Here is a 72,089-nt window from a genome sequence, read left to right as displayed (position 1 = left end):
GAAAACGACGCACGACTCCCCGCGTGGAAAATAACGACGCAAGTCTGTGTGTGCTGAGGAGAAATCGACGCACACACCAGTTTTCCACGCACCTCTTCTCCTGTGGCCCTCTGAGGAGATTTTCCACCAGAAACCAGGTACTTTGTGTTTGAAAGAGACTTTGTTTACTTTCTAAAGACTTAAGACACTTTCTATCACTTTTCAGTGATATCTTTACAAATTCGTATTGCAACTTTGATCGTTTTGACCTGAAGATACCCAGATAAATATTATATATTTTTCTAAACACTGTGTGGTGTATTTTTGTGGTGTTATGCTATGGTGTTGTATGATTTATTGCACAAATGCTTTACACATTGCCTTCTAAGTTAAGCCTGACTGCTCGTGCCAAGCTACCGGAGGGTGAGCACAGGCTGATTTTGGATTGTGTGTGACTTACCCTGACTAGAGTGAGGATTTTTGCTTGGACAGAGGGCAACCTGACTGCCAACCAAAAACCCCATTTCTAACACTGGGACTCCAGTAAGCCCAGGAGGAGGGCCCTGTGCATCCCCTTTTTATTTTTAACATGGTCTCAGGCCATGGTCTACCAGGGGTTTAATTTAAATAAGCGCTGGAGCCCATGCTTATTTTTATTTTGAATTTTTGGTGGATCCACGGATCAGCCATGACTCCCACAATTTTTTTTTTAATGCTTTTTTGCTCTGCAGGGGGTGGACCCTCTGGGAACACAGCCCCAGAGCTAAGGAGTCAGGGGCCCTTTTCCTTTATTGAATCTTTTTCTCTGAAACTCGGATGAAGCTGAGTCTCATCATGGCAGGCCACACTTCCTTGTAGAAGTGTTGCCAGCCAATCAGATCTCAGCATCAGATCGGGAGGGTTTGCAGAGCCTTCATGTCCCTATTTATACAATTTTGTTTTTTCTTTCACCGCTCAAAACATTTTGATGCTAGTTCCTCTAACTACCTCCATGGAGAGAAGTACCTTAGATACAGCACACACATGGTGGTGTTAGGGGACACTAAGGGACCCCTTGTGGGCAACAAATTGCCCAATTATTCTTTTTTTGTATGATACATGGATCTGTTGTTCCAAAGTTGGATCCGCGAATCCACAGATGGATCTACAGATCAAGAAAACAAATGGAAAAAAAGCACACCAACTGCATCCAAGCTCATGCTGCACACATCCGAAGACGGTGCACAACTTGGGTTTGGTTGCATGCAGGAGGGTTGGCTCCCGGGCCTGGCCATAGGAGGAAGAAATACAACTTGCCTCTTTGAGTTGTTTTCCACTAAGGGCTAAACTTCTGGGTTGGATTAACTCTGCAATGTTGTGGGCTAAATTGATTTTGTTGTGTATATTTTTTCATTCACTATTTTTTGTTTTCACATCATTATTATTATGATTTATTTACAAATTAATTTGTAGGAAGTAAATTGTCGTATTGGTGAAGGTAATGGTTTTGATGATTAACTGGATGATTGGACTGAGAACAGTTGTGTTTTAGATTCTATAAGTGAGTACTCTTTGCCCTTTAATCCCTCGCTGCTAAGCCATTTCCCCCTCCTGTGCTAAGCCTTTTATTGGCTATATGGGGTAGTTTGCGCTTAGGCCCCCGTTAAGCTTTGTCCACATAAGCTATCTAGGCCAAATTTGTATCCTTTTTTTCCCAACATCCTGGGGATTCTAACAGTACCAACGGTTTGTGTGTTCCCCTTGTGAGGACCGAGAAAGTAAACAAAATGCAGTTAAAATTTGAGATTTGGGGGAAAAATGGGTAAAAAGTGCTGCAGAAGAAAGCATCTGTTTTTCTTTCCTTGCAAATGGTATCAATGAAGGGATTGTGGTGCTAAAATCACCATCTTCCCAGCTTTCAGGAACAGGCAACCTAAAATCAGAAAACTAAGGGGCTGATTTAAGAGCCCCTAGTACATTCTTGTGCCACATTAGCATCATTTTGTTTATGCTAATGTGTCCCAACGAGACCAAAATGGTCCTGCCAAATTTACAAGGTGGTGCAATGCATGCAGTGCACCAGTTTGTAACTCCTTGAGCTTCATTAGGTCTGTTCCAGGCATAATGTATGAAAAGTGGGTGTTCCCCTGTTTAAGGGGGAGGTGAAAAAATGGCATAAAGAAATCTAATAACTTTCTTTAAGTCATTTATTTCAGCACTTTTACTGCCTGCTCAGAGCAGGCTTTAAAACGAGGCACTAAACACAAATAGTACACTGTTCCAATCCAAATACATGCAGGGAAAACAGTCAGTATTTTCAGGAGAGCCCTCAAGCATCCACTAGGATGTCAAGCGTCATCATAGGGCAATCTCCTCGTCAGACCGGCACTGCAATGTCTGGCGGACCACCCCACACAAGGTGGTGGTACTCAACCAAAGGTAATCTAGCAGATGTAATCAGGTCTGCAGAAAATACTGACGATAAGAGAGAAAGGGGAGAGATTAGTGAGTTAAAATTGGCTCTGAGCCATAGGCATTATCATTTACTAAGTCAGAAAAAAGAATCAGGCCAAAATTAAAAAAGAAACCAAGAGGAGTTAATGCGGGGAATAATGTCCCACTAAGCTCCCAATAGAGAGGAAAAAGGTGTTGTACCTAGTCCTAACATAATTTGGTCAACATGTTTCGCGCCTCTGCAGTCAAGAAGTGATCCCCTGGCGCTTCATCAGGACGGTAATAATTTCTTCTCCTACTTACAAAAAATTTATTTTAGTTAGTGCTGGAAAGTCACTTACTGAACGTGGACTACTTGTCACAGTCAATTAGTCAGTAAGTCGCCCTGCATGAAAGTATAAACAGAAACATAGACATATATTGGTGTCTACAAGGTAGTGAAGAAAGTAGTGCCCCCAACACACAGTGTGGCACAATAGACGTGACATATAAGGCTTACCATCCCAAAGTAGAGAAAAGGCATCATAGGAACGTGCAAGCCACAGGTCAAAGGGAATATTACTGGGTATAGAAATTAAAATATTGTAATGCATGGATAGAAAACACCATAGTAAATGATTGGTAAGAGTGTTTGGAGTCAACATATATACTAAGTCTTTAAATTAAGCGGTCATACATAAATCTCACATTTTTGGTAAAAATCACAAAACAAGGCACACCATTGTTTTGAGTGGGCTTTGCAGGATTAGCATCAACATTTTTTACTCTAATCCTGAAAAGCTATGAACTAGCGAAAAACATTTTGATGCTAGTTCCTCTAACTACCTCCATTGAGCGACGTATCTTAGATACGGCACACACATGGTGGCATTAGGGTGTACTAAGGGGCGCAAGTAAAGTGGCACTGCACTGGGTGCAGCACCACTTTTCTTAAACCAGGGCCTACGTTTTCCACACAGTTTTGGCATTTTATTTGGACAGGAGTTGAAAAAAACTGCCATTTCTGTCTATGTTTTGATCTGTAAATTTTTCCATTAATAGCAGATGTTCAAAAGCAATATACAGTTATGTCAATTGAACCCTTCTGGTTGCAGGGGTATATAGGGGTTGTTGGTTTACCAAGAACCCAAGGTACCCAGAGCCAGTAAATGAGCTGCACATTTGAAAAGGCTTTCATTGTGTACCGGGTATACAGCAATTTATTTGCTAAAACATAAAGAGTGAAAAATAGTTATCAAGGAAACCTATGTATTTCTGGAATGGGCACAAGATATGTCATTTACAAGCAGTGGTTATTGGCACATCTTTGAATTTGGTGGTACCCTTAATAGCATGTGAATTACAGGGCATTTGTCACAATTACTTCTTTCATACACACTGTGTTACATTTGGAAGGCACAAATGCAGAGAAAGACAATTGGTAATAACACTTGTTCTGCTAGTCTGTGCTCCCCAAGTCTCACCAGGCTCTGTCTTTGCAAACCTCAAACGTTGTCTAGTAAAACACATTCTCCTCATATTTCAGTGATGCAAAGTTCTGGAATCTGAGGGGAGTCGCAAACTTCCTTTCAATAAGCATTCTCCAAGTCTCATGATAAAAATGCTACCTCACTTGTGTGGGTAGGCCTAGTGTCTGCAACAGGAAATGCCCCAAAAGGCAACAAATGTAGGTGCACAAAGCAGAGTCAACCTAAAAATAGTTTTAAAAAACTGTGCTTATGACAACACTTCGGTGCCCCTTCAATCTCTACATGTTTTTGTCGCAGGCACTTGACCCACCCCAATAAGTGAAATATCATTTTTATCATGAGTCAGGGGGGAATGCTGGGTAGTAGGAAATGTGCACCGGTGCAGTGATCCCACACAGAAATATTAGGAAAATTTGTGTTTTTAGCTACATTTGAGGTTTGCAGGGGACTCTGAGTAGGAAAACTTTGGGTGATTCACGCAAGTCACACCTCCCTGGACTACCCTGAGTATCTAGTTTTCAGATATTGTTTGGTATGTTTCCCTAGATGGCCGCTGAGCCCAGGCCTAAAAATGCAGGTGCTCCCCTTGCAAAAACAGGTCATTTTGTGATAGATCATTTTGATGTGCCCACGTTGTCTTTGGGTCCTTCCATATTGTGGACACTTGTCCCACCCACACAAGCGGGATAGCATTTTTATGGGAAGACCAAGCGAAATGCTGGGTGGTAGAACATTTCTGGTTTATTTCTGTTTCTGGAAGAATATGGATCAGAAATGCAAGGAAAGTGTCTGATTTTAGTTACATTTTGAGGTTTACAGGACATTGTGGTTGCGAAAACTTGTTTGATCAATGAGAGCCACAAACCACCCTGTACTCCTTCAGGTGTCTAGCTTTTTAACATATCTAGAGTTGATAGATTTCCCCTAGATAAGTAGTGAGTATGCTATCAAGTCTCTTACTTCTGTGATGTCCTAAAGGTTTTGTTTAAAAAAAAAACCCTCACCCTCAAACCTAGTTAGTAGCATGCTTCATCATGGAGGGTCCCATCCGAGACACCTAGTGAGTCAGGGGTGTGCTTCGACACCTGATTACCGTAGAGCATATTTTTGTGACAACATATACATACTGGTTGGATTTGGCAAGAGGGTGAGTTATGGTTCAATACATAAATTTGTTTTAACAAGAGATTTCACAAAAAGGAAATGCTCTGTTACTAACTGTCAAAAAACTGAGCCAATGAATCATAGCTCGTGAGTTGTAGAGCCACAACCAACTGCTTTACAAGCCATTCACACACCTTTCATATGTGACACTCATATCAACAGAGGGTGACACTCAAGGGCCCATTATTTTCATACACCCACTTGCTGACACAGCAATCACACCAGCTGACAGAGTGTGCAGACTGGTGTTTAGCTGGCAGTGTGTAGTGACCAGCAGCAAGTCACTACTGACACACCTCCAGTCAAGCACCAGCTCACACTCACTGCCAGCCAAGCATCAGCTCACTCACACCTGTCAGCCAAGTGCCAGCGCACTCACACCACCAGCCAAGCGCTAGCCAATGCACACCCCAGCCAAGCGCTAGTCCATGTACACTGCCATCCAAGCACCAGTCCAAGCGCAAACCAACTGTAAGTAAATACAAATCTACAAACATAACAACTACAACTAAATACATCACACTAATGCCAGCCGTGAAACTGAACAAAAAACATAAAATGATACAGACCAGGCAACACTCACAGATGCTCCCAAAAAGTATTTTCCGTGCAGTACATTCAGAAACAAGCGAGCACACAGGCCAGGTTTGGAAGGACAATCATGGCAATGCCTCTTCGCATACAGACTCTACATCACTTACAGAGATTGTTTTTTTAGGCATGGGAGTAATGTGATCAGGAAAGTGGCTATCTTTCAACCTAACTACATCCTCCACCAGTACATCTCTAGGGACACTTGCCTCTTCCACTACAATAAGGCTGCATATCACAGCTTCCTGAAACTGAACAAAAGTCATCTTTGATTATCGAGAACAATCCTTGAATACTACACAAGCATGGAAGGTTGCTAGATTAAACAAATAGATAGTCAATTTCTTATACAAAAAGTATGCCTTATGAACAGCAGCATAAGGTCCCGTCTCTGATCTACTCTATCCACAAGACCCATGTGCTTATTGTAGTTTAATTGCACAGAGGTTTGTGCACTTCAGCAACCTGACCACAAACAGTAAAACGCAAAAATACTTTCACCATTTATGGTAGTCAGCATGTAGACACCCTCCTGTCTGCAAATTTTGAAGCTAGCAGTTCATCATTATGCAATACACTGCATTGTCCCCTCTTAAGATGTTTACACACAAGCTCCTTTGGATAACCCTTATGGTTAGAGCAGACTGTGCCACAAGCAACAGTGTCCACTTTGACCAATTCCCTTAACAATTGCACACCAGTATAGAAGTTATCAAGGTGCAAATAGTGACCTTTATTAAATAGTAGTTTACCATCTTCCCACACAATTTTCTCACTAGCTCCAAAAGTTGAAGGACAACCAGGGGGGTCAATAGAGGAATCCCTACCAGTGTAGACCCGGAAATTATAGACATACTACTCTCAGGCAGCATATACATCTTAATTGCATAACGTGCACTCTTGCTAGAAATGTACTGCTTTAAAGCCAAATGGCCCTTGAATAGGACAAAAGACTCATCAACAACTATTTATCTCCCTGGAAAATAGATCTCTGAAAATCGATCTACAAAGTGATCAAGGACATGCCAAATCTTACAGACGGTCACAATTAGGGTGATCTTCTGGCAACGCTAAAGCATTATCAACAAAATGTAACATTTGAAGCAGAAGCAAATACCAATCACGACTCATGAGTACAGAAAAATGGCCATCAGGGGGCTGGTAGACCACTATGAATACAGTGGCGGCTTCATTTTCAAGCTCATCAAAAAAGTTAAACACAAGAAGTCTACCGGCAGGGGTGTGGAATTTATTAAAATATCTACTTGTCCAGGGGACAGGTTGCTTCTCAAATCTACTTGTCCTGTAAAAAGATCTACTTGTCCCTTTGGTGCCATGTAGTGTGGCGACAAATTATGGCAGCAATCTCATTATGTAAGAGCTCTGATAATAGCCTATCTGATTATGCCAGGGCTACTACCTTAGTAGGGCTTGAATGCTTGCAGTTTCAATCCCTACTGTAGCAATTTCCTTATTTTTCCACCTTTCTGCAGATCTGCATACTGGGGCTGGATGAAACTAAGCAATAGTTCCAGGGCTGGAATGCCATTGAGTCTTCAAACCTACTAACCTGCATGTTTTAAAGATTTTCACCAGCTTCTCTCTAATATTTTCCCATAATAAGAAAGATTGGACATTTACTCCTGACAATGGCAGAATTAGAACTTCTTCCAGGGTTGGGAAGAAAGTGGCTGGAGGGAAAATGAACTTGCAAATGCTCAATAGATTTTCACATGAGCAAATCTACACATCGTATTTACCCATGCTAAAATACAGTTCACAAATAGTGGTACGACATATACCATGGGTGCACTTTTGTGACTTTCTTTAAGAATTTGGGGCCACATGTCAGTAGGTTCAGATTTGCGACCCACAAATTGCGAGTCAGAGGACAAATCTGAATGTAGGATGGTGTCCCTGACACCATCTGTGATTCGCAAGGGCTGCGCAAATGCCCACCTCATGAATAATCATGAGGTGGGTCGCAATTTGCGACCCCCTTGCGAATGGCGGCCCTCACAGGGATGGTGGCCTGCTGGAGACAGCAGACCACCATGTCTGTGACTGCTTTTTAATACAGCAGTTTTGTTTTTTTTGTAATGCAGTCCGTTTTCCTTAAAGGAAAACGAGATGCATTACAAAAACGAAAAATTAAACATTTTCGTTTCATTTTTTCAGAGCAGGCAGTGTTCCGCAGGACCACTGCCTGCTCTGAAAAAATGTTTACAATGACATTCACAATGGGGAAGGGGTCCCATGGGGAAGGGGTCCCATGGGGACCCCTTCCCTTTAGCGAAAGTGTTAGCACCCATTTGAAATGGATGCAAACTGCGATTGGTTTGCGCCCGCGTTCGCGGTCACAAAACAATCCTACATTGCACTGCGAGTCGCAATTAGGAAGGGAACACCCCTTCCTAATTGCAAGTCGCAAACCTGTTTTGCAATTCGGTAACCAGGTTACCGAATCGCAAAACTGGGTTTGTGCATCGCAATGTGCTTTTTGCACGCCGCAAACAGGGAAAGTCGCAAAAAGCTACCTACATGTGGGTCTTGGTCCCTAGTTAGGTCTGGTGTTAACAAAACATTTTGTTTTTATTAAACTTCTATTTCTCTCTCTTTCGGCTGGCTTTACTGTGAGCGATCGCATTCTGCTCTTCCACAAGGAGCATATTGGCACACAAAGTAGTTTTGTTCAGTGTCAGTGTAGGAAGTTGGCTCTGTATGTGCTATTTCAAAGTAAGGAATAGCATGCACAGAGCCCAAGGGTTCCCCTTAGAGGTAAGATAGGGGCAAAAAGAGATAATTCTAATGCTCTATTTTGTGGTAGTGTGGTCGAGCAGTAGGCTTATCAAAGGAGTAGTGTTAAGCATTTGTTGTACATACACACAGGCAATAAATGAGGAACACACACTCAGAGACAATTCCAAGCCAATAGGTTTTTGTATAGAAAAATATATTTTCTTAGTTTATTGTAAGAACCACAGGTTCAAATTCTACATGTAATAACTCATTTGAAAGGTATTGCAGGTAAGTACTTTACGAACTTTGAATAATCACAATAGCATATATACTTTTTACATAAAACACATATAGCTATTTTAAAAGTGGACACAGTGCAATTTTCAACAGTTCCTGGGGGAGGTAAAGTAATGTTAGTTCTTGAAGGTAAGTAAACCACCTACGGGGTTCAAATTGGGGTCCAAGGTAGCCCACCGTTGGGGGTTCAGAGCAACCCCAAAGTCACCACACCAGCAGCTCAGGGCCGGTCAGGTGCAGAGTTCAAAGTGTTGCCCAAAACACATAGGCTTCAATGGAGAAAGGGGTGCCCCGGTTCCAGACTGCCAGCAGGTAAGTACCCGCGTCTTCGGAGGGCAGACCAGGGGGGTTTTGTAGGGCACCGGGGGGGACACAAGTCCACACAAAAAGTACACCCTCAGCAGCGCGGGGGCGGCCGGGTGCAGTGTGTAAACAAGCGTCGGGTTTGTAATAGGAATCAATGGGAGACCAAGGGGTCTCTTTAGCGTTGCAGGCAGGCAAGGGGGGGTGCTCCTCGGGGTAGCCACCACCTTGGCAAGGGAGAGGGCCTCCTGGGGGTCGCTCCTGCACTGGAGTTCCGATCCTTCAGGTCCTGGGGGCTGCGGGTGCAGGGTCTTTTCCAGGAGTCGGGTTTTCAGAGTCAGGCAGTCGCAGTCAGGGGGAGCCTCGGGATTCCCTCTGCAGGCGTTGTGGGGGGGCTCAGGGGGGACAACTTTGGTTACTCACAGTCTTGGAGTCGCCGGGGGGTCCTCCTTGTAGCGTTGTTTCTCCACCAGTCGAGTCGGGGTCGCCGGGTGCAGTGTTGCAAGTCTCACGCTTCTTGCGGGGGTTGCAGGGGTCTTTAAATCTGCTCCTCTGGAAACAAAGTTGCAGTCTTTGTTGAACAGGGCCGCTGTTCTCAAGAGTTTCTTGGTCTTTTGGAAGCAGGGCAGTCCTCTGAGGATTCAGAGGTCGCTGGTCCTGGGGAAAGCGTCGCTGGAACAGTTTTCTTCCGAAGGAGGGGCCAAAGCAGTTGGTGTCTTCTTCTTCTCTGCAGGGTTTTTCAGCTCAGCAGTCCTCTTCTTCTTTAAGTTGCAGGAATCTAAATTCTTAGGTTCAGGGGAGCCCTTAAATACTAAATTTAAGGGCGTGTTTAGGTCTGGGGGGTTAGTAGCCAATGGCTACTAGCCCTGAGGGTGGGTACACACTCTTTGTGCCTCCTCCCAAGGGGAGGGGGTCACATTCCTATCCCTATTGGGGGAATCCTCCAAAATCAAGATGGAGGATTTCTAAAAGTCAGAGTCACCTCAGCTCAGGACACCTTAGGGGCTGTCTTGACTGGCCAGTGACTCCTCCTTGTTTTTCTCATTATCTCTCCTGGACTTGCCACCAAAAGTGGGGGCTGTGTCCAGGGGGCGGGCATCTCCACTAGCTGGAATGCCCTGGGGCTTTGTAACACAAAGCCTGAGCCTTTGAGGCTCACTGCTAGGTGTTACAGTTCCTGCAGGGGGGAGGTGTGAAGCATCTCCACCCAGAGCAGGCTTTTGTTTCTGTCCCCAGAGAGCACAAAGGCCCTCACCACATGGGGTCAGAAACTCGTCTCTCAGCGGCAGGCTGGCACAGACCAGTCAGTCCTGCACTGAACAATTGGGTAAAATACAGGGAGCATCTCTAAGATGCACTCTGTTGTGCATTTTTTAATAAATCCAACACTGGCATCAGTGTGGGTTTATTATTCTGAGAAGTTTGATACTAAACTTCCCAGTATTCAGTGTAGCCATTATGGAGCTGTGGAGTTCGTTTTTGACAGACTCCCAGACCATATACTCTTATTGCTACTCTGCACTTACTTAGGTTTTACTTAGACACTGTAGGGGCATAGTGCTCATGCACATATGCCCTCACCCGTGGTATAGTGCACCCTGCCTTAGGGCTGTAAGGCCTGCTAGAGGGGTGACTTACCTATGCCACAGGCAGTGTGAGGTTGGCATGGCACCCTGAGGGGAGTGCCATGTCGACTTAGTCATTTTCTCCCCACCAGCACACACAAGCTGGCAAGCAGTGTGTCTGTGCTGAGTGAGGGGTCCCTAGGGTGGCATAAGACATGCTGCAGCCCTTAGAGACCTTCCCTGACATCAGGGCCCTTGGTACCCGGGGTACCAGTTATAAGGGACTTACCTGGATGCCAGGGGTGTGACAATTGTGGAGACAATGGTACATTTTAGGTGAAAGAACACTGGTGCTGGGGCCTGGTTAGCAGGGTTCCAGCACACTTTTCAGTCAAGTCAGCATCAGTATCAGGCAAAAAGTGGGGGATAACTGCAACAGGGAGCCATTTCTTTACAGTCAGGAACTACAGTGGCAATCAGTGACGTAACGAAACTGGAGGGTGCCCCTTTGCAAAGAACATGGAGGAGCCCCCTCTCCAGACTCACTGAGGCCAGGTGCTGTGCTGAAGGGGCCCCCAGGAGGGCGGCTGCGGGCCTTTGTTATGCCACTGGTGGAGTTCAAAAACGTTTTTTTTTTTTTTTTGCCAGTGTTTGTTACAGTGTTGAGGGCCTGATAGCTCCCACAACAATAAAGTGTTACAAAAGCCATGTCAAAACAAGACACGCATTGATGAAACTAAAAGACTTATAAAAATATGTCAGATCAGTTGGCTTTGTCAGTGTTTGTTTATTTTCATGCTTCCCATAATCGTGTTGAAAATGGTTACACTGATTTTCCATTAGAAATATTTTTTGGAAATACTTGCATGCACCAACACATTTTACTAAATGACACTTCATTTGCATCTAATCAGAGAGCATTCTGGGAGCATTATACTTAGCCTCATAGCCTAAACTTTTCAAACATGTGTATACACGTTTTTTTTTTGTACTGAAAGCAACGTCAGTAGTGAAGTGTGACCTTAAAACATTTATTTACAGCACTCACTCTAATAATGAAGGATTTCAAATAATGAACCATAAATACAAGTTTGAACAGCATTATCTTTTGGAAACACATTACCTCAACTGCAGAGAGTTCCACTCTCTGTAAACAGGCAGCCAAAGGGTTTGTGCTGCAGAGGGTTGGGCCTACTTGTCCCAAGGACAAAGTAAACATAAAAACTTGTTGCCCTTGACCCCAAACAAGATGTCTCGGGCGATAGGAATTCCACATCCCTGCTACTGGGTAGCTCCAGTATGGGGCCCAAGCCTGCCACTGTGTTTGCTCAAATACTGTTCAGCTTACAATTTAGTCTGCTCAACAATCTTATATAAAAAAAAAAACATCATCCATAAAAAAATCAAAGAAATGTATAGGCAAAAGGTTTTCAGTATTAACTCCATACCTTGAGACATTGGTAAAAGTAGGTAACACTGGCAGCACGATGCTTTAGGCAACCCAGAGTTCAACTCTTCCAAACGTAAGCCTTGCAGCCTTATTCTACAATACCAGATGCCTCTTGCTGCACATCAAAAACAGACATTTCATCCACACTGAGAGTGGCTTCATCATTAGATGATTCCTCTTGGACAGAAAATTCACTGTTAGAATCTTGCACTTCCTCCACTGTCTCGGATGCAGAGTCAGTCTCATAATCCTGGTCAGAGGAAGATTAAAAAAAATACCATCAACCTGTAGAGCTGTAATCCTGTGGATAGCCATCATCCTTACTAATAAAAACAACTTGACAAATGTCAACAACAACCAACACTGTGTAAAATAAGGAATAAACAAATTGTAGCTTTATCACAAAGACCTATATTGTCAAAAACAATACCACTCACTTGTCAGAGACAGCTGGACTCACCAACGATATCCCACTTAAAAACAAAATAAAATTACACATAAGACAACACAATACACATTGCGCACAAATCCAAGGAGAATTTTATACACAATAAAACATAGGCTAAATATACTGCTATTATTACACCATTTACAAAAAATGCATTCATACATGGAAACAATACTCATTTGGAGTAAACAGTACAAAACACTTTTTTCTTACTTAGCACCTGCAACTATGCAAACTGCAGGCCTACCACTTCCAAATCACAAGCAGGAGTCACAGCAAAGGAATTAAAAGCTTTGAACTAGAATGAAAAGGAGAAATAAAACGCTATGATCACAAATGAAAATAATGTACCAGTCCACAAACACCCCACGGACAAACATTCAGAAACTTTCCCTGTTGTCTAGTGGTTTTCTGCACCTTTTTGGGGCAGATGGACCTAAAAAAATGGCCGATCTGGTCCATGTGGCAGGAATGGTCAAAATACGTGCTCCCCAAAGCGGAGTAACCCTTGTCCAAGGGGCTGCTCCCCAGATAAAAGAATATTGTGCTAAAAATAATCCGTATGTCTAGTAGTTTCTGCCCCCCGGGGTCAGATGGGCCTAAAATTAAGAGGTAGATCTGCCCCTTACGGGGCAAAGAGGCAGAAACTGCCAAAATGCATATCCCCCAAAGGGGAGCAACCCTTGCCTAAGGGACTGCTCCCCTACAATACACAAACACAACCTCTGGTGTCTAGGGGTTTCTGCCCCCTTCAGGTGGGCCTAAAATAAAGAGGCTGATCTTCGCTAAAGGGGGGCAGAAATAGCCAAAATACATCTCCCCAAAGGAGAGCAACCCTTGCCCAAGGGGCCACTCCCTAAACAAACAAACATTGTGATGCAAATAATCCCTGGTGTCTAGTGGTTTCTGTACCCCTTAAGGGAGGATGGGCCTAAAATAAAGAGGTTGGTCTGCCCCCAAGGGTGGCAGAAATGGCTAAAATACATATACCTAGAGGGGAGCTACCCTTGCCAAAGGGGCCACAACCCAGACAAACAAATGATGTGCTGAAAGTAATCCTTGGTGTCCGGTGTTTTCTTTGATTTGGTGCGCAGTGCATGCTGACATCATTAGATGCCATTGGGTGGGGTCGGAGGTGGCAACGGATGCAGTTCCACTGCCATCCCTGGTAGGGGATGTAGGGGTGCATTCCACGGGAGGAGCACCAGCCCCCTGTAGGTGGGTATTAGGATGGATGGGGCTGTCCGAAGCACACACCAACAGTGGCATTGGACGACCCCTGGCTGTCCGTAGCACCCAAGGGGTAAATCCCACTACCTGTTGTTGTCCAAACTTAAACGGTAGCAGTGTCGTTTTTATAATAGTTTTGGTACATTCTACGGCCTGTGTTTGTTGTATACTAAGTTAGGGTCTTACAGTTTTAATTGCTGCTCACCACCTATTACCACTTCAATAAAGTTGTAATAGATAGAGAAATGTAAGTATAATTTTCTATATTTTTGTTCTAAATTTTATAGCAGTGTATGGAGAACTAAGCATTTTATTAAAGTAGCGCAATCATTTGTAGGTATCACTATGATACGCCATAGACATTTTTGTGCACATTTTATTATGTTAAAAATAGAAATAAAATTTTTGTACACTATATGGGCAGAAAAAAGTGTATTATAGTGTTATTTTAACGTTTAACTGTGGCACTCTTGTGGCACTCCTGAAGTAGTACCACTGTACTCTGTACATTTATTTTTTTAATATATGGAAACTTACAAATATTGTTCCGTAACTATTGTCACTTTGCTAAAGTTGTAATAGGTAGGGGAACATACCAAACCTAATACTTACCTAGATCTGAATGTGTAACAAAGAAAACAGCCAGAATACCCCTAAAAACAACATGGATGCCTTTCACTTTTGTAAAGGCAGTCATTACCCAATCAGTTAATGGCTTTATATGCTAATAAGTCCCTAGTACTATGCACCAGGTGTGCCCAGGGCCTGTAAATCAAATGCTACTAGCAAGCCTGGAGCACTGATTGTGCCTCCCACTCAGCAGCCCTTGAACCATGGCTTGGGCCTGCTACTGAATCATCTGTAAGTACAGCTTTAAACTGCCAATTTGGCCTGGCAAGTGCCAGGCTCAAACCTTCCCTTTTATTACCTGCGAGTTACCCCTAACGTGGGCCCAAGTTAGCCCCATGGGAAGGAAGCAGGGTATATAAAAGGTAGAACATGTTTTGAAGTTTTTAACACGTCCTGATAGTGAAATACCACTAAATTCATTTTTCACTATTGCATGGACTACCTCTCCCATAGGGTGACATGGGAATTACCTTGAAATATCTTTTAAGTGTAGTTTCCCATTAGGAGTAGATAGAGATTTGGGGTCTCTGAACTCACAATTTAAAAATGTATCTTTTGGTGAAGTTGTTTTTTGAATTGTAAGTTTGGCCTTACCACTTGTAGAAAGTGGGCATTTTCTTGCTTAACCATTCTTGGCCCCTGCCTGTCTGCTGAATACATGTCTGACCAATACAAATAGTTCAGCTCTTTCTGCATTTACTCTCGACAATCACACAAAGGGAGCTGTGGTATGCCTTGCATATCCTGATGGCCCATCACCAATATGATGGATCTTCCTGAGCTAGAGAGGTGGGAGGAGCTGACACTGGCACCTGAATAGTGCTGTGCGTGTCCTCATATGAAACAGTCTCCAATCCCCTGGAGTGTGACTGGGGCCAGCACAGTACAAAAACTTCTCTTTGAAGTTTATTTACTTCAAATACAGATATAGGTATAAGTACTGGATCTCTGACACCACATAGTTGACTGAGGAAATTCTGGAGCTGATGTTGTAGGAGGAACTGTCATTCTGCCTGCTCCTTTGTTTTGCTGGACTCCTGCTTCTGTCCTGGGAGTGAAAGGACTGGACCTGGCTTTTTATATCCTGCTTCTAAAGGTTTTCCAAGGGGTTGGACTGAGCTTGCCTCCTGCTCAGTAGTGTCAGGGACATAAAAGACTTCACCTACAAGCACCTTGACTCTCTTGCTGAGAGTCCTGACTTGGCATGTGGTGCCAAATACAGTTTGTGGGCCCTTGGAAGTGAGTTATGATGCAACAAGCAAGAAACTACGACTTCCAGAGTGAGTTCAGAACTGGTGCAGCTCTCCAACCCCACACTGCTACCTGCACTGGAGCTGTGGTCCCCGCTGAGTGAAATGACTGCATCCTACAATGCAGGCCCACGCCACTGCAGTGCTCCAAAGTCCAACCACAGCATGAGTCTAGAGTGCTGTTTCACCGATGTTTGTGGCACCCCACTCTGCTGCAGCTCCCGTGGCCCCCATGATGTGATTGCGATACCGCAAAGTCAACGCCTCACGCCTTGACCCGTTTAATTCATCAACCCCACCTTCTCATAAGGAACCTCTCCTCTAACTGTAAGGAACCAATGCCTTACCTCTCCTGCCTAGCAGTAAAGAACCAATGGCTCATCTAACCAGTGGTAGCAAGAAAACAACACCACACTGGCTCCAGGGTCGCCTCACCTCCCAGACTCCATGCAACATCTTTGTTTCCTCTTCAGTTTCCAAGGTAATGTAATCGGGGTCCATACTATTCTGTGGCCAACCAGGCTCCCTCACTTGTGTTGCCGGACTGGTAAAAGATACTCCTGCAAACTGTTTTGATAGCCCTAGTTGGAGCTATTGTGTTTTTAAGCACTATTCTGCATTTAACCTTTGAAAATCCATATATGTATTAGTGTATGTTGGATTTTTGTCGTATTGGTCTTTTTATACTCAGATAAATATTGAAGTGCTTTTGTGGTGTTTTCACTGTGTTACTATGTGTGTGTACAAATACTTCAACATTGCCTCTGAGATAAGTCTAACTGCTTTAGCCAAGCTACCAAGAGGGTGACCAGGGGTTATCTTAGCTGTGTGACTCCCTTGTCCTGACTAGAGTGAGGGTCCCTATTTGGACAGGGTGTAAACCTCTGCCAACTAGAGATCCCATGTCTAACATAGGCCAATTAGACTACAAAGATGTAAATCTCCCCAAACCAGGGTCCTTCCTCTTATCTATATGAAGTAAGTGCTTCTTTTTTTCGTGGAGATGACCTCAAATCCTTTGCCATCAAGAATGTGCCACCAAAATCAGGGGAAAATGAAGTGTGAAAACTTTGGTGAGCTGTCCATCATCCTTGCAAAACGCAGGAAGAACTCTGCCTACTAATAAGTTGGATGTGAGGGGCTAAGTGGGCAGAGCTTCCAGGTGAGTTGCACAGCACAAGCTTGGGAGAGTTCGCGGAGCCTTCGCGTCCCCATATATACAAAATTGATTTTTCTTTAGTATCCCTAAAACTACTGAACAGATTTACACCAAGTAACAAAAAGTGTGCTTTCTAGACCAACAGCTACATTTCTGCCAAATTTGGTGTAATCCCGTCCAGCGTTTCGGGCTGTAGTTGTGTTCAAAAACACTAAGAGGATTAAAATGAGGAAAACACGTTTTAGGACCCCGCTTGAAGGATCACCCTGAGATTGTCCAGACAGCAGCTGAGGAAAGTCAAAAAGCACTTTTTCTATAGAAACTAGGTCTTAACTATAACTACCTACTGGTGTCTGCCACGGCGCAGGTTACCTTAGGGCACGAGTTATAGTGAAATAACTCTAACTATAGCACCTGAATTTCTATGGTTTTGTCCATATAAAATCTGAACCTAAGTTTAACATATCTTTTGGTTCTTTAGTGAATTTCTAAGGGCTTTTTAAATTCTATTTCCTAACTATAATGCCCCTGCAACCTTTGTTTTTTTCAGTGAATTTCTAGGGCTTATTTATCATTAAGTAAAATGCCTATCACAATACATCGGGGGGAGCTGAACGCAGGGCCTGGCATTGTGCTGCCCCCACCAAAGTTTGCTGCTCCTGCCCTTCCATCTTGCCATCCAATGTTCAAGCCTATGCCCCTGCTTCCTCATTACAGCACTGTGTGGCGTTTGTTCTTCCACTGCCCTTTCTGTCTGCCCTGAACAGATAGATTGCTGCCCCATCCACCTCCTCCATACCTCTGTTGCCCAGGTCCATGCACCAGCCCCCTCCCTGCTGCCCTGCATGGTCCAATGTGCTATCACTGCCCTACATATAGCTTCATTTCCCTGCCCACTCCTCCTTCCTCCATTGCCCAATTATATGCCCATCACTGCCCCACTGCTTAGTCTCTGTGCTTAGCTTGCTGGCCCTACCCTCCTTTCCTCTGACCTCCTATGTCTGTGTGCTTGCACCCTTCTCCCTCCTTTTTTCCTACCATGTTCCATGGACTTGCCACTGCCTCTCCTAAGTACCATGAGTGTTCTGTTGAGATGCCACTGCCCCTCTCATGTAGGAGGAAGGAGACAGATAAAATAAATCCCTTTTGGTGTTAAAATATAAAATATCTCTTGCCGGGAAGGACGTGGGCAGCAAGCCATCATGGTGGACGTGTAGTCTTACTGCTCCACTAGGGCCCACTCACATATTCTGCAAAGATCGCTTCCCCAGGGGCCTATCCAACCCACTAACACCAGTGAACCAGAATCAATCAGAGTTTATAAAGCACAGCTACTGAGCCATTAGGGTATCAAAGCGTTAGGGGGGGTGTAGCGTGTACTGGAGGTGGATTAAAAAAGCAATGTCTTCAGTTTCTTTGTGAAGCTGGGGTGGGAGGTGGTTTGTCTGATGTGGATGGGTATGGTGTTCCTGGTGGTGGCGGCGAGGTAGGAGAAGGAGTGTCCTCCTGTTCTGGTTTTCCTGATGCGGGGTACTTCTGCGAGAGAGGGCTGGGCTGAGCGTGGGGTCCTGTGGGGTATGTGGAAGTTGAGTCACTGGTTAAGGTAGGCAGGTCTGGTTGTGGAGGGCTTTGTGTGCGTAGGTGAGTATTTTGAAAGTTATTTTTTTCTCACTGGGGAGCCAGTGCACTGTGTATAGGTGCGAAATGTGCAGTGTCGGGGTAGGTCGAGGATCAATCTGGTGGCAACGTTCTGGATGTTTTGCAATTTGCGGGTGAGTTTTTTGTTGATTCCGATGTAGAGTGTGTTGCCGTAGTCCAGTCTGCTGGTGATGAGGATGTGTGTGATGGTCATTCTATGCTAGAGGGGGATCCATTTGAAGGTCTTCTGTAGGAGGCAGAGCACCCTCTGGTGGAGTCAACTGAGTTGATCTGATGGTTCATGCTGAGGTCAGTGTCAAGGATGATTCCCAGGTTGCGGGCTTGGCTGGTGGGAGTGGGTGGGTTTCTGAGGGTGGGTGGCCACCAGGAGTTGCTCCATGCGTTGGGTTGATGGCCCAGGATGAGTTCCTCGGTCTTGTTTGTGTTGAGTTGAAGGCAGCTATCTCTCATCCAGTTGGCTACTGCTTTCATGCACTCATGGAAGTTGTGTCTGGCCTTGCCCGGTTCATTGGAGAGTGAGAGGTTGAATTGTGTGTCATCAGCATAGGAGATGATGTTTATTCCGTAGCTTCTGACGATGGTGGCTAGTGGGGCCATCTTGATGTTGAACAGTATGGGGCTGAGGGAGGATCCTTGGGGAACTTTGTAGGTGGTGGGTGTGTGTTCTGAGAGGAAGGGGTGAGTCTCACTTGTTGTGTTCTGCTGAAGAGGAAGGATTGAATCCAGTCGAGGGCCTTGTCCCTAATGCTGGCTTCATAGAGTTTTCTTATCAGGGTGTGATGGCAGACTGTGTCAAACGCTGCTGAGAGGTCAAGTAGGATGAGTGCTGCAGTCTCTCCCTTGTCCAGTAGGGAGTGGATGTCATCTGTTACGGACAGGAGGACCATTTCAGTACTGTGGTTTGACCTGAATCTGGATTGGGAGATGTCAAGGATGTTGTGGCTTTTTAAAAACATGCTTTTTCTACGACTTTTGCAGGAAATGGGGTTAGGGAGATGGGCCTGAAGTTTTTGAGGTTCGTGGGGTCAGCCGAGGCTTTCTTGAGAAGGGGGTTGATCTTGGCATGTTTCCCGTCATCAGGGAAGGTGGCTCAGCTAATGAGCAGTTGATGGTGAGGTGGAGCTTGGGGGCGATGGTGACTGCAGCTCTGTTGAAGATGCGATGGGGACATGGGTCCGTAGGGATGCACGGACGTCATGGTTTTCAATGTATCTTCGGTAGAAAGGGGTGTCCAGGTGGAGATTGTGGGTTTGTTGGTTTCGGTGGTTGGACGGAGTGTTCCTCGCGTGGGTTCTCCTTGTTGAAACTGTCATAGATGGTCTTGATTTTGTGGTGGAAGTAGGTGTTGAGTCTGCCGCATAGGTCCTGTGAGGGTTGGATATCCGTTGTCTCGCTGTTGGGTTGGGCGAACTCCTTGATGATGTTGAAGAGTTCCTTGCTGTTGTGTGCTTGTGAGGAGATCCTGTCTTAGATAGCCTTCTTTCTGTTTTTTCTGATGAGTTGGTGGTGTGCAGTGGTGGCGGATTTGAAGTTGCTGTGGGCTTCTGGGGATTTCGGCCCTTATTTATACTTTTTGGTGCAAAACTGCACTAAGGCAGCTTTGCACCAAAAGGTATAGCACCGGCTTGCACCATTTCTGTGCAGCAGCCGGGCACCATATTTATGGAATGGTGCAAGCCGGTGCAAAGGGTAGGTTAGAGTAAAAAAATAATGACTTTAGTCGAGTGAGGCTAGAGGTGTAGAAGAAGGGGGTTTAGCACCAAAAATGACTTTAAGCAAGTTAGAGTAAATAAAAATGACTCTAACCAGATTAGCGTCATTTTATGGTGCTAAACCTACCATGCCACATGACTCCTGCCTTTCAAAAAGGCAGGAGTCATGCCCACCACCCCAATGGGCAGCACAGAGTACAAGGGTTCCCTGGGCATGGCCTTTGCACCCTGTGCCATGTATGGGGGCCATTACAGGTCCCCTATGGCACTTAAAAAAATAAAATAAAAATATGGAGTTAGTTTTGCACCGAATTGGAGTAAAAAAATGAAGCTAATTCGGTGCGAACAGAGTATAAATATGCCCCTTAGTGTCTCTCCAGATTTTCTCAAAGCGGCGTCTTGAGTGCGTCTTGATTCCCGGAGTTCGGGGGTGAACCAGGTGGCTCTCTTTGCGTGGGTGTTGGTTTCATTTTTAGGGTGGCTATGGTGTTGGCACAGTCGGTGATCCACTTGTGGAAGGTGCGAGCTGCATTGTTTGGGTCATCATTACATGCAATGGTGGGTGCGGCCATGGCGAGGGGGGCGGTTAGCTTATCGTCGGTTATTCTTGTCCAGTTTCTATGCGATGGTAGGAGTTGGGGTCTGGAGATGGTGGGTTAGTTAAAGGTGAAGTGAATGCATCAGTGATCTGTCCATGGGAGTTCCGTGGTGTGGCTGAAAGTAGCGGAGGTTCCTGTAGTGAAGATAAGATCGAGGGTGTTTCCTGCCGAGTGTGTTGGCTCTGTCACGATCTGTCGAAGTCATAAGTTGTGGAGGTTGTTTAGGAGGGATGCGGTGTTGGGGTCTTGTGGTTTCTCGAGGTGGAAATTGAGGTATCCCAGCCGGGTGTATTTGGTGGCTGCGATTGTTTGTGCAGAGGTGAAGTCAGTGATGGAGTCGGCGTAAGGTGTGCGGGGTCTTGGAGGATGGTAGATGATGGTTCCCCTAATGGTGGATATCTGGCTGGTGTGTAGCTCCACCAGAAGGCACTCCAGTGTGCTGTGTTCAGTGAGACAAGGGGTGGGGGTGGTGAAGCAGACAGGCTCAAGCTGTGGCTACCACTGAGGCCTCCCGATCAGAGAGTGGTGGTTCCCCAAGGGCTGATGAAGATTTACCTTGAGCAGATACCCAGCACTGTCTGTGGGGTCTCCCCCATGAGCAATGCCTGCGGGGCCTGCTGAGCCTGAGGTGGGGGGGTCTCAGCAGTACGAGGCAGAGGGGAAAGGCCGGACAGCCACGTTGGTGTGGGATGCACCTGGCCTACCTTGCCTGCTGGCCGTGACCTCTGAATAAGAAGCAGAGCTGGGCCTGCATTGTGGAGAGCCAATTGCTGAGGGCGGGACAGCTCCTCTGCCAAACCTGATTGCATCGACGCTGGAGAAGGGGGCCCGGTGGGCCTGCTGAGTGCCACAGGTCTGCTGCGTGGCCACCGCATCTGACCGCTTTATAGCCAAGAGGGACAAGCAAGAGAAGGGATGGCCAAAGTTGAGCCTAGGCGAGGAAAGGTGGCAGCACCTTCTGAACTGCGTAAAGGGGCCTCTTGAGGGCTCTGTTGATCAACTTGCAGATACCTGCAGGGTGCCTGGTGAATGTGGGGTGCTGACGGGAGAGTGGTCAGAGAGGCGGGCTCAGACTACACTTCGGCCTGTGGCTCATGGTTGTTTTGGCTACTGGAGGGAGACACAAAGGAGGAGAGACTTACCTGCTCCAGGACATAACATCTGAACCCTGCTGAAATTAGTGTGTGAGGCGGCACTGGCAGAGTAGTAAGGAACATAGAAGTGCAACACTGACTATCTGGGTCACATCGAGTGGACAGGAAAAGTGCTTCAACATGGCTGGAGAACACTAGTAGTGCCAAGTGCAGGTGCTTGGGACTGTATACCCTCTTCTCCTTGGTGGAACTGCATGGATATAGAGGCTTAAGGTATAGTGCTGTGATCCTCCTTGGACAATTGAGCGTTGGGTGACCTTTGGGAGATGTACTCCAGCATCAGTTTGTTTGGAGAGGGCTCCAACAGAAGCAGCAGGTGCTCTGCAACTTGGCCTGGAAACCACCGACTGCTCTTCCCCAACGAGAGATTGCAGAACAGAGCCATGAGTGCACCCTTTTGTCAGGAGGTTTGGGGTCTTGGGAAGCATCTAGAAACTGGAGTATATGACCTCTGGAAGCATGGAGGGTTCCCTCTATCCCCCCGGATGTGAAACACTGAATTAGTTGACTGTAGGGACCCACTGCTCTGCAGCAAAGCCATTGATCACAGGACACCCGTATAGCAATTAACAGTAGAATCAAACCCACCTTGGTGGGAGCGCCGACCAGCAAGATTGGAGGCCAAGCACACCTGTGTGTTACCTGACAGGCATGGGGAAACATAACGGCAAACAGACAAATGCTGTAGCAGGAACACAGGACCTGGATCGATCAAACAGGGAGGCAATGGTGACCTGGAGGGGTGGCCCTATCCCTGCAGGTGCAATATAACAGGATCTTAGCAGCCATTGCCAAAATGAAGGCCATATTACAGCAAGATATAGGAACTCTATCAGTGGGGCTCAGCCTTTTGATAGTGGAACATCACACATTGGCAGACAGAGTCAAGGAAGTAGAAGTGGAGCTGGAAGATTTGCAGTTGACATAGGAGGACTTGGCGTGTCAAGTGGCAGCGCTAACAGAAAAAGTGTGCACTTTACAGTTCAGGGCTGAAGACACAGATGGCTGCAATTGGCAAAGTAAGGTTTGTATAGTGAGCCTATCTGAGGGCACTAAAGGTAAAGAGATGGTGGCACAAATGGAGGTAGCCCCGAACTGCTTGACACGGTTCTTTGCCCTCGAATGAGCGCATATAGTGCCTACCCGGCCACCAGCCCCTGGCCGGCCACCCGGCCCAGTGGTAGCAAAGCTCCTTCATTTCGGGGACAGAGATAACCTATTACAGAAGGTGAGAGAAGATAGCCACTTTTCTTTTGGGAGCAACAAAGTAACAATATTCCCAGACTATTCTGCTGCTGTCCAGTCAAAAAGGGCCTCCTACATGGAAGCAAAATGGGTGCTCAGGATGGAGGTGATCAAATACTCCCTGATTTTCCCAACAAAATTAAAGATCATCCTAGATGGCAAACTTCTTTTTGTGATTGTTGGAAAATGGGTTATTGATAGGGCAGGTAGGTACCTACACCTAGCAACAAGCCACAAACCTCCACAAAAGTACAGTTAGGTCTCAGTAAATTAATCCCAGCTCTACCCTTGGTAGCTTAGCATCGAGCGTCAAGGCTTAACTTAGGAGACAAAGTGTAAAGCATTCAAATATCACAAAACAGTAATTAAATAAAACACAGGAAACAGTTTAAAAATCCAAAACCAATTTATAAAAATAGCTTATATTTTTATCTTTAAAATGACACAAAAACGATTAAAATCGGTTCAGGGGAACCGGAGATATGAATTTTTAAAGTATTATTATTTTCTAGCGCATAGAAACAAAAAGCGCCAATCGGGTCATCTGGTTGCACCAGGACCGGGACAAAGTCAAACTTTCAGGCCGACCGCGATGGAGCCCTGCTCGGCTACAGGTCGCGGGAGGCCTCGGTTAAAAAGTTACCTTCTGACTTAGTCTTTATTTTGAAGTTTTTCTTCACCGGGACGAACCTGCCAGTTGGATCCGACCTCCTGGAGCCCTTGTCCGGATACGCGAAGTCGGTTTCCTCGGTGGTGATTTCTACCTTCGGACTTAGTCGTTTTTTCGAGATGAAAATCCTTCGACCGGGGTAAACCTGGATCTTGATCCGACGTCCGTGGAGCCCTTCTCGGATACGATGGCTGGAAGGTCCCGGTCAACTTTTTACGTTCGGACTTAGTCTCTTTTTCGGATGTTTTTCTTTACCGGGACGAACCACGAAGTCAGGCCGGGTCGCGGTTGAGGCAAGCCGGCTAGAATTTCCGCGTCGGGTCGGTCACTTTATGGAGCTTTTTTCCAAAATTTCTCCAATCTTTTCCAAACTTCTGGGGCTTCACCCAGATGTTCTTTTAAGGTTCTTTTTGGGGTCCACAGCTCACCCCAAGGGTCCAGGAGTTCTGTGATGGTCCTTGGGGGTGCGGACTTCAACTCCCAGAGTGCACCTGGCGCAAACTCCTTTTTGGCCACTGGACAGTGGTCAGCTGGTCGCTTCTTTCAGGAGTTGGTGCAGGGGACTCTGGTTAGCAATTTTTCACCTGTAGCAAACAGGGAGTCCCTCCTTGAACCAGTTGAAGCCAGGCAAAGTCCTTCTTGTGGTGAAGCCCAAGTGTGCAGCTGGTGCAGTCTTTCTGAGTGCAGGGTCCAGGTGCAGGCCAGGGGTCCAGCAGGGCAGTCCTTCTTCTTCCTTAGTTCCTTTCTTGTTGAATTCTGGAGGGGATCTGAGGCGTGGGTGCAGGTCTGCCAGTTTTATCCTTGCTCCTGGGTGAAAAGCAGGGGGGCCCTGGTCCTCCAATCAGGGACAGGGTCGTCCCCCTGTGATGACCACTTCCTGGGAAGTGTGGCAAAAATCCATCCCAGAAGGCAATAGTCTCTAAAAATCCAAAATGGATGAATCTGATTTTTGGAGGAGAGATCTGGCTGAACCCACCCACTGGTGTGGCTAAAAATCATAAACACACCCCTCTCCTGCCCTCTCCTAATCTAATCAAGGGGGCACCTAGCTGTCTGGGGTTGCAGGATGTGGGGGTGTTGCTGGGTGCTCCAGATGTCCTTCTCTGCCTTTGAAGACCAGTTTGGCAGCCCTCCCCCTTCCTGCTTCCCCATCTGCTGAGGGGAGATTCTCTCCCCCAAGCACATTCCTTTGTGTAAAGCCAGGCCACTTCACACCTCATAAAAGTGGCCTGGCAGAAGCTGCTGCAGGCTGGCCAATCAGAGCACAGCAGCAAAAACAATGCAGAGCTGAAATTGGCAACTTTTTAGGTAAAGTCTAAACTTTTTACCTGCACTAGTTATATTAAATCCAACAACTGGAAGTTGTGGGATTTATTATAACAATCAATTTGATACCAAATTCTTGGTATGTAACATTTAAGGAGACTTTAAAATTTAAAATAAAGTCTGCCCATTCTAGCCTATGAAGGCCATTTACTTCAATGAGGGAAAAACGAATTTGGCTGTTTTTACCTCACCAGGGCTTATAAATCTATTTTTATAAAGTCCCTGCTTATAGTTACATGGCACCCAGCCCTAGGGGCACATAGGGCACACCTTAGGGGTGACTTATATGTAAAAATAAGGTAGTTTATAACTTTGGAAGTAACTTTAATTCCAAAGTCGAATTTGCATATAACTTTAATTTAAAAGCAGCCAGCAAGGCAGGCTTGCTTTTAAAATGACACTGGGCACCTCAGCAATGCACCTAGGTGTGCACCACCTATGCTGTGGTCCCTAAACCTACATGCCCTACCATATACTAGGGACTTATAGGTAGGTTAACTTAGTCAATTATAATTAGCCTAATTTGCATATCCATTTTACACAGAGCACTGGCCCTGGGACTGGTAAGCAGTACCCAGGGCACAGCCAAGAGTCAGTAACCACCAGTACCTATCCAGAAAGAGTGGGGGTGATCAGGCAAAAAAAAAGGACTTTCCTACACTGCCCCCCCCCAGATGAAAGGTGATGGGTACTAACCTACACCCTGGTAGTCCTCATCAGCTAAGTGGAAAAACCTGGAAAGGCCATCTGCATTGGCATGAGCAGTCCCAGGTCTGTGCTCCACTGTGAAGTCCATCCCCTGTAGGGAAATGGACCACCTTAACAGTTTTGGGTTCTCCCCCCTCATCTGCATCAACCATCTGAGAGGTCTGTGGTCAGTTTGTACACGGAAGTGAGTGCCAAACAAGTAAGGCCTCAACTTCTTCAGGGACCAAACCACAGCAAAGGCCTCCCTCTCAATGGCACTCCATTTCTTCTCTCTGGGGAGTAGTCGCCTGCTGATGAAGGCAACTGGGTGATCATGGCCCTCTTCATTAACTTGTGCTAACACTGCCCCAATCCCTTCCTCTGAAGCATCTGTTTGCACTACAAACTCCTTGCTATAGTCAGGGGCCAGTAACACTGGTGCTGAACACATAGCCTGTTTTAGGGTGTCAAAAGCTTTTTGACACTCTGGGGTCCAAATGACCTTCTTGGGTTGTTTCTTGGAGGTAAGCTCAGTCAGAGGGGCCACTATGGTCCCAAAATTCTGAACAAACCTCCTGTAATACCCAGTCAGGCCAAGAAAGGCCCTGACCTGAGTCTGGGTTTTTGGAGCCTCCCAATCCAGGATAGTCTGGATCTTGGGCTGGAGAGGTTGTACATGGCCTCCACCAACAAGGTGGCCCAGGTACACAACAGAACTTTGCCCTATCTGGCACTTGCTTGCCTTGATAGTCAGGCCTGCTTGAAGCAGGGCCTGAAGCACTTCCTTCAGGTGGACCAGGTGGTCCCTCCAGGTGGAACTAAATACAGCTATATCATCTAGATAAGCTGCACTAAAAGATTCCAACCCAGATAGGACTCTATTCACCAACCGTTGGAAGGTGGCAGGAGCATTTTTCATCCCAAAGGGCATCACCTTGAACTGAAAGTGGCCCTCTGGTGTGGAAAATGCTGACCTCTCCTTGGCTCTTGGACTTAAGGCAATCTGCCAATATCCTGAGGTCAGATCAAATGTGCTCAGGAATTTGGCAGCCCCCAACCTGTCAATGAGCTCATCAGCTCTAGGTATGGGGTGAGCATCAGTCCTAGTGACTGCATTTAGACCTCTGTAGTCCACACAGAATCTTAATTCTTTCTTCCCACCTTGGGGACTAGCTTTGGGCACCAGTACCACTGGACTGGACCAAGGACTATCAGAGTGCTCAATTACCTTCAGATCCAACATCTTAGCCACTTCAGCTTTGATGTTGGCCTTGACCTGGTCAGACAGCCTGTACAGCTTGTTCTTGACAGGCAAGCTGTCACCAGTGTCAACATCATGGACACACCAATTGGTGAGTCCAGGGGTCAGGGAGAACAGACTAGCAAACTGTCCCAAGACTTGCTTACAGTCTTGTTGTTGCTGATCTGTCAGTTTGGGAGAGAGTACCACTCCCTCCACTGACCCATCTTTTTCCTTTGAGGACAGGAGGTCTGGCAGAGGTTCACCCTCCTCCTCCTTCCCTTCATCAGTGACCATCAGCATGGTCATGTCTGCCCTGTCCTGGTGGGGTTTCATCCTATTAACATGCAGGATCCTGTGAGGATTCCTGGGGGTGCCAAGGTCCACCAAGTAGGTGACCTCACCTTTTTTCTCTAGGATTGGATAGGGCCCAGTCCATTTGGCCTGTAGTGCCCTAGGAGCCATGGGCTCCAAAACCCACACCAGCTGTCCTGGGTGATACTCAGGCATGGTAGCCTTTTGATCATGCCAGAGCTTCATGAGCTCCTGACTGGCCTCCAGGTTCCTGCTTGCCTTCTTCATATACTCAGCCATGCGAGACCGCAGGCCTAGTACATAATCCAGCACATTCTCCTTGGCTTCCTTGAGAGGCTTTTCCCAAGACTCTCTCACCAAGCACAATGGGCCTCTTACAGGGTGCCCAAACAGTAACTCAAAGGGGCTGAATCCAACCCCCTTCTGTGGCACTTCCCTGTAGGCAAACAGTAGGCATGGGAGGAGGACATCCCATCTCCTCCTGAGTTTGTCAGACAAACCCATGATCATGCCCTTCAGGGTCTTATTGAATCTTTCCACTAGACCATTGGTCTGTGGATGGTAGGGTGTGCTGAACTTATAAGTAACACCACACTCCTCCCACATGGCTTTCAGATAGGCTGACATAAAGTTTGTGCCCCTATCTGAGACCACCTCCTTTGGGAATCCCACTCTGGTGAACACACCAAGTAGGGCCCTAGCCACTGTGGGTGCAGTGATTGTCCGGAGGGGTATTGCCTCAGGGTACCTGGTGGCATGGTCCACTATCACCACAATGTACCTGTTACCTGAAGCAGTTGGTGGGTCTAGGGGACCAACAATGTCAATCCCCACCCTCTCAAAGGGAGTCCCGACCACTGGCAGTGGAATTAAGGGAGCCTTTGACTTGCCCCCTGTCTTGCCACTGGCTTGACAGGTGACACAGGAGCTGCAAAACTCCTTGACTTTTTCGGACATTTCTGGCCAAAAAAAATGGTTGACCAGCCTGTTCCAGGTCTTGGTCTGTCCCAAATGACCAGCTAAGGGGATATCATGGCTTAAGGTAAGGAGGAATTCTCTATACTTTTGGGGGACCACTACTCTCCTAGTAGCCCCTTCTTTGAGGGTCCTAGCCTCAGTGTAGAGAACTCCATCCTCCCAGTAAACCTTGTGGGTACCACTGGTATCCCCTTGTTCTTGCCTGGCAGCAGTCTGCCTCAGGCCCTCAAGAGTGGGACACTCTCTTTGTCCCTGGCACAAATCTTCTCTGGTGGGCCCACCTGCCCCTTGCAGTTCTGCCAAGTCAGGCAGAGTTTGCAGGGAAGGTGTCCCTCCTTCAGAGTTCAGATCCTCCCCCTCAGGGTTGGATTCTTCCTGACCCTCTGTACTTGTTGGGGCTGGCAAGCCAGACCCAGTGCCCTTTCTCTTCTTCTTGGAGGCTTGGCCCATTGTTCCAGGGTCCAAGTGTCCAGCATTTCCCTGTTGTGCTGCCTGTGACCTGGTCACAGCACACACCCATTCAGGGAGATCCAGCATCTTTGCATGGACCCTTCTCTCCACTTCTGACCATTCAGATGCTTCAAGATCATTTCCCAGTAGACACTCTACTGGGAGGGCAGGAGCTACAGCTACTTTTTTAGGGCCAGTCACACCTCCCCATTCCAGACTCACCATAGCCATGGGATGGAGTTTGGTTCTGCTATCTGCATAAGTCACCTGGTGGAAGACACCAGGTAAGACCTGCTCTGGAGAAACCAGCTTTTCTGTGACCATTGTCACACTGGCTCCTGTATCTCTCAGAGCTTCCACTTCAGTCCCATTGACTTTAGGCCTCTGCCTATACCTCTGCATGATGGGAGGTAAGGTGGCCATAGTTGCAATGTCCACCCCACCCACGGATACTAAGGTGACTTCAGTGTACCCTGATTCCACCCCTGGGCCAACTTCCACCCCCAACCCTACACTAGCAATCCCCTGGGATTGCCCACCAGTGGGGGGCTTCTTGGTGCAGATAGCATCTCCTCTTTTATGTCCTGGCTGATAACAGTCAAAACACTTGCCGGCCTTAGCAAGCTCCTGAAACTTTCCTGCTTTAGCAGGATCAAAATTCTTTCCCTGATACCCTTTCCCTTTAGAAGTGAATTGGCTCGGGGCTCCCCCTCCCTGAGAAGTTTTTGGGGACTCTTGTGAGGACTCTTTGGGTTTTTTGTCATCTTTCCCTTGGTTCTTCCCCTGAGAAGAACCATGTCCTCCCTTTTTCTGATCACCCCCTGGGGGTCTCTGGTTAACTCTAGTTCTTAACCAGTCATCTGCTGCCTCCCCCAGCTCTCTGGGGTTGGTCAACCTAGAGTCTACTAGATACTGGCGGAGCCTCTCTTGGACACAATTAGTTAGAAGGTGCTCCCTCATAATCAAATTGTACAGCCCCTCAAAGGTACTTACCCTGTTGCCCTGTATCCAGCCCTCCAGTGCTTTCACTGAAATGTCCACAAAGTCCACCCAGGACTGGGTGCTTGTCTTTTGGGTGTCCCTAAACTTAAGCCTATACTGCTCTGGGGTTAGACCAAACTTTTTAGTCAAGCATCTCTTCATACTGGGGTATGAGTCTGCATCCTCCCCACTCATGGTTAGGAGCCTATCCCTCCCAGAGTTGGGAACTAACTCCCAAAGGAGTGAACCCCAGTACTGAGGCTTGACTTTCCTCATCTGGAGGGCCCTCTCAAAGGCCCCCAGCCACTTATCAATGTCATCCCCCTCTACATAGGCAGGAACCACCCCTTTGGGTAATCTGGGGGCAAAACCCCCACCCAGGGACACCTCAGTTTCTTTCTCGCTGCTTCCATCTTTTTTTTCTTTGCTTGCCCACTTCTTTTTTTCTAGGGCAAGCTTATCTGCCTCCAAAGCTATGTAGGCTAGCTGGGCTTCCAGCTCTCTCTCCCTGATGGATGGGTTCTCTCCTCCTGAAAGGACCCTCTTCCTATCACTAGCTTTGGGTCTGCCCCTAGTGACTGTGTCCAGTGAGAACCGTTCCTCCTCTTCCTCACTTGGGGTCTGATGCCTTTCCTCCCCTGAATGGTTAGAGTTAACATCATCTTCTTTTGGTTCCTCCTCTGGAGCTTCCTCTGTCTCTACCTCTTGGGCCTCAGCCCATGCTGTCAGGGATTTAATCAGGATTTCCTTCCTGAGATTAGGGGTTGCAGGCAACCCCCTCTCAGTACACAACCCCCTAAGCTGGACTACTGTCAGTGTGGGTAGGCTAGCCAGATCAAGCTCCATGGTTCCCTAGTTTTGTGTCAACAAAAACTTTTTGCAAAAATTGGTAACAGGAATTTAGAAAAATTACAAAAATTCAATAATTGAAATTAATCCAAATTAATTAAAAAAAAAAAAAATTTAAAATTAAAAATTAAAAACAATTTTTGCACTAGGACAATTTAAAGGATTTTTAATTTGTTTTATCTAAAACTGTAACGTGATATTGAACACAAGTACAGGATCCCGTCGCTGCTTCCAATTATGTTGGAAAATGGGTTATTGATAGGGCAGGTAGGTACCTACACCTAGCAACAAGCCACAAACCTCCACAAAAGTACAGTTAGGTCTCAGTAAATTAATCCCAGCTCTACCCTTGGTAGCTTAGCATCGAGCGTCAAGGCTTAACTTAGGAGACAAAGTGTAAAGCATTCAAATATCACAAAACAGTAATTAAATAAAACACAGGAAACAGTTTAAAAATCCAAAACCAATTTATAAAAATAGCTTATATTTTTATCTTTAAAATGACACAAAAACGATTAAAATCGGTTCAGGGGAACCGGAGATATGAATTTTTAAAGTATTATTATTTTCTAGCGCATAGAAACAAAAAGCGCCAATCGGGTCATCTGGTTGCACCAGGACCGGGACAAAGTCAAACTTTCAGGCCGACCGCGATGGAGCCCTGCTCGGCTACAGGTCGCGGGAGGCCTCGGTTAAAAAGTTACCTTCTGACTTAGTCTTTATTTTGAAGTTTTTCTTCACCGGGACGAACCTGCCAGTTGGATCCGACCTCCTGGAGCCCTTGTCCGGATACGCGAAGTCGGTTTCCTCGGTGGTGATTTCTACCTTCGGACTTAGTCGTTTTTTCGAGATGAAAATCCTTCGACCGGGGTAAACCTGGATCTTGATCCGACGTCCGTGGAGCCCTTCTCGGATACGATGGCTGGAAGGTCCCGGTCAACTTTTTACGTTCGGACTTAGTCTCTTTTTCGGATGTTTTTCTTTACCGGGACGAACCACGAAGTCAGGCCGGGTCGCGGTTGAGGCAAGCCGGCTAGAATTTCCGCGTCGGGTCGGTCACTTTATGGAGCTTTTTTCCAAAATTTCTCCAATCTTTTCCAAACTTCTGGGGCTTCACCCAGATGTTCTTTTAAGGTTCTTTTTGGGGTCCACAGCTCACCCCAAGGGTCCAGGAGTTCTGTGATGGTCCTTGGGGGTGCGGACTTCAACTCCCAGAGTGCACCTGGCGCAAACTCCTTTTTGGCCACTGGACAGTGGTCAGCTGGTCGCTTCTTTCAGGAGTTGGTGCAGGGGACTCTGGTTAGCAATTTTTCACCTGTAGCAAACAGGGAGTCCCTCCTTGAACCAGTTGAAGCCAGGCAAAGTCCTTCTTGTGGTGAAGCCCAAGTGTGCAGCTGGTGCAGTCTTTCTGAGTGCAGGGTCCAGGTGCAGGCCAGGGGTCCAGCAGGGCAGTCCTTCTTCTTCCTTAGTTCCTTTCTTGTTGAATTCTGGAGGGGATCTGAGGCGTGGGTGCAGGTCTGCCAGTTTTATCCTTGCTCCTGGGTGAAAAGCAGGGGGGCCCTGGTCCTCCAATCAGGGACAGGGTCGTCCCCCTGTGATGACCACTTCCTGGGAAGTGTGGCAAAAATCCATCCCAGAAGGCAATAGTCTCTAAAAATCCAAAATGGATGAATCTGATTTTTGGAGGAGAGATCTGGCTGAACCCACCCACTGGTGTGGCTAAAAATCATAAACACACCCCTCTCCTGCCCTCTCCTAATCTAATCAAGGGGGCACCTAGCTGTCTGGGGTTGCAGGATGTGGGGGTGTTGCTGGGTGCTCCAGATGTCCTTCTCTGCCTTTGAAGACCAGTTTGGCAGCCCTCCCCCTTCCTGCTTCCCCATCTGCTGAGGGGAGATTCTCTCCCCCAAGCACATTCCTTTGTGTAAAGCCAGGCCACTTCACACCTCATAAAAGTGGCCTGGCAGAAGCTGCTGCAGGCTGGCCAATCAGAGCACAGCAGCAAAAACAATGCAGAGCTGAAATTGGCAACTTTTTAGGTAAAGTCTAAACTTTTTACCTGCACTAGTTATATTAAATCCAACAACTGGAAGTTGTGGGATTTATTATAACAATCAATTTGATACCAAATTCTTGGTATGTAACATTTAAGGAGACTTTAAAATTTAAAATAAAGTCTGCCCATTCTAGCCTATGAAGGCCATTTACTTCAATGAGGGAAAAACGAATTTGGCTGTTTTTACCTCACCAGGGCTTATAAATCTATTTTTATAAAGTCCCTGCTTATAGTTACATGGCACCCAGCCCTAGGGGCACATAGGGCACACCTTAGGGGTGACTTATATGTAAAAATAAGGTAGTTTATAACTTTGGAAGTAACTTTAATTCCAAAGTCGAATTTGCATATAACTTTAATTTAAAAGCAGCCAGCAAGGCAGGCTTGCTTTTAAAATGACACTGGGCACCTCAGCAATGCACCTAGGTGTGCACCACCTATGCTGTGGTCCCTAAACCTACATGCCCTACCATATACTAGGGACTTATAGGTAGGTTAACTTAGTCAATTATAATTAGCCTAATTTGCATATCCATTTTACACAGAGCACTGGCCCTGGGACTGGTAAGCAGTACCCAGGGCACAGCCAAGAGTCAGTAACCACCAGTACCTATCCAGAAAGAGTGGGGGTGATCAGGCAAAAAAAAAGGACTTTCCTACAGTGATGACTTCAAGGTGGCATTGGACTGGCTAGATACATACAAAACAGGGCCACCCATAGCAGATGCCATGACTGAAACAAGGGAGAACACATGTGGATCACAGAAAAGGTCTTGGAGACCTAGGAGAAGGAGTGCCACCAAGAAACTGACTAGATCTGAGGCAAAGCACCCTGCACCCTGCAGGTTGCAGCGGAGATACTGGCATGGACAGGATGAGATTCAGACCCAGGCTTCAGGTCAGAGAAAAGATCGACAAATTCTGAATCAGAGGGATCGATCCTAGCACGTGAAGACATGCCGGCAGTTACCCCACAATCAGTAGAGGAAATAGTCTTATATTGAAGGTCGACAGCTCAAAAATTAGATTTTTGGATGCTATCCATAATTCTCAGGCCCCTGGGGCCACGATTCTTGAGGTGCACCTCTGCTTGACCCTACCCCATGAGAGGACGACTGAAGTGGGAGGGGACCAGCCCTGCCAAACAATTGTTAATAATTACACTAACTGCTGAAGCAGGGTATGGATTGGCCCCTAGTGGCCCTGACATGTCAGCCAGAGGGAATCCTTGATCCTTGGTTCGCCCTCCCCTGTACTCCATCACTTACCCTGACAAGGGTTGTCTGGAGCCTAGCTCTTGATGTTGTGTCTTGGTTACTACAACTTTGGGCGGCTCGCCATTGCCAAGCAGCCCTGGGAAAGGGGAGTAAACTGTTGGTACATGTATTCTTTTTTGTGTCTGGGAAGTTATTATGGAGGGCTGTGCCCTCCCTTGATAGGGAATAGGTAGGGAGCACAGATACTACATATTTTATTATGGCTAACAGTAATGCAGAACTGAGGTATATGTCCTGGAATGTGAGAGGAATGATGGGATCCATCTACAAGAGACACATCATCAACAGATACTTGTGACTCTGGGAGGTAAATATTGCCATGCTGCAAGAGACCACCCTAATGAAGGTTGAGGTGGACCATCTATGCCGTAGGTGGCATGGACAAATATATGCTACATCCTATTCTGCATATGCCATGGTAGTGTTAATATAGGTTACAGTTGGGACCTCCTTCTAGCCTCTCTGGACACTGGTTGATATGGAGGGGAGATGTGTACTAATTAAGGGTAGGCTTCTAGGTGGAGAAGTGACACTGGGTAGCATGACCATGGTCAGTTGCCTTTTTCCACATACTGCCAGCCCACTCAGACAATTGATACACCGAGGTTTGATAGCAGGTGGGGATTATAACTGTGTCATTGATGTGCTGCTGGATCATTCCATCCCCCCACTGCCAGGGACACCCACTGTAAGATAGCATATGGATTTAGAGACTAGCTCCAACAATGGGAGTTACATATATTTGGCATTAATAACATGGGGGGAGTGGAACTACTCCTTCTACTGTATTTCCACATTTATGTCCTACATACCAGACTCAATTGGACCCTCTGTACTGGAGGGCTGTGCCAATATACTACTTTTACAGAATACCTGGGACATACATTCTCCACAGGCAGCTGCTTGCTTATGGGACTCTGACTGGCAGGCGACAAATCAGCAATCCCGATGTGACACCTCCAGGCAACAGTGGTAGAAGACCTGTGTTATAAAGAAATGCTACAGGCAGCCATTGTAGAATTTGTCACATATCATTGCACAGCGTTGCCCACCCTTTATGAGTGGGAGGCCTTTGAAGTTGTCATCCAAGGACAGTGCAAGGAGAAGTTTATAGGAATTAGAAGAGACCTTAATCGAGAACTACGTTCACTAGGCACTGTACTGCATATGACTGGAAACACCTTAGGGCTCAACCCAGTCCAACATAGGCTTTTGCTTGACACCAAGGAATGGTACTCCATCATTTTGGAGAAATTGTGAAGTCACAACCGATGTTGAAAGAATGCAACTGAGGAGGACAAATCAGGGAGGTTATTAGCATGGCTGATCCACCCTGAACAGAGGGGCGCATTCATAACTCACCTGACATCCGTTGCAGGAAATCATATTTATTCCTCACTGGATATTAACAAGGAATTTAGACAATGTTAAGAGTCCATCTATGGCAGTTCAACAGCTATCTCAGACAATTCACTAGCAGTGTTCTTGAATCACCTTCCCCTCCTGGCATAGATACATGAAGCACAGGAGAGCCTAGGGGGCCCAATTGCAGTACCTGAGATAAGGCAGGCTATTAAAGGCACGTCCACAGGTAAAATCCCTGGTCCTGATGGACTGCCAACAGAATTCTATGTGACGTACGTGGACTTCTTGGCCCCCAGATTAGCACTGTAACACACTGACTCACTGAAAGTGGGATACCTACCGGATACAACTCACAGCACAACTGTTATTTCCCTCCCTAATTCTAGGAACCCTGGGGCGCCAGTCACTGCCTTTCACCCATTGTCTGCGCTATATTTAGATTTTAAAATCTTGAACAAGGCCCTTGCTATGAGGTTGCTACCCACATGTCAGGTCTGATTCACAAGGACCAGAATGGTTTTATTCCGTTCCGTAATATGTCCCTCAATCTTAGGAGACTGTATAACCCATTACACAATTCCAAAGTCCAGAATCTACAGGGGTACTGCTTATGTCGATAGACCTTGAGAAGTCCTTTGACTCACTGAGATGGAACTCCCTGACAGAGGGGATGCACGAGCTGGGTATGGGTGAGTCCTGGATTCAAAGGGTGACTTTCATATATACAAGACCAACAGCATGAGTTAAGACTGGTACCACCATTTCTGAGTCTTATGTGATCTATCGGAACACCAGACAGGCCTACCCACTGTAGTCCCTGCTCCTTGCACTAGCTACTGAGCCACTGGCGGAATACCTTAGGAGGGAGATGAGAGGAAGTGGCATAATGGCAGATGGCCATGAGCATATTATCCCTCTCTATGCTGATCACCTCCTCCTTTATCTGTCCAGAGGATCAGAAGTGGTGGGTGAGGCAATCAAGCGTTTGGATAATTTTGGAAGGTTGTCAGGACTGAAGGTTAAGAGATTAAAAACATGCCTATTTACCTTTAATCAATACACACTGGAGCCAGGAACCTTCCAGCTGGGCTTACTTGGGCACCGGTGACAATTAAATTTCTTAGTATTCAGGTGTATCATAAACTAGATGATATGAGGGAAGGGAACTGATGCAGAATGGTGTGATCCCTGTGAGCCTGTATTACCTTCTGGAGATTTCTGCACCTGTTGCTGATAGCCCGATTGCCCATCTCCAATGTGCTGATGCTCCAGTGGTTGCTATATTTCTTCGCTAACCTACCCGTTAAGATCTCCGGGACATGATTCAGACAGCTGGATGGGCTGCTCCGAGAGCTGATGTGGGACATAGGCAGGCATAGGGTGTCTCTTTAAGTACTGTGGCACCTGATGGAGTTGAGGGGACTTGGGGCCCCCAATTTTGAACTGTACTATAAAGCAGTGTAACTGCAGTGAGTAATCAGGTGGATAGATGACACTCACCAGGGCATCTTAGACACTCTAGGACTGGCAAACACCAGAGAATCTTACTTGTCAAGAGGATGCGACCTAAGGTATGAATACCTGGGCTGAGTGTTTTTCTACAGGTATACCTACACAGCTGGCATTGGGGCACTGTGAGGCCTGGCAGGGCTCCATTGTATGCATCAGTCATACCACTGCTCTGGTTGCCCTATGGAACACCGATCAGATACTTTAAAGTGGCCCAGTTTTGAGCCTGGACCTCTCCCAGTCTGAACATCGCAGGGAATTGCTCAAAAGCGGTCTTCCTTCTGCCGATGAAGGAATTATGTGAGGGCTATGGTCTATCTAGTGGTCAATTTCTCAATTACGAGATACTGGTGTAGTCTTGTGCAGGCCTCTGGGGCCGGGGTACAGATGAACCCCATAGCAACCAGTCCTCCAATTGCTGCTCTCAATTGATTTGAAAATGCAGTCGTCACATAGATATATGAGGAACGCAAAGACATGGGACGGAAACAATTGGTGACCTTCAGGGCCAGATGGACAAATATTCTGGGACATGACATACCAGCTAGGGAATGGGACAGAATGTTAGCTTACCCCAAGATGATTTCACGTAACACAAGGTGGAAATATTTGCAATTTAATCACCTACACATAACATATCTTACACTGCACAGATTGTGAGTTATATATGGGGGAGATTCCTGGGGGTATATATGGTGTCAATTCCGCCACATAGATTTCTGTCACATGGTGTGAGGATGCCCAGTTTTTCAGATTTATTAGAATGCATTCCTGCTGCACCTTCCCAGAGCTGTGGGGTGCGCATTGCAGTGCATGATAGAAACTTGCCTTCTGGGTGGTTTTCCTGACCTACAACACAATGTCATTGTTTGACTCTCGCTCCTAGTTGAGACTGCTGGTTTGGGGATGTTATGTTTTGTATGTAAGCAACTGAGTCACTCCTACAACAAGTCACAACTGTTGGCCCAACCCTCCCGGCTCACATGCAGTACCTCACCAAAAACCCAAACAGAAAAAGGTGATTTCTGGCCGCCTTACGCCTAGACTCTAGACTGTGACATCTCAGAGGAGTCGTGGTGGAACATAAATTACCTTTTTCTCATGTTAGCAATAAGTCTCAGTCACACACAGGCAATTAAGGAGATGTAGGAAGGCTTTCAATATATTTATTGAAAAGTCTACAATCTACGGTAAAATGCACGAGTAGAAATACAAAGACCCCCACCATCTTGCAATAAGCATGATGTGTAAAATTCCTAGCATTGAGAACCTGAACTCTAACCTAATGACAGCAAGTTATGATAAACCTAATCTGCCTGTACCATGTCCATGAGAAGTGCCCCCAACCTTCATTACCTTGGAATGAGATCTCTAGGTCAACTCCATGGTGACAGGAAGGCTGATTTCTGCAGTGAGATGACTTGCAGCATAGATGGTGTAGTTGGCATTTGGTAGGAATCTCACTGATAACCTTGTCTATGTGAGATATATTTACAGAGATGTAGTAGGACCCTGATGCATGTATGCTCCAAATAAATTGATAAGGAGGCAGACTTGTGGCGGCAATTATGTAAACAATTCCCAACAAGTGTACATTATGTTTGCATCACATGTAAGTGAGAAAGGGACATGATGTGAATACCTACATACATCACTTGATTATGACTTTGATAGTGACACCTTCACAGATTGGCACTGATAACACAAATCAAAAAAAATTTATAACTATAAAAAATGGAAACCAAAGAAATAATATAATAAATGGACTAGGGCAGAGCATGCTAAGTAGGTTAAAAGTCACTAGGTGCAGGGGCACAGGCTTGCAAGCCAAAGGGCTAAGCTAATCTCTTGAGTCGCAATAAAGCTAATATGGATTCACTACACCATAAGGTAGGCACCCAATTCCTGGATTTGGCCTTGGTGTTGGCCAGGTGCAGGCTTGCACTCGCATGGAAAGCACAGTTAGGAACAGTTCTATATCCTTGGGCAGGAGATATCACCACCTGGGCAATGGCTGAAGAGTGTATACTCCACAGAGAGGAGGCATTGGGCCACTGGAGGCATCCTATGGCAGGATTAAGGGTTGAGATATTAGAGAACTTGGAACACCGGGGTGGAGAGTCAGGTTCGGATCAAACTGATCTCAAGGAGTGAGATGAGGGTGAAGACGGAAGTGCCACATAGATAGATGGAGTTGGGTGGAGCACCTCACAAATTCAGGACTATTTATTGAATGAGAAGACTACCCCAAACTTAAACACAAACCATACAAATGATTCTGCTCTTGGTTGGGGTGTATCCGGTGGTACTGTCTGAGTAAGTGTTTCTCCTTAAAGAATCTAGCTAAGTTTACACCTAGCCGACTTTGGGTGGGGTTTCACTGCTAACCCCCTTGTGACATGCTATGTTGCAATGCCCAAGACTCTACCCCCAGAGACCTTTAGTTTGTTTGTTAAGTTTGATTGCATTTGTTTTTCCATATCTGTTTCTCACCTCCTCTGACCTACTCCTGTGATTGAAGTACACTGAGTCCCCAGCACTTTCTACATATGGTTTTCAGGAACAGTCAGCGGGAGCATACAGTGCAATCCTAGGAAGACATACAAGTAACAGAAGCACATTTATTTATAGGTGGTTGACCCCCCCTATAGGAGGCAGGCCTGGCTTATAGTGGGTACCTGATGGTACTTACACTTTGTGCCAGGTCCAGTTATCCCTTATTAGTAGATTAGTAGTGTTCTAGCAGCTTAGGCTGATAAAGGTAGCTATATCAGAGCAGCTTAGGCTGAACTAGGAGACATGCAAAGCTCCTACTATACCACTTATATCATATAGCACTATATCATAAGAATCACAATACTCAGAGTTACTAAAAATAAAGTACTCTACTTTAGTGACAATGTGCCAAAATATATCACAGAGGATATACTCCCTTAGGAGGTATGTAAAATATACAAAATATACACACAAACCAAAATCAGGTAAGAAAACAGTTAGAAAAGTAGTGCAAACACTGTAGAATACAATTGGGTGCAATAGGCCTGGGAGCAACACAAACCATATACTAAGAAAGTGGAATGCAAACCACATAGGGACCCCTGGCATAGTGTAGTGTGAAGAGGGTCACTGGGAGTGTAAGAAAACACTAAGGGTGTCCAAGATACCCCACCCCAAGACCCTGAAAAATAGGAGTAAAGTGACCCCGATTCTGCAAAGACCACAACAGACTGCAAAGCACTGGAGACGGATTCCCGGACCTGAGGACCTGTAAAGGAAGGGGACCAAGTCCAAGAGTCACGAATGTGACCAGGGGGGCAGGAGCCCACTAAACCCCGGATGAAGGTGCAAAATGGCTGCCTCTGGGTGGGAAAAGCTGAAGATTCTGCAACAACAGAAGGTGCCAGGAACATCTCCTTTGTGCACAACATGTCTCACGGAGAGAGGGAGGATGCAGAGTTGTTTCTTTGGAGAAAGACTGCAAACAAGCCTTGCTAGCTGCAAAGGACTTTGTTGAAGAAAAAGGGTGCTGTCCGGGCCCAAGAAGGACCAGGAGTTCGCTACTTGGAAGAGGAGACAGAGGGGGCCCTCTGCAATACAGACAGACCATGCAGAAGAAGGCAGCACCCACAGAAGCACTTGAACACAGGTTCAAGAAAACTGAGCCTGGCAGTCATCTCAACACTACAAAGGAGGGTCCCACGAAGCTTGTGCTCAACTCAGCGAGTTGAGCAATGCAGGACGGAGTGCTGGGGACTTGGGCTACGCTGTGCACAAAGGAGTCCTTGCAAAAGTGCACAGAAGCCCTAGCAGCTGCAGTTCACACAGTACACAGGATTACTGTCTGAAGAGGGGAGGCAAGGACTTACCTTCTCCAAATTTGGACAGTTGGACCACTGGACAGTCTGGGTCATTTGGGTCCACCACCTGTGTTCCAGAGGCCAAGCTCGTCAGGATGAGAGGGGTCCCAGAGTACTGGTGATACTGAAGTTTGGTGCCTGCTTGAGCAGGGGGAAGATTCCGTCAACCCAGGGGAGAGTTCTTCATGGCTTCCAGTGCAGGGTGAAGGCAGACAGACCCCAGAGCATGCACCACCAGGAAACAGTCGAGAAAGCCAGCAGGATTAGGCGCTACAATATTGCTGGTAGTCTTCTTGCTACTTTGTTGCAGTTTTGCAGGTGTCCTGGAGCAGTCAGCAGTCGATCCTTGGCAGGAGTCGAAGAGGGTGATGCAGAGGAACTCTGGTGTATTCTTGCAAATCGGATAGCCCAAAGGAGAGACCCTAAATAGCCCTCAGAGGAGGATTGGCCACCTAGTGAGGTAAGCACCTATCAGGAGGGGTCTCTGACATCACCTGCTGGCACTGGCCACTCAGAGGCCTCCATTGTGCCCTCACACCTCTGGATTCAAGATGGCAGAGGTCTGGGACACACTGGAGGAGCTCTGGGCACCACCCCTGGGGTGGTGATGGACAGGGGAGTGGTCACTCCCCTTTCCTTTTTCCAGTTTCGTGCCAGTGCAGGGGCTGGGGGTTCCCTGAACCGGAGTAGACTGGTTTGTGCAAGGAGGGCACCATCTGTGCCCTTCAAAGCATTTCCAGAGGCTGGGTGAGGCTACTCCTTCCTAGCCCTTAACACCTATTTCCAAAGGGGGAGGGTGTAACACCATCTCTCAGAGGAAATCCTTTGTTATGCCTTCCTGGGACTGGGCTTTCCAGACCCCAGGAGGGCAGACAGAACCCTGTCTGTGGGGTGGCTGCAGCGGTAGCTGCAGTAAAAATCCCAGAGAGCTGGTTTGGCAGTACCCAGGGTCCAAAGTGGAGCCCCGGGGATGCATGGAATTGGCACCCCAATACCAGATTTGGCATGGGGGGACAATTCCATGATCTTAGACATGTTACATGGCCATATTTGGAGTTACCATTGTGAAGCTACATATAGGTATTGACCTATATGTAGTGCACGTGTGTAATGGTGTCCCCACACTCACAAAGTCTGGGGAAATTGCCCTGAACTATGTGGGGGCACCTTGGATAGTGCCAGAGTGCCCTCACACTTTGTAACTTTGCACCTAACCTTCACCAAGTGAGGGTTATATATATAGGTGACTTATAAGTTACTGAAGTGCAGTGTAAAATGGCTGTGAAATAACGTGGACATTATTTCACTCAGGCTGCAGTGGCAGTCCTGTGTAAGAATTGTCTGTGCTCCCTATGGGTGGCAAAAGAAATGCTGCAGCCCATAGGGATCTCCTGGAACCCCAATACCCTGGGTACCTAGGTACCATATACTAGGGGATTATAAGGGTGTTCAAGTGTGCCAATTAGAATTGGTGAAAATGGTCACTAGCCTATAGTGACAATTTTAAATGCAGACAGAGCATAAGCACTGAGGTTCCGATTAGCGCAGCCTCAGTGACACAGATAGGCCCTCATTACAACCCTGGCAGTCGGTGTTAAAGTGGCGGTAATACCGCCAACAGGCCGGCGGAAAAGAAAATGGAATCACGACAACGGCGGAAACCACCAACATAGACAGCCACTTTAACACTCCGACCGCCACGGCGGTACAAACAAACAGCGCAGCGGTAACCGCCAACAGACAGGCAGAACACAATGTACCGCCCACCATATCACAAGATGCCAATCCACCACCTTTTCCGAGGCGGAACCAACGCGATTCAAAACACGGCGGAAACAGTACAAAGAAGGGGAAATCACTCACCTCTCCCCACCCCATGAGGAACCAGGACGCCATGGAGCCAGAACTTCACATCCTGCAGGTGATAGTCTTCCTGCTCCTCTATCAGGCGCTCCAGAGACAACGGCGACGACCACGACGAGTACTGCACCTACAACACAGGGGGGGGGAGGGAAAAGAGTGACACACACACTCAACATGGAACACCCCCACCCCCACCTTCACCCACAACAACATACACACAAATACATGCTGCAGCATTACATATACACCCCCCACCCTCCCTTCAAAAATGCCAGGACAAAACGAATTGATTTGAACGATTGTAATCAAGAAAAATCCAGTAGTCAAAACTCTAAATACAGTATATACAATTATGTACACCAACTACACAAGTCCAGATAGTGCACCAATCATTGTCCGTGGACCACTGGGCACAAAATGCATGGGCGAGGCCCACACTCGATTCCTGACACCAAACGGAGAGAACACTGGAGGGACATGAGATGGAAAATAAACAGGCACCTCAGGGGGAGGGTGGGCACCTCAGCCTGATGAATGCACGACACCACTGCTCCACGAGGGGGCTCCATGCACACTGCTGTATCCTGGGGAGTGCAAAGCCACAGTCTCATAAGTCTTTCCAGTGGGTGGATTGCCCACTGCTTTATCCTGGGGAGTGCAAAGCCACAGTCTCTCAAGTCTTTCCAGTGGGTGGTTTGTCCACTGCTTTATCCTGGGGAGTGCAAAGCCACAGGCTCTCAAGTCTTTCCAGTGGGTGGTTTGCCCACTGCTTTATCCTGGGGAGTGCAAAGCCACAGTCTCTCATGTCTTTCCAGTGGGTGGTTTGCCCACTGCTTTATCCTGGGGAGTGCAAAGCCACAGTCTCACAAGTCTTTCCAGTGGGTGGATTGCCCACTGCTTTATCCTGGGGAGTGCAAAGCCACAGTCTCTCAAGTCTTTCCAGTGGGTGGTTTGTCCACTGCTTTATCCTGGGGAGTGCAAAGCCACAGGCTCTCAAGTCTTTCCAGTGGGTGGTTTGCCCACTGCTTTATCCTGGGGAGTGCAAAGCCACAGTCTCTCATGTCTTTCCAGTGGGTGGTTTGCCCACTGCTTTATCCTGGGGAGTGCAAAGCCACAGTCTCACAAGTCTTTCCAGTGGGTGGTTTGCCCACTGCTTTATCCTGGGGAGTGCAAAGCCACAGGCTCTCAAGTGGATGTGAATCTCCACTGGTTCTGGAGGGGGCTTTGTGCCCAGAGCGCTTCATCCTGCCAAGGACAGAGGTAGTGGATGTCTTTCTCCACTGGTTCTGGAGGGGGCTTTGTGCCCAGAGTGCTTCATCCTGCCAAGGACAGAGGTAGTGGCTGTATTTCGCCACTGAAAGTGATGCAGCATTGAAGCTGCCCAGGCTTCTGGAACTTACAACCAGCCTCGGACGACTGACCACTGGTGATGGCAGCCATGTCTGAGGTGGTGCCACTGGCTCAGGATGTCACGGGGCAGCTGGCGGTGCTTGCGGCGGTGTCTGTCACGGCGGTGCTTGCGGCGGGCTCTGTGGCAGCAGTGTTTGCGGCGGGCTCTGTGGCAGCAGTGCTGGCGGCGGGCTCTGTGGCAGCAGTGCTGGCGGCGGGCTCTGTGGCAGCAGTGCTGGCGGCGGGCTCTGTGGCAGCAGTGCTGGCGGCGGGCGCTGTGGCGGCAGTGCTGGCGGCGGGCTCTGTGGCGGCAGTGCTGGCGGCGGGCTCTGTGGTGGCGGTGCTTGCGGCGGGCTCAATGACAGCGGTGCTGGTGGCGGGCTCAATGACAGCGGTGCTGGTGGCGGGCTCAATGACAGCGGTGCTGGTGGCGGGCTCTGTGGCAGTGTAGATGGTGGTGCAGGTGTCAGTCTTCTCAGCCGTACAGGTTGGCATCGACGTGGACAGAAGGTGTGCCACTGGTCCCCCAGTGAGTGCCACCATGCCCTCTCTTGACCTGCCCTTCGCTTTCTGGCCCTTCCCCACCTTGGATGGTGGCGCTGCTGTCTTGCCACTATCCCCTTTCGGTTTCCCTGAGCCCTTGGTGGCAGGTGTTTTCGGCTTCTCCCTCCGGGATGTGGGCAACTTTTAAAGTTTTGCAGGTGGCAGACTGTCCTTGCCCTCGCTCCGAGGCACACTGGCAGCCCTGATGGTTGGCGCACTCCAATAGCCCGCAGTTGCAGGCACCACTGTGCCTGGTGATGTGGTGGCTGAGGTGCCGGGTTGTGACCTGGAAAGCCTGGCCCTAGGTGACGGGCGGGGGGAGGTGTAGGGAAGAGGTGAATTTAGCCAGGAAAAGATTTTTAGACACACTGGGACGGGTAGATGGAGGAGGTTTGGGAGTGGAGGAAGAGGTAGTGGTTGTAGGAGGTGTACGTCTGCTGAATTTGGGAGAAGGTGCATGGGCTGGAGGCTGTTGTGAGGTGGATGGCTGTTGGGTGGGTGTGTGCCTGCGTTTGTGTACTTTGGGAGGAGGACTCACAGACACACTGGGTGAGGACACACGGGATGTGTGAATGGTAGTGGGGGTGGTGAGTGCACGTAAGCGGTGTGTGGGGATGGGCGTGCTGGTGATGGAGGTAGTGGCTGAAGATGTAGTGCATGCTGGTGTGAGTGGAGACGAGACTGGGAGGGAGGAGGGAGACATGGAGGAGGGGGACACACTGGAGGCAGTGGATGTTGGTATGCCTGCATGGGTATGATGCTTGTGTGAGTGCCTGTGGGATGTGTGGTGCATATGTTTGCCTGAGCCACCCTTGTGTGTTGAGGTGTGTGCCTGCTGGTCTGATGGTGTGCTTGGGATAGGCTGAGGTACAGGAGATTGGGACTGGGTGGAGGAGGTTGGAGGGGGGAGGCTGGACACATGACAATGGCTGTCATCAGTGCTGAGGCCAGAGCCTGAAATGCTCTCTGTTGGGCTGCCTGGCCAGAATGAATGCACTCCAGGTATGCATTTGTTTGTTGCAAATGCCTCTCAACACCCTGGATGGCATTCAGAATGGTAGACTTCCCAACAGTGAGGGATCTCAGGGGGTAAATAGCCTCCTCACTGAGGGCAGCAGGGCTGACTGGGGCAGGGCCTGAGGTGCCTGGGGCATAGGAGATGCCCACCCTCCTGGGTGAGCAGGCACGGGACACACGCTGAGGGGCTGCTGGGAAGGCGGTGTTGGTAGGGGGGGCTGTACCTGTGGATGCAGGGGGCACAGGGGGTCCCGCCACTGCAAGGAAGCTCCCAGCAGAGTAGGAGTCGCTGTCGCTTCTGTCACCTTCTGTCCCCGCCGTGGAGCTCCCCTCGCCCTCCTTCCCACTGGCGGCTTCAGACTCCTTTGTCTCGCCCTCCAGGGCCAAGTGGGATGCAGCTCCCTCCTGCTCCGGTGCCACTGCTCCTCCGCCAGATGAACGGGGAGACCACAAAAAGGGGGGGAGACAGAAGAAAGACATGTTCAGTGCATGCAATACCATTACCGTTGGCGGACACTACAGACACTGCAGACATCAGCACTACGCCATGCACTAACAGTTCCTAGATTATTCACAAGGCCATGGGGTACAAGGCCTATGCCCGATTGCTGCACACATGGAAGTCACAGGAGCCTGACGAGGTGTACATGGCTATTACTACTGGTGGGGTTGGGGTGCCACATGGCCTGCCTCATAAGGAACCTTGCCTACAAACTTCGCCCTGGCCTAGGGGAACCCAATGCCCACTTCCCTCACCCAGACACCTCGTAATGCGTGCAGAGTCAGATAAATGTTTCTGTACTCACCTCCTTGTGGCTTCTGTGATGCCCTCAAGCGCCCATCCAACTCCGGATACGCCACCGCCACTGCCAGGATCCGGAACATCAGGGGGATCATGGTGCGACAGGCACCCCTCCCACGTTGGGAGGCCATCCCCAGCTGGGCCTCCGCCGTCTTCTTGCTCCAGCGGCGAATGTCCTCCCATCTTTTCCGGCAGTGAGTGCTCCGTCTGTGATGGACCCCCTGGGTCTGGACTTCCTTGGCGATGGCACGCCAAATATTCTTCTTCTGGTGGGCGCTGACCTAGAGGAATAGTACAGGGGAAAAGATCAATCTTTCACCGTCCAGACCGTCAGTCATTGGCCCACGTTCCCACCCTTGCTCTGACGCACATACACTCACCATCCGCACATGCAGGCCTCGGTCCCCCCGATGTATCTTCCATCCACACCACTCCAAACAGCCATTGTTCATGCAGCATGCTCACAGTGTACTCACCTGTTTGTCTGGAGGACCGTACAGTAGCCTGTACTGGGGGAGGACCCATCCACTAACTTCTCAAACTCCTCCGAAGTGAGGGCAGGGGCCCTTTCCCCAGACACATGAGCCATCATCGATTCCAGACTGAGGTCACAGCAGCACTTGCAGTGTAGGTCCTCTCCTGTTGAAGGTCAGGTATCAAGTGCGTACCGTCACCGCCGGCGTACATCGTCATTGGCTCCTCGGACCCATAGGGTCCAATGTTAACCAATGCAGGATTGTGCCGCGGACTTTGGCCGCCTACCGCAACGGTGTAGAACGCCACCCCAGTCACCTCATATCCCCTTGTCCCACCTTACAGGTCAGGCAGCCACCATTTCAAGGCACCACATGGCAAGAAAAATAACTGTGTCACACCTATGTAGGCCTTGCATACACACAGTAACAGGCACATTGCTGATTAATAAATGTGTGCTAATGACAATTTGTGATACCTCAGTGTTGGCTGACTCTCTGCTCGCTTTTCTCGTCCATAGGGCATGTCCGCTGGGGCAGGTGATGAGATAGCGGCATCCTCCGGTGTACAGACCGTTGGTGGCCCTGTCGACAATGGAAGAGAGACACGTAATAGTCACCTAAAGACTTGATTGTGCAACAATCCATGAACTGTGTGCCCAGTTGGAGCCAGACCTGATGTCAGCTATCCGCCATCCCACAGGGATCCCCCCTCTAGTGCAGGTCCTGTCAGTACTCCATTTCCTGGCAAGTGGGTCTTTTCAAACAACAGTGGCCATTGCATCAGGGGTGTCCCAGCCAATGTTCTCCAACGTGTTGTCAAGAGAGTTGTCTGCCCTGCTGAAACACATGCGCAGCTACATCGTTTTCCCTCAGGTGGAGGATTTGCCTACAGTGAAAGGTGACTACTATGCCCTGGGACATATCCCCAACATCATAGGTGCCATTGATGGGACACATGTGGCCTTGGTACCCCCCGCAGGAGTGAACAGGTGAACAGAAACAGGAAGAGCTACCATTCAATGAATGTGCAGATGGTGTGTTTGGCCAACCAGTACATCTCCCATGTGAATGCCAAGTTTCCTGGCTCAGTGCATGATGCTTACATTCTGAGGAATAGCAGCTTCCCTTATGCGATGGGGCAACTCCAGAAGTACCGTGTGTGGCTAATAGGTGAGGACAAGGAGCCTATATCCTATGCATAGATGTCTGGGTCTGGGGTTGTCCCTACGGGTTAGTGTGTGTCTAACAGTTGTCCCTCAACATTTGCAGGTGACTCTGGGTACCCCAACCTGTCATGGCTACTGACCCCAGTGAGAAATCCCAGGACAAGGGCAGAGGAACGCTACAATGAGGCACATGGGCGAACTAGGAGGGTGATCGAACGGACCTTCGGCCTCCTGAAGGCCAGGTCCCGGTGCCTCCATATGACAGGTGGTTCTCTCAACTACTCACCAAAGAAGGTGTGCCAGATCATCGTGGCCTGCTGTATGCTGCACAACCTGGCTTTGCGACGCAAGGTGCCTTTTCTGCAGGAGGATGGTCCAGCTGCAGGTCTTGTGCAGCCTGTGAACAGTGAAGAAGAGGAGGCAGAAGAAGAGGATATCGACAACAGAAACAACGTTCTCCGGCAATACTTCCAGTGAGACACAGGTAAGATGATATCACTGCCTCACACATCTCATACTATTGTTTGAACTATCATAAGTCTGTCATTTTCACCCAGTGTATGGACCCTGACTTGTCACTTTGCCTTTCCATTTCACAGATGTGGGTCCCACTGTGTGACCTCTGCTATATTTCCTCATGGACTAGAGCTGTGTTACATTGGTATGTTGACAATAAAAAAGACATTGCTATATTCCATAGTTATTGTAAATGCACATTTGTGAAAGCACAAACTGACTCCAGATTGTTTTGTGATTGATGTGTGTTTATTTTTGTGCAAATAAGTGGAGGGGGTTGTAAAATGGTCAGGGGTGATGGTGGAGGAATGTCCATGGCAGAGTCCAGTCTATTTGTTTCACAGGTTCATAATCCAAAGGGGCATAGGAAGTGAAGCTGGGGCAGTTTAAGGTTGGACAGGGTGACAAAGTGGCACAGAAAGATGACATTCAGGGGGGTCTCATTTCCTGGCGGGGGTCTTGGCATTGTTCTCTGTCTTGTTCCTGGATCTCAGGGACCGTTTGCGGGGTGGCTCTTCATCTGCAGGGGGTAGAGTGCTGGTGTCATGGTCCTGTGGCGGTGCCTCCTGTCCACTAGCGCCGGCAGAAGTGGTGGGCTGTTCATCATCAAGGCTAGTGTCATGGGCCCCTTGTTGTGCCACAGTATCCCTCCTGGTGTTGACAAGGTCCTGCAGCACCCCTACAATGGTGACCAGGGTGGTGTTGATGGACTTGAGTTCCTCCCTGATCCCCAAATACTGATCCTCCTGCAGCCGCTGGGTCTCCGGAAAGTTGGCCAGTACCGTTGCCATCGTCTCCTGGGAATGATGGTACACTCCCATGATGTTGGAGAGAGCCTCGTGGAGAATGGGTTCCCTAGGCCTGTCCTCCCTCTGTCGCACAGCAGTCCTCCCAGTTCCCCTGTTTTCCTGTTCCTCTGTCCCCTGAACCGTGTGCCTACTGCCACTGCCCCCAGGTCCCTGATTTTCTTGGGATGGTGGGTTTGCCTGGGTTCCCTGTAGTGGTGGACACACTGCTGCTTGACATATCCTCAGGACAGAGGGATGGGCCCGCTGGGTGGGTGCTGTGCTGGTGTTTCCTGAGTGGGAGGCTCTGTGGTGGCTTGTGCCAGTGTCAGGGGAACCGACTGTCCCGAGGTCCCAGATGGGCCGGGCTGGTCATCTTGATCCAGTTGTACAGTGCTGCTGTTATCACTTTGGACCTCTTCTGTGGGGAGAGTAGACATGTCTGGAACCTCCTGTCCGGTGACGTTGGGTTCCTGCAAGGGTGTAAAGGCATGATTATTGCATCTGTGTGTGCCATCGTGTGCAATGGGTGAGTGACCCTGTACTCCAGTGCTTGCATTCTTGTCTAGGTCTTTGTGTGATATTTGGGTTGGGGTCTGTGTGGATATCTGTAGTGTACATGCTTTGGTGATGGGTGTCCATGCTTTGGTGTTGCATGCAGGACTTGGTGTTGGGACAAGTGGTTTGTGATAGTGGGACATATGTGAGGTGTTGGAGTGATGGGGATGAGGGTGAGGGTGGGGGTATGTGATGGCATGCAGATAGGGTGGGGGATATAATAGTTAAGAGTTGGCTTACCAGAGTCCATTCCTCCTGCTACTCCTGCGAGGCCCTCAGGATGCAGTATTGCCAAGACTTGCTCCTCCCATGTTGTTAGTTGTGGGGGAGGAGGTGGGGGTCCACCGCCAGTCCTCTGTACTGCAATCTGGAGTCTTGAGACCACGGAACGCACCTTCCCCCGTACCTCTTCCTGATGTCATCCCTGGTTCTTGGGTGCTGTCCCACTACGTTGACCCTGTCGACGATTCTGTGCCATAGCTCCATCTTCTTAGCAATGGACGTGTGCTGCATCTGTGATCCGAATAGCTGCGGCTCTACCCAGACGATTTCCTCCACCATGACCCTGAGAACGTGGGGTGTCATTGTGGTGCCATGATGTGGTGTGGGTGATGTGTGGGGTGGTGCGTGTTGTGATGTGTGAGGGGATATGTTTGTGTGTGTTGTCTGAGGTACGTGGATGTTGTGTGAGTGATGATGTTGTGTGCCTGTGGATGCTAGTGTTGTTTCAGGTGGTATCTCTCTCTGGCCTTCTTTTGCAATTCTGGTCGTAAGGGTTTGTGGGTGATGTGGGTTTTTGGTTTATTTTGGATTGGATGTGTGGGAGTGGTGTGTGTTTGTGTATCAGGTGTGTTTATTTCGATTTGTCCAATGTGGTTGTGTTTTGTAAATGTGTGTGTATTTTGAGAGCAGCGGTGTGTACTGCCAATGGAATACCGCAGTTGAAAGACCGCCGCATGGATTCGTGTGTCGTGATAGTATGGGCGTATTCCTGTTGGCGTGACGGTGGAGTTTTTTTTATCGCCAGTTTATCACTGACCTTTGGTGTGGCGGACTTGTGTAGGTGTCTGGATTTTGGCGGATTCCGAGCTGTGGGTCGTAATAGCTGTAGCAGATTTCTGCCGCCGCAGCGGTGTGTTGGCGGTCTTCTGCACGGCGGTAAGCGGGATTTACCGCCAATGTTGTAATGAGGGCCATAGTCACTACACAGGGACACACATTCAGGCCACAAACTATGAGCACTGGGGTCCTGGCTAGCAGGATCCCAGTGAGACAGACAAAAAAAACTGACATACATGTAAAAATGGGGGTAACATGCCAGACAAGATGGTACTTTCCTACACCCCCCACCAATGTAGCTAACAGACTTCTCACCATAGGCAAAATAGGGGAAAAAAGAGAACACAGACAAACAACTGACCATTCAAAAGTCTAACATGGAGCCAATAAGTATGTGAATGAATAAACAAGGTAAGGGAGAATAAGATTATACTATGATCCTACTGTATCATCTGTTTAAATGACACCAAACACTAATAAAGATATGTTCAAAAACAGAGTATGCTGCCTGAATTAGGTCTGTTGGCATGTATGGTTGTACAGGCACTGCCTCTTCCTTTTGCCCTAAATGGTCTGTTATATTGCCATAGCCTCTCTTGCCTGTCCTGCGTGGTTGGTTGATTTATCTACCACCCTTTCCCATGCCATTCATGGTACATTGTGCTGTTCTTCCCCTCCTGCCTGCCCAGCATGGTCAATTTGTGCCTCTGTACCCTCCTCCATGCCCTCAGTTATCCAAGTGTGTGCCCCTGACATCTGCAGACTAGATTGCTAATATCCCATATTTATTACGAAAGTTTCACACACCCGCCGTCACCTTGATGTAATAAAAAATGTAATACCTAAAGCATTTCCTTTAGAAATAATAAAAATGAGAGGGTCTCAACACACAGTGGATCAGGAGGAAAGGAAACGTTTCTTAGGTACAGTGGGGTGGACTGTGGGAGGAGGTTTGGGAGTGGAGGTAGAGGGAGTGGTCGTAGGACATGTAGGTTTGCTAGACGTGGTTGTAGGTGTATGCAAAGTGTGCATGTGTGAGGTAGATGACTGTTGAGTGTTTGAGTGGGAGCATATGTGTTTTGGGAAGAGGGGGAAGAGTGGGTGGGAGAGGACAAACAGTTTGTGGTCATGTATGTTGGAGTGTAGTCTGTAAGTGAGGTGGGTGTGCTGCAGGTGGTTGTGATGGTGGTGGTCGTGACTATGCATGTGGTCAATTGGGTGCTAGTCTGAGTGTCTGCTGTTATGGTGACTGTGGGCAAGGCTGAACAGATAGCAGGATTTGGGACTGAGGGTGTAGTGCTTACAGGTGTCAGTGCCGATGTGACTGAGGCAGAAGATGGTGGAGGGGAGACAATGGAGGCAGTGGCTGTTCTAGTGTGTGCTTCTGTGTGTTGGCTGTGTGTGTGCTTGTGATGTGATCTGTGGTGCTTATGCTTGTCTTTGTGAGTTCTGTCTGTTGTCTTGGGTGCACGCTCATCTGTGAGTGTGCTTCAGATGGGTGGAGGGAGAGGGCTCTGGGACTGGGTACAGGTAGTTGGAGGGGGGGACGGAAGAACTAGGGACACTGGCTGCCATCAAAGAGGAGGTCAGAGCCTGAAACAATCTCGGTAGGCCAGCCAAACCAACATGAATGCCCTCCAGGTAGGCATAGCATTGTATTGCTACATCTGGGATGCCAGTCTCTGGATGGCATTCACTATGTTTGACTGCCCTTCAGAGATGGATCTCAGGAGGTCAATAACCTCCTCAGTGAGGGCAGCAGGGCTGACTGGGCCAGGGGCTGAGATGTTTCTGGCGAAGGAGACGCCCGCCCTCCTGGGTGAGCAGGCATAGGCAACTGGGTGGGGGGTACTGGGATGGCAGTGCTGGAACAGGGGTGGATACACAGTCCAAGGCACTTGTGTCAAATAAATATGACCATGGTCCGTATCTCTATGTTCAGTAAATCCACTTGTTTTTATTGGTTGTGTTCTTCAATTCCAATCAGTCCAGCCCGTCCAGCCAACACGTGTTTGGTTAAGACTTCGTAAAGGCTGAAAATCAACATCATTCAATACAATTACAATATTAGCCGTGATTAAGGTAATATTAAATATCACCCATTTCCAATAAAGAAAGATAGATAGAAAATGACCAAAATCCCATATTGGTTATTAGACAATAAAAAAGATTGTTGCCATCTACACACCTAAATTCTTAAGTGAGCGGTGCAAGTGAACCTAAAATAGACAAACTTGAAATGGTGGGTGGTGTGCAGTATATCATTGCTATAGTGCCACCGGAGGAATAAACATTAGTGCTAATTGGCCAAAGAAGATATTCCAAAACATGTTGCATTCACACAGGTGAGGTGCATAGTCCCATCACCTGAAGTGCATAATTAAACTTGTGCTTTACCAAATTATTATCGGCTATGTCCACTAGGCTAATACTTGCCTTATTAGAAATGTCCAAGACTCATTATTACCATAATTTCCACCACATCCTCATAGTCATCCTGCAAAGCTGAAAGTAAAAAATAAAACCAAACCATTATCGGAACGACCGCGTATCGCAAGAGTGTAGTAAATCAAAAGTTGCCCGTTTCTCCCTTACCGATATAAAGTTGTGTCCTTCTGCATAGTTATTCCAAGCACTCCTCAAACATGTTTTATTATTTCATCTTGTACCATAAGCTATCAAAAAATGAATAAACAATAAATCTAAACCTTTGAAACATCTCTAATGTGTTACAAAAGAGGATAAGTATGGTCAATGTTTGCTGACTAAGTATCCTTTTGACAAGTATAATGTATACCTAAATGTAGAGAAAGTACGTAATTCACTAAAGAAAAAGTTCCCTTGTGAACAAGTCCTCAGTTACGTTTGAATACTTCCAAGTTACATTTAAATTCAGTCAGAAAATAGTAAAAAAAAAAAAAACTCACTCACAATAGACCATAAATATGGTTAAGAAAAAAAATATCACCCTTAAAGTGCTTACGGTATCTCACTGAATGATCAAATCGGTCAGGGTTCCGAACGGCGTGTACCCGTGCAGTCAAACTCGACTCCATCTTAACCTCACCTATAAATACAACAGACACGGGAATAGATGACAGACTAACTAGCCTAAAAACGTCCGCCATTTTAGGAGTATGATCATATATAGAGAATGCAAAATATATGTTGTATTGCTAAACAAAATGTGCTTGCTGTTGTAGAGAACATATTGAAAATACATGGAACGTATGCTAATTCAATTGTGAATATCCATCAAAACAAGTTGGCAAACACAAGCTTACAATTCCATCTGTTATTTGCTCTCTCACAATTAGCAATAGTAAATATCACTAATTTAATTCATTGGCTCTGGTGGCATTGAAATTATGGATGCTTTCTGGCGATTTTGTTTTTGTGACTCAAGATACACCACAGTGGTCTTCGGTAAAGCCTGCCAAAGTCATAATGAGGGCCTAAATGTTTTAACTTTTACCAGTTACCAGGTTCACCAAGTAGTCCCCTTCTCTGTTCTGCACCAACTCCAAGACTTTCAGCTACTGCTCCTGCATGAATCGGTAACCACCCAAACTTCTCCGGCTGGCCCACAGGATTTCTAAAGATTTCTCAATAACCTCGACCTAAAACTAGAAGGTGACACTTATGAGACCATTGCCTGATTTTATATGCATTTTTAAAGTTTTCTCCTTTGATCCCAATGATGCGTAGTTACACACAAAAATACATTTTTTGCTAAACTTTGAAAAATCATTACTTAAAAAACACTTAGCCAATTTTCATTACCTTGGTCTTAAAAATTGTATGTTAATCTAAAGTATGTTTGTATATTGGTCTCAAGTACAACAAATGCTTAGCGCATCTCCAAAACTAGCCTAACTGCTAGACCAAGAAGGAGTGGAGGTTGAGGGAGTGCTTGTTGGAGGGGTACGTCTGCTGGATTTGGATGCAGGTGCATGGGGAGTGTGCTGATGTGAGGTGGATGACTGTTGGGTGTCTGAGTGCCTGCATTTGTGTCCTTTCAGAGATGGACAGACAGGGTGGGAGAGGACTCGGGGACACATAGATGGATGTTGTGGAGGTGTCTGCAAGAGAGGTGTGTGTGCTGCTTTGTGTGGTGATGCTGGTGGTGGATGTTGAAACAGTGCATGCAGGAGTGAGCGTGGACGTGACTGTGAGGAAGGTGGAGGAGGAGGGGGAGGCAGTGGAGGCAGTGGATCTGGTTGTGTGTGCAACTGTCTTGTGTTTGTGTGAGTGCTTGTAAGCTGAAATGTGGTGCATTTGTTTGACTGTGCCACTCTTGTGAGTTGTCTTGTGTGCATGCTCGTCTGTATATGTACATGGGATGGGTTGGGGTTGAGGAGACTGGGAAGTGGTAGTTAGATGGGAGACGGTAGGAACAGGGACAATTGCTGCCATCAGAGAGGAGGCCAGAGCCTGAATCGATCTCTGTTGGGCTACCAATCCACTGTGGATGTCCTTCAGGAATGCATTGCATTGCTGCATCTGGGATGCCAGCCTCTAGATGGCATTCACAATGGTTGACTGCCCTACAGAGATGGATCTCAGGAGGTCAATAGCCTCCTCACTCAGGTCAGCAGGGCTCACTGGGGCAGGGCCTGAGGTGCCTGGGGCGAAGGAGATGCCCACCCTCCTGGTGAGCGGGTACGGGAAACTCGCTGTAGAGCTACTGGGAGGGCAGTGCTGGTACAGGTGTACCTGCAGCTGGGGTGGTCACAGAGGTGTCTGCCACCACCAGGGAGCTTCCATCAGAGGAGGTATCTGAGTCGGTGTTGTCACCTCCTGTCTCTGCCGTGGTGCTCCCCTCGCCCTCCGTCGCACTGGTTCCCTCGGTGTCAGTTGCTTCTGCCTCCTGGGTCCTGAGGGATGCAGCTCCCTCTGTCGCCAGTGCCCTTGCTCCTCCGCCAGATGGGGCTAATGCACACATGGACAGGATGACACAAGAAATAAGGCGGGAGAGAGAGAAAGGGAATACTGGGTCATTTACAGCACCAACATCACAGTTGGCATGTACAGCACCTTCACAGTGCCTGCATTTACCATACACCCATTACCCTTGAGCTGGATCAGGCTGCAATGTCTGGCCTGGCATTAAGGGGCACCCTTTAACTCACACGAAGCACTCAGATCTCATGCCACCTACCAATTATTGTAGTAATGCCCACTGTACTCACCCCCTTGTGGCTGTTGTGATGCCCTCAAGATCCCATCCAGCTCTGGGCAGGTTACTGCCAGTATGCGGGCAAGCAGGGGTGTCAGGGTCCGACGGGATGGGGGCCCATCCCCAGCTGGGCCTCCGCGGTCTTCTGTGCCCAGCGTCTCAGGTCCTCCCACCGTTTCCTGTAGTAGGTGCTCGACCTTCTGTAGACCCCCAGGGTCTGCACGTCCTTGGTGATGGCAAGCCATAATCCCTTCTTCTGATGGACGCTGACCTGCAGAGGAAACACAAGCAGGAGGACACCATTAACCATAAAATCCTTTGGACTGGTGGATTTGTGTATGTGGCAGGATTCTGTCGGATTTGTGTGTATGTGTCATAATATGGAGAATGGATATTCGCCGACAGTATGCTGGCAGCCGTCACCGTTGGGGTAAGGGGTATTTACCGCCAATGACATAATGAAGGCCTCAACGTTACAAAAATAAAGGTACTTTATTTTGGTGACACAAATGCCAAAAATACCTTAGAGACCATAATCCCTTAGGAGGTAAGTAATATACACAGTATATAGACAGGAATGCAGAAATAGCTGTAAAGACAGTGTAACTGGTGAAAATCACAATAGATAGCAATAGGCCTCGGGGGAACACAAAGCATATACTAAGATAGTGGAATGTGAAAGTCGGTTTCCTACCTAGGCAAGTGCAGTGCGTAGAGGGGCGCTGGGAGTGTAAGAAGACACTACAGGTAAGAAATACAACCCACCCCAGAGCCCAGGAAAGCAGTAATAAATCACAGTAAGGTTTCTAGAACACCAGAACACTTGATAGAAGATAACGCAAGAATAAGAAGAGACTGTAAGACACCAACAATGGATTCCTGAACCTGAAGACCTGTGGAAGAAGGGGTCCAAGTCCAAGAAGAACTGAAGAGTCCAGGGAGAACAGGGGTACTGCTAACCCAGAAGAAGATGCAAAAGAAGAACCACCGGTGAAGAGCAACAGTCGGTACTGCACCCAAGAAGACAGGTGCAGGTTCCTGGTTGGTGCAGATGATGTCCCATGCCGTATGGAAGATTGCAGTCTGTTTTGCATCACTGGATTCCCCCAACAAGCCTTGCCACATGTAAAGCTCGCGGTTAGCAGAAAATGACGCTGTCCGGGACCAGAAGGTACCTGGTGGCCTGTACCCAGGAGGGGGAAACCGAGGGGGGTTTCAGTAACACAGGGAGCCCTCAGAAGACCAGGCAGTGCACACAGGAGTCCCACAACATGGGGACAAAGAAGGTGCAAATTGAGGCCCTTGCAGCACAACACAAACGTATCCCACACCATCGGAGAAGTACTCAGGAAGCTTTGCGTCGCAGGAAATGAGTGCTGAGGGCCTGAGCTGTGCCGTGCACGAAAAACTTTGTGGAAGGTCGACATAAGCCTTGGCAACAGGGGTACTGTTTTGCGTGGGGAGGCATGCTCTTACTTCCACCAAAGTTGGACAGCTGGACCTTGGGAGAGTCGGGGTCACTTCAGTTAACCACCCTTGTTTCTGGATCCACACTCGTCATCAGGAGAGGGGACCCATGCCACTGATTGTCGCTGCAGAGGGATGTCTGCTGAAGCAGGGAAGTGACTCCTTCACTTCAAGGGAGATTCCTTCGCTTCTTCTGGTGCAGGGTGAAGACAGGCAGTCCTGGGAGGATGCATGACCTGGAAACAGTTGCAGTTGCTGCAAGGAGGTGAAGATACAATGTTGCAGAAGTCATCTTTGCTTCTTTGTTGCAGTTTTTAGAGTTCTTGAAGGGTCCAGATGCAGTTTCGTCAGTAGAAGATGAAGTAAAGTATGCAGAGGACTCCTGCTGGAGTATTTGTAGGAAAGTAACATCTTGCCTGGCATGTTACCCCTATTTTTACAAGTATGTCAGTTTGTTTTTGCCTGTCCCACTGGGATCTGCTAGCCAGGACCCCAGTGTTCATAGTTTGTGGGCTTAATGTGTATACCTGTGTAGTGACTAACTTTGCCACTGAGGCTCTGCTAATCAGAACCTCATTGCTTATGCACTCTCTGCCTTTAAATTTGTCACTATAGGCTAGTGACCAATTTTACCAATTTCAATTGGCACACTGGAACACCCTTATAATTCCCTAGTATATGGTACCTAGGTACCCAGGGTATTGGGGTTCCAGGAGATCCCTATGAGCTGCAGCATTTCTTTTGCCACCCATAGGGAGCTCAGACAAATCTTACACAGGACTGCCACTGCAGCCTGAGTGAAATAAAGCACAAGTTATTTCACAGCTATTTTTCACTGCACTTAAGTAACTTATAAGTCACCTATATGTCTAACCTTCACTTGCTGAAGGTTAGGTGCAAAGTTACTAAGTGTGAGGGCACCCTTGCACTAGCAGAGGTTCCCCCACATAGTTCAGGGCAATTTCCCCGGACTTTGCGAGTGCGGGGACACCATTACACGCATGCACTACATATAGGTCAATACCTTTATGTAGCCTCACAATGGTAACTCAGAATATGGCCATATAACATGTCTAAGATCATGGAATTGTCCCCCCATACCAAATTTGGTCTTGGGGTGCCAATTCCATGCATCCCCGGGGCTCCATTATGGACCCCGGGTACTGCCAAGCCAGCTCTCTGGGGTTTTCTCTGCAGCTACCGCTGCTGCCACCCCACAGACAGTGTTCTGCCCTCCTGGGTTCTTGGCAGCCCAGTCCCAGGAAGGAAGAACAAAGGATTTCCTCTGAGAGAGGATGTTACACCCTCTCCCTTTGGAAATAGATGTTAAAGGCTGAGGAGGGGTAGCCTCTCCAAGCCTCTGGAAATGCTTTGAAGGGCACAGATGGTGCCCTCCTTTCATAAGCCAGTCTACACCAGTTTAGGGAACCCTCAGTCCCCACTCTGGCATGAAACTGGACAAAGGAAAGTGGAGTGACCACTCCCCTGTCCATCACCACCCACGGGTGGTACCCAGAGCTCTTCCAGTGTGTCCCAAACCTCTGCCATCCTGGATCCGAGATGTGGGGCCACTCTGGAGGCCTCTGAGTGGCCAGTGCCAGCAGGTGACGTCAGAGACCCCTCCTGATAGGTGCTTACCTCACTAGGTGGCCAATCTTCCTCTGAGGGCTATTTAGGGTCTCTCCTGTGGGCTTCATCTCAGATAACGACTTGCAAGAATTCACCAGAGTTCCTCTGCACCTCTCTCTTTGACTTCTGCCAAGGATCGACCGCTGAATGCTGCAGGACGCCTGCAAAACTGCAACAAAGTAGCAAGAAGACTACCAGCGACATTGTAGCACCTAATCCTGACGGCTTTCTCGGCTGTTTCCTGGTGGTGCATGCTTTGGGGGTGTAGGAAAGTACCATCTTGCCTGGCATGTTACCCCCATTTTTACTGTATGTATGGTTGTTTTTGCCTATGTGTCACTGGGATCCTGCTAGCCAGGACCCCAGTGCTGATAAAGTGTGCCCTGTATGTGTTCCCTGTGTGGTGCCTAACTTTATCACTGAGGCTCTGCTAACCAGAACCTCAGTGTTTATTTTCTCTATGCTTTTAAAATTGTCACTGCAGGCTAATGACTAATTTTACCAATTCTGATTGTCACACTGGAACACCCTTACAATTCCCTAGTATATGGTACTTAGGTACCAAGGGTATTGGGGTTCCAGGATATAAGTAGAGTGTAAGTACCACAAGGTACCCACTATAAGCCAGGCCAGCCTCCTACACTAACCTTCAATAAGTGAAGGTTAGACATATAGGTGACTTGTAAGTTACATAAGTGCAGTGTAAAATAGCTGTGAAATAACGTGGACGTTATTTCACTCAGGCTGCAGTGGCAGTCCTGTGTGAGAATTGTCTAAGCTCCCTATGGGTGGCAAAAGAAATGCTGCAGCCCATAGGGATCTCCTGGAACCCCAATACCCTGGGTACCTAGGTACCATATACAAGGGAATTATATGGCTGTTCCAGTGTGCCAATGAGAATTGGTAAAATTAGTCACTAGCCTGCAGTGACAATTTTAGAAAGCAAAGAGAGCATAAGCACTGAGGTTCTGGTTAGCAGAGCCTCAGTGATACAGTTAGGCACCACACAGGGAACACATACAGGGCATACATTATGAGCACTGGGGTCCTGCCTAGCAGGATCCAAGTGACACATGGGCAAAAAATACATACATACAGTGAAAATGGGGTTAACATGCCAGGCAAGATGGCACTTTCCTACACACACCCGCCCCCCTCCAAACTAAGGACAATAAGGCTAACCTTGCCCAGATGAGTCTTCATTGTCTAAGTGGAAATATCTGGAGAGTCCATCTGTATTGGAGTGGGTACTCCCAGGTCTATGTTCCACTGTATAGTCCATTCCCTGTAGGGATATGGACCACCTCAACAATTTAGGGTTTTCACCTTTCATTTGTTTTAGCCAAAGTAGAGGTTTGTGGTCTGTCTGAACAATAAAGTGAGTACCAAACAGGTATGGTCTCAACTTTTTCAGTGCCCAGACCACAGCAAAGGCCTCCCTCTCTGTGGCAGACCAACGCTTTTCTCTAGGGGTCAACCTTCTGCTGATAAAAGCAACTGGTTGATCCTGGCCGTCAGAATTCAGTTGTGATAGTACTGCCCCTACCCCTAATCCAGATGCATCAGTTTGAACAATGAATTTCTTGGAGTAACAATGGCTTCAGTTTCAGTGGTGGAGAAGAGATCAGGGAAAGGGTCACTCTCTTCCTCCTGTCCCTCGTCTGTTCCAATGAGCAGGGTGAGATCAGCCCTGTCATAGTAGGGTTTTAGGCGGTTGACATGAATCACCCTAAGGCAGTGGTTCCCAAACTATTTAGACCCGGGGCTCCATTGACTAATTGGCCGTTGGCCGCGGCTCCCCATTACATTACATTTATTTGGCGGGTGGGAGGGGGGACTACAGTGTGCACTGTGATTCTCATTCATCAGCCTTCTAGCAGAGACGTTGTATAATGATGGCTAATGCAGCATGAGTTCACAGTGAGGGAAAAGAGAATACATTAAAATGCTAAATGCAATCCTGGCAGATTGTTGTTTCTGTACACCATCAGACACTGATATAATTTTGATTCCAGAATGTATGCAGTAGGAATTTACACATATCCTCTTTCAATTTGTTGCAGGGGTAGGCCTGAGAATCTATGATAATTTAAAGGCCCGACTGACTGTTACTAACACAGGAATGTAGAAAAACATGTTAACACCAGCATGTTCCACTACTTCAAAAGAGAGTAAAATATCAGCAGTATTCCAGCAAAGCTGAAAGAATGCAACAATGAAAAAAAACTGAGTCACCTTGAGTGTGTAGGGCAGGGATACCATTCTTCTCAAAAACTACACTTTTTGTCTGGATGAGGCGGCTTACAAAAGTGAGAACACGAATAAGTAGAATTAAAACTGTCCTTCAGCAATAAAAATGATGCAACTAGAGCTGATGCTCCGAAGTCTGTGCTCATACTGGCATCTGGTGGCTATTACAGTAACTGCAGTTTATTAAAACGATCTGCAAAGGTTCACTGCAGAATAAGGTGTGCAGCGTTGATAGTTTTGAAGTGACCGTGGCGCCCCTGGCTGAGATTGGTGGCGCACTGGGGTGCCACGGCGCACAGTTTGGGAACTACTGCCCTAAGGGGACTCCTGGCAGTGCCCAGGTCTACCAAATAGGTAACCTCACCCTTCTTTTCAACAATTAGATGGGGTCCACTCCATTTGTCCTGGAGTGCTCTTGGAGCCACAGGCTCTAATACCCACACCTTCTGTCCTGGGTGGTACTGAGTCAGGACAGCCTTCTGGTCATGCCATTGCTTTTGCAGCTCCTGGCTGGCTTAAAGGTTTTTACTGGCCTTTTTTATCTACTCAGCCATTCTGGATCTTAGGCCAAGTACATAGTCTACTATGTCCTGTTTAGGAGCTTTTAAAGGTTATTCCCAACCCTCCTTCGCAAGAGCAAGTGGACCTCTCATAGGGTGCCCAAACAGGAGTTCAAAGGGGCTGAAGCCCACTCCTTTTTGGGGTACCTCCCTGTAACCAAAAAGGAGGCAAGGTAACAGGACATCCCATCTCCTTCGGAGTTTTTCAGGGAGTCCCATTATCATACCTTTGAGAGTTTTATTAAACCTCTCAACCAGACCATTTGTTTGTGGATGATAAGGATTTGTAAACTTGTAAGTAACACCACACTCCTTCCACATTGCTTTTAGGTATGCAGACATGAAGTTGCTACCTCTGTCTGACACCACTTCCTCAGGAAAACCCACCCTGGAAAAGATTCCCAGGAGGGCCTTTGCCACTGCAGGAGCTGTAGTGGTCCTTAAGGGGATGGCTTCAGGATATCTTGTGGCATGGTCCACAACCACCAAGATAAATCTATTGCCTGAAGCTGTTGGAGGGTCCAGGGGGCCAACTATGTCAACCCCTACCCTTGCAAAGGGCACCCCAACCACTGGAAGTGGAATCAGAGGGGCCTTTGGAGTGCCACCAGTCTTGCCACTGGCTTGGCAAGTCACACAAGATTTACAAAAAGTATTTTGTGTCCTCTGACATATGAGGCCAGTGAAACAAGGGGACAAGTCTTTCCCATGTTTTTGTCTGGCGCAAATGCCCAGCCAAAGGAATGTCATGAGCCAGGGTGAGAAGAAACTCTCTGTACTGCAAGGGAATGACCAATCTCCTGGCAGCTCCAGGTTTAGGGTCCCTTGACTCTTTGTACAAGAGGTTGTCTTCCCATTACATCCTATGGCTATCACTGACATCCCCATTCTGCTGTTTGACAGCTTGCTGTCTTAAACCCTCTAATGTGGGACAGGTTTGCTGTGCCACACTCAGCTCTTCCCTGGCAGGCCCCCTTGCACCAAAAAGATCAGCAGTGTCTGCTGCCAGCTCATCTGGTGTAGGTTCTGCACAGGGAGAGGATTCCTCTTCCTCAAAAGGGGAATCATCTGTAGAGGGAGGGATAGTGGGCAGGGATTTACCCTTTCTACCCCTAGTTTTTGGGAGCACTTGGTCCATTGTTCCATGATCCATGTTTCCCTGTCCTTTTTGCTTTTTGGCCTGAGCCCTTGTCAAAGCAAAAATATGCCCAGGAATGCCCTGCATTGCTGCATGAGCCTCCAACTCCACTTCTGCCCAAGCTTATGTTTCCAAATCATTGCCCAGTAAGCAATCTACAGGTAATTCAGTGGCTACCACAACTTTGTTTGGACCAGCAACCCCTCCCACCCCCCCTCCCCCCACAGTTGAGATTCTCAACAGCATTGGGTAGCTAAGATTGTTGTTATGAGCATCAGTCACTTGGTACTGCTGACTAAGTAGGTGTTGATCAGGGTGGACCAGTTTTTTCATCACCATAGTTACACTGGCTCCTGTGTCCCTGTAGGCCTCAACCTCAACACCGTTGATTATGGGTAGTTGCTTGTACTTACCCATATTAAGGGGACAAGCAACCAAGGTAGCAAAGTCAATGCCACCATCAGAGACTAAAACAGCCTCTGTGATCTCCCTAACAAGACCAATCCCAACTACATTGCCAATAGTGAGCCCAGCTACACCCTTGGATTGGCTATTAGTAGTAGACTTCCCACCACCACTGCTATTACTAGGGGCACTAGAGGTTGCAGTTAGGCTTGTGGTGGTGGGAGGTTTGGTGTTTTTCTTTGGACAAGTGGAATCACTTGCCCAATGGCCTTTTACTTTACATAAATAACACCAAGGCTTTTTTCTAATTGTTTGAAGAGGATTTGGACCCACCAGCCCCAGAGGATTTTTGTGGGCCTGAGGAAGACTCAGAATGTTTACTTTTGTCCCCACCCTTGTCAGAAGACTTGCCATCCTTCTTCTTGCCATCCTTGTCACCCCCTGTATGAACATTTCTGTTCACCCTTGTTCTGACCCATTTGTCTGCCTTCTTTCCCAATTCTTGGGGAGAGGTCAGATCAGAGTCTACTAGGTATTGGTGCAACAAATCAGACACACAATTGCTAAGAATGTGCTCTCTCAGAATAAGATTATACAGGCTTTCATAGTCAGAAACTTTACTGCCATGCAACCAACCTTCCAAGGCCTTCACTGAACAATCAACAAAATCTGTCCAGTCTTGAGAGGACTATTTTCTGGTGTCTCTGAACTTAATCCTGTATTGGTCAGCGGTGAAGCCAAATCCATCCAAGAGTGCATCCTTCAAAACTTTGTTTTTATTGGCATCACTTTCTCTGACAGTAAGGAGCCTATCCCTACCCTTTCCAGTGAAAGATAGCCACAAAATAGCAGCCCACTGCCTTTGAGGGACCAATTATACCATACAGGCCCTCTCAAGTGCAGTAAACCACTTATTAATGTCACCCCCCTCCTTGTAAGGGGGGACTATCTTATGCAGATTCCTGGAATCGTTCTCTATAACAGGATTGCTATCAGAAATACTGCTGCTGCCACCATGGGGGACTAACCCCAATCTCTGTCTTTCCCTCTCTATGTCTAGGGATTCCCTGTCTAAGGCCAGCTGTTGCTGTTTAAGCTTCAGTCTGGTCTCTTCCAACCTCAGCTTTCTTAGTTTCCTTTCCATTAAGTTATCCTCAGGGGGGGAGGCTTGGGAATGTTTGGACACAGAGGAGATTTGGGTATTTGCAGAGAGAGACCTGTCCCTAACTGAATGGCCTCTAGGAGTGAAAGATGCCCTACTAATGTGTGACCCTCTAACACTACCAGTGTCACTAGGTGGCCTGCTAGGGGGCAGGACTTTGTAAGAACCCTCCCCAGCATCTTCAGGGAACTCCTCTGAGTCTGACTGGAAAGCCTCCCCTTTTTCTACCCTCTCCTGAGATGGGCCAGACAGGTTCTGGTCATCCTCTATGAGCAGGTTAAACAGAAACTATTTTGTTGGATTCTTACCTATACTTAAACCTCTATCCAGGCAGAGACCCCTCAAACTTTTATAGTTTAAACTCTCATATGTTGCATTAACAGTTTTGGGAGTGGGCTCTACTGAAGACATGATAGAAAAGGTTTAAGGACAGTGAGAGAAAAAGTTTTAGAACTTTAGAAAGCACAGAGAAAAAACTTTTTCAAACTTTTGGAAAACCTTTAGAAGTTTTCAAAACTTTTCAGAAACTCAGTTAAAATTTTTAGAGTAGAAAAGTAAACTGTTTTGGTTCAATGTACATATACTGAACTATTTGGTATATGATTTTCTTATGAAAAGCACCAAATGACAAAGTGGTAAAGCAGTTGCAAGTACTTATCCCACCGCTGCCGCCAATGTAGGAGGCTTGCCTGGCTTATAGTGGGTACCTCGTGGTACTTACACCCTGTGCCAGGTCCAGTTATCCCTTATTAGTAGAATAGAGGTGTTTCTAGCAGCTTAGGCTGATAGAAGGTAGCTATGGCAAAGCAGATTAGGCTGAACTAGGAGACATGCAAAGCTCCTACTACACCACTTATATCATATAGCACAATATCATAAGAAAACACAATATTCAGAGTTACTAAAAATAAAGGTACTTTATTTTAGTGACAATATGCCAAAAGTATCTCAGAGAATACCCTCACTTAGGAGGTAATTAATATACACAAGTTATATGTACACAAACCCAAAACAGGTAAGTAACAGTAAGAAAAATAGTGCAAACAATGTAGAATCACAAGAGGATGCAATAGGTAGACATAGGTCTAGGGGCAACACAAACCATATACTCCAAAAGTGGAATGCGAATCACAAATGGACCCCAGACCTATGGGAGGTTGTAGAGGGTCACTGGGACTGTAAGAAAACAGTAAGGGTGTCCATGATACCCCACCCCAAGACCCAGAAAAGTAGGAGTAAAGTTACCGTACTAACCCAGAAAGACACAATAGTCGTGATAGGGGATTCTGCAAGAACCACAAGCACCAGTAAAACACTGAAGACGGATTCCTGGACCTGAGGACCTGTAAAGGAAGGGGACCAAGTCCAAGAGTCACGAAAGTGTCCGGGGGGCAGGAGCCCACTAAACCCCAGATGAAGGTGCAAAAGGGCTGTCTCTGGGTGGAAGAAGCTGAAGATTCTGCACCAACAAAAAGGGCTAGGAACTTCTCCTTTGGATGGAAGATGTCCCACGGCGTGCAGAAGTATTTCCAGGCAGAAATACCACAAACAAGCCTTGCTAGCTGCAAGAGTCGCGGTTGAGGATTTTGGGTGCTGCTGGGGACCAGGAAGGACCAGGATGTCGCCGCTTGGAGGAGGAGACAGAGGGGACAATCAGCAACTCAGAGATCCCCCGCTGAAGCAGGCAGCACCCGCAGAAGTACCAGAACAGGCACTTAGAAGATCTGTAAACTCAGAGTCAAAACAGGAGGGTCCCACGACGTCGGAGTCAAACTCAGCAGGTTGAGCACTGCAGGACGGAGTGCTGGGGACCCAGGCTAGGCTGTGCACAAAGGAATCCTTGGAGAAGTTCACAGAAGCAGGAGCAGCTGCAAATCACGCAGTACACAGGTTTGCTGTCTGGCATGGGGAGGCAAGGACTTACCTCCACTGATATTTGGACAGAAGGGCCACTGGACTGTGGGAGACACTTGGACCCAGCTCCTGTGTTCCAGGGATCACGCTTGTCAGGATGAGAGGGGACCCAGAGGACCGGTGATGCAGAAGTTTGGTGCCTGTGTTGGCAGAGGGAAGATTCTATTGACCCACTGGAGATTTCTTCTTGGCTTCCAGTGCAGGGTGAAGGCAGACAGCCCTCAGAGCATGCACCACTAGGAAACAGTCGAGAAAGCCAGCAGGATGAGGTGCTACTATGTTGCTGGTAGTCGTCTTGCTACTTTGTTGCGGTTTTGCAGGCTTCCTGGAGCAGTCAGCGGTCGATCATTGGCAGAAGTCGAAGAGGGAAATGCAAAGGAACTCTGGTTAGCTCTTGCATTTGTTATCTGAAGAGGAACCCACAGGAGGAGAAACCCTTAATAGCCCTCAGAGGAGGATTGGCTTCCTAACCAGGTAAGAGCCTATCAGGAGGGGTCTCTGACATCACCTGCTGGCACTGGCCACTCAGAGGCCTCCATTGTGCCCTCACACCTCTGCATTCGAGATGGCAGAGGTCTAGGGCACACTGGAGGAGCTCTTGGCACCACCCCTGGGGTGATGATGGACAGGGGAGTGGTCACTCCCCTTTCCTTTGTCCAGTTTCACGCCAGAGCAAGGGCTGGGGGATCCCTGAACCGGTGTAGACTGGCTTATGCAAGGAGGGCACCATCTGTGCCCTTCAAAGCATTCCCAGAGGCCAGGAGAGGCTATTCCTCTCAGGCCCTTCATACCTATTTCCAAAGGGAGAGGGTGTAACACCCTCTCTCAGAGGAAATCCTTTGTTCTGCCATCCTGGGACTGGGCTGCCCAGACCCCAGGAGAGCAGAAACCTGTCTGAGGGTTGGTAGCAGCGGTAGCTGCAAAGAAAACCCCAGAGAGCTAGTTTGGCAGTACCCTGTGTCCATGCTGGAGACCTGGGGATGCATGGGATTGGCACCCCAATACCAGATTTGGCTTGAGGGGACAATTCCATTATCTTAGACATGTTACATGGCCATGTTCTGAGTTGCCATTGTGAAGCTACAGATAGGTGTTGACCTATATGTAGTGCACACGTGTAATGGTGTCCCCGCACTCACAAAGTCAGGGGAAATTGCCCTAAACAAAGTGAGGGCAGTGTGGCCAGTGCCAGGGTGCCCTCACGCTTAGTAACTTTGCACTTAACCTTCACTAAGTGAGGGTTAGACATATAGGTGACTTATAAGTTACTTAAGTGCAGTGTCAAATGGCTGTGAAATAACGTGGACGGTTTTTCACTCAGGCTACAGTGGCAGTCCTGTGCAAGAATTGTCTGAGCTCCCTATGGGTAGCAAAAGAAATGCTGCAGCCCCTAGGGATCTCCTGGAACCCCAAAACCCTGGGTACCTAGGTACCATATACTAGGGAATCATAAGGGTGTTCCAGTGTGCCAATGAGAATTGGTGTAAATGATCACTAGCCTGCAGTGACAATTTAAAAAGCAGAGAGAGCATAAACACTGAGGTTCTGGTTAGCAGATCCTCAGTGATACAGTTAGGCACCACGCAGGGAACACATATAGGCCACAAACTATGAGCACTGGGGTCCTGGCTATCAGGGACCCAGTGACACATATCAAACACACTGACAATTAGGGTTTCCACTATGAACACTGGGGCCCTGGCTAGCAGGATCCCAGTGAGACAGTAAAAACACTCTGACATATTGTAGGAGGCAGGTCTGGCTTGTAGTGGGTACCAGAGGTACTTACACCTTGTGCCAGGTCCAGTTATCCCTTACTAGTGTAGAAGAGGTGTTTCTAGCAGCTTAGGCTGATGGAAGGTAGCTATGGCAAAGCAGCTTAGGCTGAACTAGGAGACATGTAAAGCTCCTACTATACCACTGGTGTCATATGCACAATATCATAAGAAAACACAATACACAGATATACTAAAAATAAAGGTACTTTATTTTTATGACAATATGCCAAAAGTATCTCAGTGAGTACCCTCAGTATGAGGATGAGAAATATACACAAGATATATGTACACAAACCAAAATTATGCAGGTTATAGCAAGAAAAATAATGCAAGCAGTGTAAAGTTACAATAGATTGCAATAGGAGCACATAGGTATAGGGGCAACACAAACCATATACTCCAAAAGTGGAATGCGAACCACAAATGGACCCCAAACCTAAGTGAGCTTGTAGAGGGTCGCTGGGACTGTAAGACAACAGTGAGGGTTAGAAAAATAGCCCACCCCAAGACCCTGAAAGGTAGGTGAGAGCACAGAAGTCGTGATATGGGGATTCTGCAAGGAGAACAAACACCAGCAATGCAACAACAGTGGAATTCCGGACCTGAGTACCTGTAAGACAAGGGGACCAAGTCCAAGCGTTGCGACAGTGTCGAGAGTGGGCAGGAGCCCAGGAAATGCCATCTGAGGGTGCAATGTAGCTGCCACCTGTTGGAAGAAGCTTGCTGTTCTGCAAGAACGAAGAGGACTAGGAACTTCCCCTTTGGAGGATGGATGTCCCACGTCGTGAAGAAGCTTGCAGAGGTGTTACCATGCAGAAAGACCGCAAACAAGCCTTGCTAGCTGCAAGGGTCGCGGTTAGGATTTTTGGATGCTGCTGTGACCCAGGAGGGACCAAGATGTCGCCACTTGGATGAGGAGACAAAGGGGGCATCCAGCAAGTCTGGGAGCCCTCACAGAAGCAGGCAGCACCCGCAGAAGTACCTGAACAGGCACTTAGAAGAAAAGTGAACCGGAGTCCACCTGAAGTCACAAAAAGGAGTCCCACGATCCCGGAGGACAACTTAGAAGGTTGTGCACTGCAGGTTAGAGTGTCAGGGACCTGGGCTTGGCTGTGCATGAAGGAAATCCTGGAAGAGTGCACAGGAGCCAGAGCGGCTGCAAATCACGTGGTACCCAGCAATGCAGTCTAGCGTGGGGAGGCAAGGACTTACCTCTACCAAACTTGGACTGAAGAGTCATTGGACTGTGGGAGTCACTTGGACAGAGTTGCTGAGTTCCAGGGACCACGCTCGTCATGCTGAGAGGGGACCCAGAGGACCGGTGATGCAGTCTTTTGTTGCCTGCGGTTGCAGGGGGAAGATTCCGTCGACCCACAGAAGATTTCTTCATTGCTCCTGGTGCAGAGAGGAGGCAGGCTACCCCCAGAGCATGCACCACCTGGAAACAGTCGAAAAAGCCGGCAGGATGAAGCGATACAAGGTTGCTAGTAGTCATCTTGCTACTTTGTTGCGGTTTTGCAGGTGTCCTGAGCAGTCAGCAGTCGATACTTTTGCAGAAGGTGAAGTGGGAGATGCAGAGGAACTCTGGTGAGCTCTTGCATTCGTTATCTGAAGAATTCCCCAAAGCAGAGACCCTAAATAGCCAGAAAAGGAGGTTTGGCTACTTAGGAAGGAGGATTGGCTACCAGGAGAGGTAAGAGCCTATCCGAAGGAACCTCTGACGTCACCTGCTGGCACTGGCCACTCAGAGCAGTCCAGTGTGCAACAGACACCTCTGTGTCCAAGATGGCAGAGGTCTGGGACACACTGGAGGAGCTCTGGGCACCTCCCCTGGGAGGTGCAGGTCAGGGGAGTGGTCACTCCCCTTTCCTTTGTCCAGTTTCGCAGCAGAGCAGGGCTGGGGGATCCCTAAACCGGTGTAGACTGGCTTATGCAGAGATGGGCACCATCTGTGCCCATCAAAGTATTTCCAGAGGCTGGGGGAGGCTACTCCTCCCCAGCCTTCACACCTATTTCCAAGGGAGAGGGTGTTACACCCTCTCTCAGAGGAAATCCTTTGTTCTGCCTTCCTGGGCCAGGGCTGCCTGGACCCCAGGAGGGCAGAAACCTGTCTGAGGGGTTGGCAGCAGCAGCAGCTGCTGTGGAGACCCTGGAAAGGCAGTTTGGCAGTACCCGGGTTCTGTGCTAGAGACCCGGGGGATCATGGAATTGTCCCCCCAATGCCAGAATGGCATTGGGGTGACAATTCCATGATCTTAGACATGTTACATGGCCATGTTCGGAGTTACCATTGTGACGCTGTACATAACAAGTGACCTATGTACAGTGCACGCGTGTAATGGTGTCCCCGCACTCGCAAAGTCCCGGGAATTTGCCCTGGACGATGTGGGGTCATCTTGGCTAGTGCCAGGGTGCCCTCACACTAAGTAACTTTGCACCCAACCTTCACCAGGTGAAGGTTAGACATATAGGTGACTTATAAGTTACTTAAGTGCAGTGGTAAATGGCTGTGGAATAAGGTGGACGTTATTTCACTCAGGCTGCACTGGCAGGCCTGTGTAAGAATTGTCAGAGCTCCCTATGGGCGGCAAAAGAAATGCTGCAGCCCATAGGGATCTCCTGGAACCCCAACACCCTGGGTACCTCAGTACCATATACTAGGGAATTATATGGGTGTACCAGTATGCCAATGTGAATTGGTGAAATTGGTCACTAGCCTGTTAGTGACAAATTTGGAAAAGCAGAGAGAGCATACCCACTGAGGTTCTGGTTAGCAGAGCCTCAGTGAGACAGTTAGGCATCACACAGGGAACACATACAGGGCACATACTTATGAGCACTGGGGTCCTGGCTAGCAGGGTCCCAGTGACACATAACAAACATACTGACAACATAGGGTTTTCACTATGAGCACTGGGCCCTGGCTAGCAGGATCCCAGTGAGACAGTGAAAACACCCTGACATGTACTCACAAACAGGCCAAAAGTGTGGGTAACAAGGCTAGAAAGAGGCTACCTTCCTACACCTCCGTACTGCATCTTCTTCACCTCATGTGCACTATTTGCAAAATTCCTTTGTGCACAGCCTGGCCCAGGTCCCCAGCACTCCATCCTGTGACACTCAACTTGATGAGTTGTTCTCCAGGGGCATGGGACCTTCCTTTGTTGTGCTGCACCAACTGCATTTTACATCTCCTTTGTCCCCATGTCCTGGGACTCCCATGGATGCTGCCTGGTATCTTGAGGGCTCTCTTAAGTGCCAAGAGCCCCCTCTTCCTCCTCACACAGAGTTGAGGCCCCCAGGTCCCTCCTGGGTCCAGCAAGCGTCATTTTGATGCAAAACGCATATTTGTCGTAACCAAGGCTTGTTGGCGACTTCCAACACAAAATCACATCTGCATCCATCTTCACATCATGGGACATCCTTTACATCCTTAAGGAACCCGCTGGCATCTTCCTATGGTGCATTCCTGCAGTCTTCGTCCAACTGGGGACTCTTCTTTTGCACCCTCTTCTGGATTGGCAGGGCCTCCTGCCCTTCCTGGAACTTCTTTTGACTTCTGGACTTGGTCCCCTTCTTTTGCAGTTCTTCAGGTCCAGGAATCCAGCAGTTGTTGTTTGCAGACTTGGTTGGTTACTGCAATATTCCAATCACGAGTTGTAGTATGTCCTAAGGAAACTTGCATTACTTTATTCCTGCTTTTCTGGGCTCTAGGGTGGGGTAATTTACTTACGTTTACTGTATTCTTGCTCTCCCAGCGATTCTGCACACACTACACTTGTCTAGTGGGAAGGAGT

Source organism: Pleurodeles waltl, chromosome 11, assembly GCF_031143425.1.
Source record: "Pleurodeles waltl isolate 20211129_DDA chromosome 11, aPleWal1.hap1.20221129, whole genome shotgun sequence".
NCBI lineage: Eukaryota > Metazoa > Chordata > Amphibia > Caudata > Salamandridae > Pleurodeles > Pleurodeles waltl.
The sequence above is the reverse complement of the archived record's forward strand: the minus strand, read 5'-3'. Positions refer to the sequence as shown.